A 68,846-nucleotide genomic window follows, 5' to 3' on the forward strand; every position below is an offset into this window, starting at 1 on the left:
TCAACTGCTTGAATGTACGGTCCACTATCTCCACGGGTTTCTCGACAAAGTGCATTGTTTCATCGATTTGAATCTCGTCGAGAGGTATGTGAAGATCAGCGTCAGCTAAGCACTTTCGCAAATTGGACACGTGAAAAGTCGGATGAATATTTCTAAGCTCTGGAGGTAGCTCTAGTCGATAGGCAACTTTCCCAACTCTTTCCACAATCTTAAATGGTCCTACATATCGAGGTGCAAGTTTTCCTTTCTTTCCAAATCTCACGACTCCTTTCCAAGGTGAAACCTTGAGCAGGACACGGTCTCCGACTTGAAGTTCTAAGGGCTTGCGTCCTAAATCCGCATAACTCTTTTGACGGCTTCTAGCTGTCACAAGATTATCACGAATTTTCTTGATTTTGTCCGTTGTTTCTAGAATGAGCTCAGGTCCAGTAAGCTGAGCTTCACCGGTCTCGTTCCAACAGACAGGTGAACGGCATTTTCGACCGTAGAGAGCTTCGAATGGTGCCATTTTAATGCTAGCATGATAACTATTGTTGTAAGAGAACTCGATCATTGGCAAATGAGAATCCCAATTACCACCAAAGTCTATCACGCATGCTCTAAGCATATCCTCCAAAGTTTGAATCGTCCTTTCGGATTGCCCATCTGTTTGGGGATGATAAGCAGTGCTTAGATTTAGTTGGGTTCCCATAGCAATTTGCATGGTTTTCTAGAAATGAGATGAAAATCGAGCATCACGATCGGAAATGATATCCAAAGGAACGCCATGTCGTGAAATAATCTCATCAACATAAATCTTTGCAAGTTTATCAGCAGATAGATCCTCGCGAATCGGGAGAAAATGAGCTGACTTCGTTAATCGATCGATAACAACCCAAATAGCATCATGACCTTTAGACGTACGCGGTAACTTAGTGATGAGATCCATCGCAATGCTCTCCCACTTCCAAACCGGTATCTCTGGTTGTACAAGCAAACCAGAAGGTCGTTGATGTTCAGCCTTGACTTTAAGACAAGTTAGGCATTTCGAAACATACAAGGCGACATCTTTCTTCATACCAGGCCACCAGAACTTAGTACGAAGATCCTTGTACATTTTATCAGCACCAGGATGGATAGAATATCGAGACTTGTGAGATTCGTCCATCACTAGGGTGCGGAGCTCGTCTTGTTTCGGGATCCACAAACGATCCTTGAAATAAAGCAAACCATCACCTTTTGCTTCGAGTTTAAGCTCAAGCTGATGTGGTAATTCCATACCCATCAAATTCTGTGAAACACAAAATTGCTGAGCTTGAAGAACACGAGATTGAAGATCTGATAACGTTTGAACGGAATGAAGTTTGACTCGTTCTTTTCGACTAAGCGCATCGGCCACGACATTCGCCTTACCAGGATGGTAGCGAATTTCGCAATCGTAGTCGTTCAAGAGTTCAACCCAACGTCGTTGCCTCATGTTCAGCTCTTTCTGATTAAGAATATACTGGAGACTTTTGTGGTCTGTGAAAACCACACACTTCGTGCCGTAAAGATAATGTCTCCAGATTTTGAGCGCGAAAACCACAGCTCCTAACTCGAGATCGTGAGTTGTATAGTTCTTCTCGTGGATTTTCAACTGTCTAGATGCATAGGCAATAACTTTACCATGTTGCATGAGGACGCAACCAAGGCCTAAGTTAGATGCATCGCAGTAGACAACGAAATCATCGTTTCCATCGGGCAGAGATAGAACAGGAGCATTACATAACTTCCGCTTCAGCGTTTGAAACGCTTCTTCTTGCTTGGGTCCCCACTCAAAAGGCTTATTCTTCTGAGTCAAAGCAGTGAGTGGAACCACAATCTTTGAGAAATTGGAAATGAATCGACGATAATATCCAGCAAGACCAAGAAAAGATCGAATCTCTGTAGGTGTCGTTGGCGTACACCAATCCTTAATAGCAACAATCTTGGATGGATCCACATGAATACCTCGCTCATTGACTATATGACCCAGAAATTGCACTTCTTTAAGCCAAAATTCACACTTGGAGAATTTAGCGAAAAGTTGTTCCTTCTTCAGGAGTTCCAATGTTAAGCGAAGGTGTTGCTCGTGATCGGCTCGAGTCTTCGAATAAATGAGAATATCGTCGATGAACACAATAATGAACTTGTCTAAATAAGGTTTACAAACCCTATTCATTAAGTCCATAAAGATAGCTGGAGCATTCGTCAAGCCAAAAGGCATGACTGTGAACTCGTAATGCCCATATCTTGTGCGGAAAGCAGTCTTGGGAATATCTTCTTCGAGAACACGAAGTTGATGATACCCAGAACGCAGATCGATCTTAGAAAAACATGAAGCACCTTGCAGCTGATCGAAGAGATCGTCAATTCGAGGTAGGGGATATCGATTCTTGATGGTAAGCTTGTTAAGCTCACGATAATCGATACACATTCGAAAAGACCCATCTTTCTTTTTCACGAAGAGGACAGGAGCTCCCCAAGGTGAATAACTCGGACGGATGAATCCTTTATTAGATAACTCTTGAAGCTGTTTCGATAATTCTTGCATCTCTGAAGGTGCAAGACGATAAGGCGCTTTCGCAATCGGGTTGGCATTAGGTACGAGGTCGATATGAAACTCAACTTGACGAACTGGAGGCAAACCAGGCAGTTCATCAGGAAACACCTCTGGATAATCCCGAACAATCGGAATATCCTGAATACTCTTACTCTTGCTTTTCTCCTCAGTGACATGTGCTAGAAAAGCAACATATCCTTTTCTCAAATATCTCTGGGCCTTTGTACACGACATAAGCTTCAATCCCCCTGAAGGTTTCTCACCACGAACCTCCAAAACATCGCCAGATGGAAGGGGAATACGAACAATCTTATCAAAACAAACCACCTCAGCGTGGTGTTTGGTTAACCAATCCATTCCAACGATAATGTCGAAGCTTCCAAGTTGCATTGGCGTGAGGTCGATAGGGAAGAGGTGGTTATCAAGGTTCAACTGACAATCACGAATAACAGAATCGAGAACAAGAGGTTTACCAGTAGCGACTTCGACAGACAAAGGTTTCCTCAATTTAGTTCTAGGTATCGCAAGCAAAGGCTCAAAAGATAATGAAACAAAACTTCGATCGGCACCAGAATCAAAAAGAACAGATGCAGGTTGATTGTTAACAAGAAACGTACCATTGACAACCTCGTTGTCAGCCCTCGCTTCGTTTGCATTCAAGTTGTAAGCTCGCCCTCGAGCAGGATTCACATTGGCGTTCACATTCGGGTTTGCATTAGCATTTGCCAGCCTCGGACAGTTGTTGCGGAAGTGGCCAAACTCTCCACAATTAAAACATGAACCTGGTGGAATCTAGCAGCATTCCCTTGTGCCGGAGCTTGAACCTGGGCGACCTGATCTTGTCCTGAACGACAAACATTGGCTAAATGCCCAAGCCTACCACACGTAGCACACTGTTTACAGGCCTGTTGGGCAACATGGTGACCATTACATCGAGTGCAGTGAGGTGCGGTGCCAGCATATGCTTTCTTCGCAGGAGGTTGAGCTGGTGGGTTCTGAGCAGTTTGATTGGTGACAGCAAAGTTTTGGGCATCCTTTCGCTTCCTTGATTTCTTCGACGACTCACCTTCTTTACCCTTACCCTTCTTTTTGTCTTTCGCAGAATCAGACGATTTCTTCTTGTCACCCTTGCGAGTGAGTTTACCCTTTCTGACTTGGGATTCAGTTAGGGTAGCAGACAATTCGATTGCTTGGCGAAGGGTAGTAGGATTAACAGCAGTCACAATATCCAGCATAGAATCGGGTAGACCATCGATATATCTTTCGATTGCTTTGTCTGGTGGAGTAACCATGGTGGGACACAATAGACTGAGTTCCTCAAAGCGATCCGTGTACGCACGGTGCTCAGCCCCATCTTGTTTCAAATCGTCAAACTCTCGCTCCAAAGCTCGAATCTCGTGACGGGGACAGAACTCTCTCATCATGAGAGCCCGAAGCTCATCCCATGTTTGTGCCAACGCCACTTCGGCACCCCTATCGCGCATAATACCATTCCACCAGGTAAGCGCTCGCTTCTCAAACACGCTGGTAGCAAATTCAACCTTACGTGCATTCGGACACTGCACATGCCTGAATGTGTTCTCAATACTCTCGAACCACTGTAGGAGCGCAGTTGCTCCTTGCGACCCAGAAAACTTAAGAGGCTTAGCAGAATTGAAGTTCTTGAAATTACACTGCGCATTGTTGTGGTTATTATTGTTATTGTTGTATATCTCATGAACTTGAGTTACAACACCGGGAAGCACAGCAGCCACTTGCTGAGAGACTAGGGCTGCGATTTCTTCAATGGTGAAGGATTGTGCTTCACGTCGTGGAGGCATTGTCTAACAAGGACATATGAGAAACGAGTAAGGTTGATAATTAGGAAGAGCAAAAGATGTATCGACAAAACACAAGGAAGGCGATCATTTGTTCGTTACCTCGAACAAACAAACGACACGCAGTGACTAATCAAAGTAAATGAATCGAAATAATGCATCGCAAAGACATGCTTGCCTATAAGTGAACACTCACCCCAAGAGTTCCCAGGTAAGAGTGACTGGTCCGATTATGTGGATTTGTACGAACACTCTAGCCTTAGACAGAAAACTCAGGGTACAGGCATTCACTCTTCCAGTTTGCACGTGTTCACATTATTTTAACCCAAACTTTGACGAGATTTTGAAAATTCAAAAGGCACTAAGCCAAATATGAATCAAACTGGAAGGGTTCAAAACCTAGTAATCAATCATCCTAGAACGGATGATTAATTTTCGAAGCAGAATCGGATTTGTGTTCTCGTTGTGGTTATCACCTAAGGATAGGTGACGGTATTGTTTTAAAATCTAAACACAAGTAAACTTGTGTTAGGGTCCTAAAGTTATAGTCTAGGTCAAAGCATTACTAATAACCTAATTCCCTATAACCTGGCTCTGATACCAACTTCTTCTGTCACACCCCGACCACGTAGGACAACAAACCGTGGCGGAAACGTCGGGGAGTGTTGCAACAGAATAATTGTTTCACAACCATGGATTCAAAAATAGTTTCGTTTTATTGATAATATCAAACATTACATTGTCTTAATCATAAAACAAACAAGTTTCTTATCAACTATCATAGTTTTAAAGTCACTAAGGCCTCGTCCAGGCCCTACGTGACGCATGCATCCTAGAAAATCACATCATTCAACCACACCTGAAACATATGTAAAAACAAAGTCAGCAAAGAAATTGCTGGCGAGTACATAGGTTTTATAAGGGTATTGGAATCATGGCTTGTTTGTATGGTGCAATACTTTATTAGACTACAAGAGTCGAAATACAAACCTTGTTTTGAAAAGTGTATTGCAACATAGTTAACCAACTCAAATCAAGTTGGTTAAGTTTATAAAATCCCGTAGCCATAATTCTTAACCCCAAAACATTTTGTTTTTAGAAAAACATCTTGTAAAACATCATTTTGTGACATCGTTTTAAATATCGTTTACCCAAGTGAACTAAATTAACGCCACGGCAAGTAATATGATGAAAACACTTATATATAAGAAGTACCAGCGGCGTATCTACCATGTTTTCACCACATTACCCCCGTCTCGTTATCTAAACACTTAACCAAGACCAGTCGTTTATCGAAATCGTTTAACATCGTTTCCAAATCGTTTACTCGTTTCCAAATCGTTTACTCATTTCCAAATCGTATTCGTTTTTAACAGTGAAACTACTTTTGGTCGTCTCGTTAACAACATTCAAACCTTCGTGACTCGTCTAACTCGTTTCTCGTTTCGTATTAACAAACCACCAAAGGGTAAGTTAACAATCATCAGATTCAGTCGTTACCCACAACCCCCACACATAACAGTGGGTGCAGTGCAATAACGGGATTTGTCAGACCCTATGGTACCATAACCTAATACTGGTCGGCTTGATCAATGCTAATGAATGTCATTCGTTATGTATTTACAACCAACAAGTCGTGTACACCTTATCGAAATCGTTATTAGTTGAGTAAAATCGTCATAATCGTTTTTGAAACCATCGTTTAAGCTTTGAAAACATTTGGTACATATGAATCACCCTAAAACATTTAAAACAGTAAAATAGGGGAACTATGTACTCACATGTAGTGCAAAGTATCCTTGATCAAATAGAACATCAACAAACTCGAGCAAACCAGAGAAATCAAATAGCCCCTAGTAATCGAACCACTAGTCAAACAATAGACGCCTAAATCGGGAGATCGGATAGAATGAGGTCTTGTAAACCAAATGAGTATTGGAACTCGTGTGATATGGTTTAACAAAGCCTACATCCTAAATCGGAACCTAACCTAAGTGCTTTCGACCCATCGCGACCCATTAAGGTGGCTTACGCTACTTAAACGCGTCGTGCGCGCAAAAGCGCGTTCGAGACGTCTGACTAGTCCTATGACGAGTATTATATGCCCATACATGTTTAATTATGTTACATAACCAGTTACGTGTCAAAAATTTAAGTTACATATGCTTAATTACCAATTATGTATAAAGAGGGTATTTTGGTAATTTACCAAGGGCACATAAACTACTTATCATGCGACTAATCAAATCTAAGTGACCATAAGGTATATCCCCGGAAGGTTATTCCCTACGCTACTATGGTCACAACACATGTTTGGTCGAATCCTAATGATCGACCAAACGGGTCGTGTTCGAAAGTCTAAGCGGGTGTTTAGTCCGCTTGACTTACGACTCTACATAAGCACAAAACTAACAAGTGACGAGCTAAACATGTCGAAACATGTTTAGTTAAGTTAGAAAACAGGTTTGGTATCAAAACAAACGGTTTTGATACCTACAAGTAGCTTGGTTACAAAATACGCGAGAAAACGCATTCTGGCCGAAGCTATGACTCGTCACTGAGCCTAGATAACGTGGTAATCAGTAGGTATAGTCACTAGGGACTATAACCATCGTGATTACGCTCACGTTATGAAGTTCAAATGAACTTCGCGTTGACCATAAACTGGTCAAAGCAGAAAGTCAAACACAGTTTGACTTTAACGCTAAAACGAATGAAAAACGCGAAAGAATACTTACAGAAGGTCCCCGCAAGATTGAACTTCCGAGTATTCTCAGGTATGAAGTGCTAAAACACCCCAACTTAGAGAACAAACTCAGAATTCAAGTGGGGAGAAATGAAGTTGGGTTGGGTATTTATAGGAAATTCACAACCGTTAGGATCGTTTCTTGTTCCCCAAGCGTTTAATCTCGGCCCTACACTTGTACCCACTGATTTGGAATACTATGGGCATCCAAAACCAGCCCATAGATTGCTCAAACCATGTGCAAAACAATGGGGAACAGCTGGGTTTTAAAAATAAAGTTTGCTGATCTGGGGAGGCTTTACGGACCGTAAGCACATGCCCATACGGTCCGTAAGGGACCTGCAGACCAGCACTTTCATAAAATGACAGTTTAGCCCCTGAACTTGCAAAACTTGCATTTCGGCTCATTTTTGACACGTTTAAGCCCCGTTAACCTCATTTCAAGGCTCTAAAATGAAGTTAAAGTATAGGGAACTCAAAACATGCTCAAAAATATCTCGGATGTCGGTTCGTTTGGTCGTACGGTTGCGTTGTTCGGTTAATTACGACGGGAGTCGTAACGAATGCAAAAACGGTCCAAATTGCGCGACGAATGGATTTTTATTATGCCAAACATTAAAACATAATATTTTAATGCTTACATAAATTTTTGGATGTCCGGATGTATTCAGAACGTAAGATATGCACGAAAATGCAAACTTGTGCACTTTTTGACGCTTTAAGTCCCTATTGATCAATAAGGTTTATTTTAGCATACCGAACCCCTCAAAGCCTATTTCTAAGCTATGTAAAGGTTATTTAGGGTATGTTTAACTTATGATCAAGTTCCGGAGTGTTCGTTACTATACGAATCGGTATAATTTCGCAATTTGACACAAATAGTCCCTGCGATTGAACAAACTTGTTTTCGACACACCAAACCATCCAAAACTTGTTTCTAAGTTATGTGGAGGTTATTTAAGGTATGTTAAGACTATTTCACTATTCCGGAGCGTTTGTTGCATTAAACTGGTTATATTTACGCATTAGTGCGCGTATAACCTTCCAGAAAGCGATTTAGAGCTTGAAATTGGAATCGAATCGAATTGTAAAATTACCAAACACAAATACACACAAAACACATATAATAACACCAAAGCACATTGTTTTATTAATAATCAACATTGTTTTTCATCGTACGGAGATTACAGAGCACAGTTGTCACATAATGTACAGGAAAAACTAGAGTTTTCAAAAGGTGCAGCTTATAGTGTCACACCCCGAACACGTAAAACATCAAATTGTGGCGGAAACGTCGAGGAGTGTTGTAACAGAATTATTGTTCCACAACCATGGTAATTAAAATTACATTTTATTCATAAACCAAAGGTGGAATACATTGTCTTAAAACAAGAACCAAAGAGTACATCACATAATTTAAACTAGTTCTATCTTCATTTTAAGTCTCTAAGGCATAGGTCCGTCCTAGTGTCACGATCATCCTAAGCAACAGCTCCTGAAAACACATGTGAAAATAGGTGCGTCAGCATAAAAATGTCTGTGAGATACATAGGTTTTGTGAAAATGAGATTCATGACTTAAGTTTAAGAAAATGTTTAATAAAATTCAGTTATGAACCTTGTAAATTGTTTTGTTTTGTAAATCATTTGAAAAGCGATAAAATCAAATGATATGTATAAATAAAAGAATAATGTATGGTTAAATGAATAACCAAGTAAAATAAGTTGTATAAAATAAATTGTTTTGTAAAACAAAGTCTTGTGAAAAATATGTTATTTGTGTAAAATGTACAGGTCCAAATTGAATGATTTAAATAACGCTACGACATGTAATATAATACAAGCACTTATATATAGGAAGTACCAGCGGCGTATCCACCATGCTTGTATCATACTACACACGTCTCGTTACTTAAGTCACTTAAACAAACCACCAATGTATAAAGTCCATGTTTAAACCAATTGTCAAAAGTTCATATATAAACCATGTCTAATGTTAAAACTTAAAAGTTAAAATGTAGTCATGCAATGTGTAACAAATGTTATGTATGGTAAGTAAAGTGTAATCACTTAAACCAAATGTAAGAATGTACAAAACAAAGTAGTTTGAAAATAGCAAAAAGTTGTGTTTTGCAAAGTAAATGCATGTTTTACTGATACAAACACTTATGTGGTAAGTTAAACGCATACATTCAAGCTTGAGTGCCACACCCTGACCACGTAGAACATCAAATCGTGGCGGAAACGTCGGGGAGTGTTGTAACAGAATTATTTGTTTTACAACCATGGCATAAAAAGTTATATTTTATTTATCAACAAGAGTGTTACATTGTCTCAAAAACAGGAAATAAAGAGTTCAGAACATAATTAAACTAGTTCTATCTTCATTTTAAGTCTCTAAGGCACAGGTCCGCCCTAGTGTCGCGATCATCATCCTAAGCGATAGCTCCTGAAAACACATGTGAAAGTAGGTACGTCAGCATAAAAATGCCTGTGAGATACATAGGTTTTTGAATATAAGATTCATGACTTGGATTTTTGAAGAAAGGTTTAATAAAAATTAGTCACGAATCTTGTTAAATGTTTTCTTTTATAAATCGTATGAAAACTCGATAAGAAATCGGATTATATAAAAGAAAGGTGTATGGTTAATGAAATAACCAAGTAAAATGAGTTGTATAAACTAGATTGTTCTGTAAAACAATGTCTTGTAAAGAATATGTTATTCGTGTTAAATGTAATATATCTATACTGAAATGATTTAAATAACGCTACGATATGTAATATTATACAAACACTTATATATAGGAAGTACCAGCGGCGTATCCACCATGTTTGTATCATATTACACATGCCTCGTTACTCAAATCATTTACCCAAACCAACCACCAACGTAAATTTGTTCATGTATAAATCAATTGTCAAGTGTTATTGTGTAAACCATATTAAAATGTCCATGTCTAATGTAAACCACCAAATGTGTATATCCATGTCAAAAAGTTTATGTTTAGTGTAAACCATATGATGTGTATCCAAAATATCATGTATGGCATGTGAAATATATCAACTAAGCCATAGGTAAAATGCACAAAAACAGGGTATTGAATTAAACATAGTTTAAGTCAAAGTTATGTTTTGTGGAACAAATGCATGCTATACTGATACAAACATCTATGCGGTGTTGTGAAAATGCATACATTCAAGCCTTGTGACTGTGGTGATAGACCTTTAAACAAATTAAAGGTTTATCTGTGTTATGTTTATCGAATTCGTTCATTCCTTCCACCCAAACAAACCTAGGGTTCAGGAATGGGAGTTGTCAAGTCCTATGGTACCACTACCTACTAACGAACGGCGTAGCCAATGTTAATGAATGTAAATTGTCCCATTTGAACAAACCAAATGTCATACCAAAAAATGTAAGCATGTGAAAACAATGCACTAAGTATGTAATCAAATGAACATACATAGCGTGAAATGTAATGTAAAACAATGTACTAAGTATACACACAATGGACATACATAGCATGAAATGTAATGTAATGTAAAACGAGGTACTAAGTATGCACACGATGGACATACATAGCATAGAATGTAATGAAATCATGTACTATAATGTACTAATGAACATAATAAGCATATGATATGAAAACATGGAAAGCATGAAAGTAACAAGTAGGCACATGTGTTTCACCCCAAAACAGTTTGGAAAACAGTAAAAGAGGGGTCTATGTACTCACTTGAGATTGCTTAGAAGTCCTTGTGTAACAACCAAACAATGCTAGAGATCACGGATATCAAACGGCACCTAATATAGGTAACTATGTTAATATACCAGACCTAAATCGGAGGATTGGATAGAATGAGGGTTTGTAAACCATACGAGTATGGAGACTCGTATGGTATATGGTTTAACAAAGCCTACATACTAAAATGAAACCTAACCTAAGTGCTTACGACCCATCACGACCCGTTTAGGTAGCTTATGCTACTTTAACGCGTCATTCGCGTAAAACGCGTTCGGAACGCCTAACTAGCCCTATGATAAGTAAAATATGCCTTAACATATCTAATATTGTTGCCAAATCAGTTTAGATATCAAAAGTTATGTTACATATGCTTAATATGAATTTTGGCGTAAAAAGGGCATTTTGGTAATTTACCTAAGGCATATAAACTACCTATCATACAACTAACTAAACGCCGTGACCATAAGGTATAACCTCGGAAGGTTATTCCCTATATACTATGGTCACCTACTGTGTTTGGTCAGATCCTAATGATCGACCAAATGGGTCGGGTTCGAAAGTATAAGCGATTGTTTAGATCGCTTACCTTACGACCCTATATAAGCACTAAACTAAAAGTGACAAACTAAGCATGTTAAAACATGCTTAACTAAGTTTAGAAAACAGGTTTGGTATCAAAACAAACGGTTTTGATACCTATGAGTAGTTTGGTTACAAAATACGCAAGAATGCGCATTTTGGCCGAAACTACGACTCGTCACTGAGCCTAGATAACGTGGTAATCAGTAGGTATAGTCACTATGGACTATAACCATCGTGATCACGCTCACGTTATGAAGTCCAACCGAACTTCACATTGACCATAAACTGGTCAATGCAGAAAGTCAAACAAAGTTTGACTTTAACGCTAAAACGAATGAAAAGAACGAAAGAACACTTACGAAGGGTCCCCGAAAGCTAATCTTGATCTAGGAGCTCAGGTATGAAGCAAGGGCCTCAACTTAGAGCTTTTAGATCAGATTTGTGGGTTTTTGCAAGAACCGGGGGGGGGGTTATTTATAGGATATGCAAGACCGTTAGGATCGTTTATCGATTTACGTGCTCGAATCTCATCCGTACAAGTGTCGCAATGTTGTGGTATCATAATGTGACCCCAACCCCAGAGATTTGCAAGAGGCATTGCCCTTTGGATGGTTGAAAGGCTGTTTACAGCAGTTAAAACGACCTTTGCTGGTCTGAAGGGCTGTCGCGGGACGCGTAAAGGATCACCCTGGGCTTACGCGGGCCGCCTGGATGTCCTGATCAGAAAACAACTTTCAAAAATGACAGTTTAGGTCCCTGTTGTGGTTTAAGGCCATTTCTGACATGTTTAAGGCCCGTTAAGCCATCTTTAAGGCCCTAAAATTATGATTAAACATTGTGGACATGAAACATGCTCAAAAATATGCAGGATGTCGGTTCGTTTGGTCGTACGATCCCGATGTTCGGTTAATTATGACGGAATGCGCATAAACGCGAAAAACGATCCAAATGACGCGACGAACCGATTTTTCTCATGCCAAACACTAAGGCATAATATTATGATGCTTACATAAATTTTTGGATGTCCGGATGTATTCAGAACGTAAGTTATGCGCGAAAGTGCAAACTTGTGCACTTTTTGACACGTTTAGCCCCTGAATGATCCAAAAGTTTGTTTTAGCATACCAAATCCCTCAAAGCCTATTTCTAAGCTATGTAAAGGATATTTATGGTATGTTTAACTTATGGACATGTTCCGGAATGTTCGTTACAGTTCAAATTGGCATACTTTCGCAGTTTGTCAAGTTTAGTCCCTGTAAGCGAATTAACTTGTTTTTGCCATACCAAAGCCTTCAAAACTTATTTCTAAGTTATGTAAAGGTTATTTAAGGTATGTTGAGTATATGTTGATGTTTCGGAGTATTTGTCGCATTAAACTGAGTACGTTTACGCACCAGTTTGCATATAATTCTCCAGAAAGCGATGTAGAGTTTGAAATTGAACAAAAGTCAAAACATGGAAAATGTAAAACATAAACAAACAAACATTGGGATCAAATAACTTTGTTTTATTGATAACTGAACTGTTCACAAAGATTTCAAGCACAAATGTTACATTGAGACAGACGGATAACCCTAAGTAAAGGTTATCAAAAGAAATGTTTTCGGATTCAGTCATTCCTTTCATCCAAACAAACCTAGGATGTCAGGAACGGGATTTGTCAAGTCCTATGGTACCATTACTTACTACCGAGCGGCGTAGCTAATGTTAATGAATGTATTTAAGTCCCGTTTGTGCAAACCAAATGTTATACCAAATGTAAACATGTTATATGAAAACAATGTACTAAGTATGCTAAGTTAACATACAAAGAAGAAAAGTCATGTAAATCAATGTGCTAGCATGCTCAGTCAACATACATAGTGGAATATGTAATGTAAAACAATGTGCTAATATGCCAAGTAAACATATATAGCAAAATAATGTAATGTAAATCAATGTGCTAGCATGCTAAGTTAACATACATAGCAAAACATATATGAAATCCTGTACTATATGCGTACTAGTGAACATAGCAAGTATATGATGTGAAAAACAGGAAAGCACGAAAGTAACAAGTAGGCACATGTGTTTCACCCCAAAATGTTTGAAAAACAGTAAAAGAGGGGTCTATGTACTCACCTGATATTGCTCAATTGACTTTAGATATCCACCAAGCAAGCTAGAAGATCACGGATTCAAACGGCACCTAATATAGGTATCTACATTAATAAACGGACCTATCGGAGGATCGGGTAGTACGAGGGTTTGTAAACCAAATAAGTGTGGGAACTTATGTAATATGGTTTAACAAAGCCTACATACTAAAACGAAACCTATCCTAAGTGCTTTTGACCCGTTACGACCCGTTTAGGTAGCTTATGCTACTTTAAAGCGTTGTTCCCGTAAAATGCGTTCAGAACGCCTAACTAGTCCTTTGACAAGTAAAATATGCCTTAACATGTTTAATATTGTTGCCAAATCAATTTATATGTTAAAGGTTACGTTACATAGGCTTAAAATGGATTTTGGCGCAAAAAGGGCATTTTGGTAATTTTCCTAAGGCATATAAATCACTTATCATACAACTACTTAAACGATGTGACCATAAGGTATAACCATGGAAGGTTATTCCCGATACAACTATGGTCACCTAAAGCGTTTGGTCGGTCCTAATGATCGACCAAATGGGTCGGGTTCGAAGTATAAACGATTGTTTAGATCGCTTACCTTTACGACCCTAGATAAGCACAATTCTAAAAGTGACGAGATAAACATGTTAAAACATGTTTAACGAGGTTTGAAAACAGGTTTGGTATCAAGATAAAGGGTCTTGATACCCAAAAGTAGTTTGGTTACATTACACGCAAGAATACGCATTTTGGCCGAAACTACGACTCGTCATTGAGCCTAGATAACGTGGTAATCAGTAGGTATAGTCACTAGGGACTATAACCATCGTGATTACGCTCACGTTATGAAGTTCAAACGAACTTCACATTGACCATAAACTGGTCAATGCAGAAAGTCAAACGCAGTTTGACTTTAACCATTGGAGCCCTTAGATTAAGCCCATTGTTTGCTAGAAACCATTTGCAAGTGGGTTACATGAGTATAACAGCTGTAAATAGCTATTTAAACAGATTCTGCATATCTGGGAGGGCCACTCGGCCCGCGTAAGAGACAGAGACAGTCTACGCGGCCCGCCTGGGCTCTGCAGACCAGCAACAACTTTGCATAATGACAGTTTCAGTCCGTGTTAGTGTTTAAAGCCATTTCCGACATGTTTAAGGACCGTCAAGCCAACTTTAAGGCCCTAAAATGATTCTTAAACATTGTGGACATGAAACATGCTCAAAAATATGCTGGATGTCGGTTCGTTTGGTCGTACGATCGCGATATTTACTTAATTACGACGAAATGCGCACAAGCGCGAAAGACGATCCAAATTGCGCGACGAATGGATTTTTCTTATGCCAAACACTAAAATAAAATATTTTAATGCTTACATAAGTTTTTGGATGTCCGGATGTATTCAGAACGTAAGTTATGCGCGAAAATGCAAACTTATGCACTTTTTGACGCTTTTAGTCCCTGAATGAGCATAAAGTTTATTTTAGCACACCGAACCCCTTAAAGCCTATTTATAAGCTATGTAAAGGATATTTAGGGTGTGTTTAACTTATGGTTATGTTCTGGAATGTTCGTTACAGTTCAATTTGGCATACTTTCGCAGTTTGTCAAATTTAGTCCCTGTAAGCGAATTAACTTGATTTTGCCATACCAAAGCCTTCAAAACTTATTTCTAAGTTATGTAAAGGTTATTTAAGGTATGTTAAACATATGATGATGTTCCGGAGTGTTTATCGCGTTAAACTAATTACGTTTACGCACCAGTTTGCGTATAACTCTCAAGAAAGCAATATAGAGTTTGAATTTGAATAAAAGTCAAAACATGAAAAACATCAAACACAAACAAACAAACATTGGGATCAAATAACTTTATTTCATTGATAACTGAACTGTTTACAATGATTACAAGCACAGATGTCACAGTCTCCCCTACTTGTGGAAATTTCGTCCCGAAATTTGTTTAGAGGAAACTCGTGAGAATAGATGCGGATACTTCACCTTCATTTGATCTTCACCTTCCCAAGTAAACTCAGGTCCGCGTTTAGATTCCCAGCGAACTTTAACCAAAGGAATGCGCTTGCGTTTAAGCCACTTAACTTCACGATCCATAATTTCCACAGGTTTCCCAACAAAATGCAGTGTTTTATCAACACGAATTTCGTCAAGTGGTATGTGGAGGTTCTCATCAGCTAGACACTTTTTGAGATTGGACACGTGGAAGGTTGGATGAACATTTCCAAGTTCAAGAGGTAATTCCAGTCTGTAGGCTACCTTACCGATTCTTTCGACGATCTTGAATGGTCCAACGTATCTAGGTGCAAGTTTTCCTGTCTTTCCAAATCTGATCACACCTTTCCAAGGTGAGACCTTAAGTAATACACGATCACCGACTTGAAATTCCAAGGGCTTGCGTCGTCGGTCCGCGTAACTCTTTTGACGGCTTCGAGCTGCCTGAAGGTTATTACGAACTTTCTTAACCTTATCAGTTGTCTCTAGAATGAGGTTAGGTCCAGTAAGCTGAGCCTCACCTATCTCATTCCAGCAGACTGGTGAATGACATTTTTGACCATAGAAAGCCTTGAAAGGAGCCATGTTGATGCTGGGGTGATAACCGTTGTTGTAGGAAAATTCAATTAATGGAAGATGTGAATCCCAACTACCACCAAAATCGATCACACAAGCTCTAAGCATATCCTCCAAAGTCTAGATTGTTCTTGTAGTTTGGCCATCTGTTTGTGGATGATATGTTGTGCTCAGATTAAGTTGGGTCCCCATGGCAGATTGCATGGTTCTCCAAAAATGAGAAGAGAAGCGAGCATCTCTATCAGAAATAATGTTCAAAGGAACACCATGTCGAGATATGATTTCATCCACATAAATTTTGGCCAGCCTTTCAGCAGAAAAACCCTCACGGATTGGCAAGAAATGCGTCGATTTAGTAAGACGATCTATAACCACCCAGATGGCATCATGACCTTTCTTTGTGCGTGGAAGTTTAGTAATGAGATCCATAGCAATGTTTTCCCATTTCCAAACTGGAATTTCTGGTTGCTCCAAAAGACCAGAAGGATGTTGGTGTTCAGCCTTTACCTTAAGACAAGTAAGGCATTTTGAAACGTACAAGGCAATGTCTTTCTTCATACCAGGCCACCAATACTGAGTACGAAGATCCTTATACATCTTGTCTGAGCCAGGATGAATAGAATAACGAGACTTATGGGCTTCATCCATAAGCAAGGTGCGAAGATCATCTTGGCTTGGGACCCACAAACGGTCCATGAAATAATACAATCCATTATCTTTAAGCACAAGGTCAGGCTTAATGTGACAGGGTAATTCCTTACCCATCAAGTCTTGTGAAACACAAGCATGCTGAGCATGAGAAATGCGTGCTTGGATATCGGATCGAGCTTGAATATCAGATTGAACACGAACACAATGAAGCTTAGTACGTTCCTTACGACTTAATGTATCAGCCACAACATTCGCTTTACCAGGATGGTAGTGAATTTCGCAATCATAGTTGTTTAGAAGTTCGACCCAACATCTTTGCCTCATGTTGAGTTCTTTCTGATTGAAGATATGCTGAAGAATTTTGTGGTCCGTGAAAACCACGCATTTTGTGCCATACAGATAGTGTCTCCAGCTTTTAAGAGCGAAGACAACTGCACCCAACTCAAGATCATGAGTGGTGTAGTTTTTCTCATGCACCTTTAATTGCCTTGATGCGTAGGCTATGACTTTGTTCCTTTGCATCAGAACACAGCCAATACCCAATTTCGATGCATCACAATAAACGACAAAATCATCATTGCCCTCAGGAAATGATAGAATAGGCGCGGCACAAAGCTTCTGTTTCAAGGTCTGAAATGCTTCCTCTTGCTTAGAACCCCATTCAAAGGGTTTGTTCTTCTGAGTTAGAGCAGTTAGAGGAACTGCAATCTTCGAGAAGTTCTCGATGAAGCGGCGGTAATAACCCGCAAGACCAAGAAAAGAACAAACCTCAGTAGGAGTAGTAGGCATATCCCAATCCTTAATCACACTGATCTTGGAGGGATCTACATGAATACCTTGTTCGTTAACAATATGTCCTAAGAATTGAACTTCCTTAAGCCAAAATTCACATTTGGAGAATTTGGCAAAAAGTTGCTTTTTCTTTAGGAGTTCCAGAGTAAGACGAACATGTTGCTCATGATCAGCTCGCGTCTTAGAATAAATCAAGATATCATCAATGAAAACGAAAACGGTGATGAACTTATCTAAATAAGGCTTGCAGACCCTATTCATTAAGTCCATGAAAACAACAGGAGCATTGGTCAAACCGAATGGCATGGCTGTGAACTCATAATGCCCATAACGAGTGCGGAATGCTGTCTTGGGAATATCTTCTTCATGCACACGAAGCTGATGATACCCAGAACGAAGGTCGATCTTCGAAAAGCAAGTAGCACCCTGTAACTGGTCAAAGAGATCATCAATGCGAGGTAGGGGATATCGATTGTTGATGGTAAGCTTATTCAGCTCACGATAATCGATGCACATTCTGAAAGATCCATCCTTCTTCTTGACAAAAAGAACGGGAGCACCCCAAGGTGAAAAGCTAGGACGGATAAAACCTTTATCAGAAAGCTCCTGAAGCTGCTTAGACAGCTCTTGCATCTAAGACGGTGCAAGACGATATGGAGCTCTGGCAATAGGATTTGCACCAAGTACGAGATCAATACGGAACTCGACTTGGCGTGCTGGGGGTAGACCAGATAACTCTTCAGGAAACAGCTCCGGATAATCCCAAACAACCGGGATATCTTGGATAGACTTACCTTTGCCTTTATCTGCTATAACATATGCCAAGAAGGCCACATAGTTCTTTCGCAGATACTTCCGAGCTTGAAAAAAAGTCATGAGCTTGAGGCCACTAACAGGTTTCTCACCACGAACCTGTAGAATCTCACCTGACGAAAGCGGCACACGAACGATCTTCTCAAAACAAACTACCTTTGCGCGATGCTTGGCTAACCAATCCATTACCCACAATAATGTCGAAGCTTCCAAGTTGCATAGGTGTGAGGTCAATAGGAAAAAGATGGTCGTTAAGGTTCAACAGGCAGTTGCAAAGAATAGAATCAAGAACAACGGGATCACCGCTAGCAACTTCTACTGTCAAAGGTTTACCTAGTTTCGTTCTAGACACGCGAAGCAATGGCTCAAAAGATAACGACACAAAACTCTTATCGGCCCCTGAATAAAAAAGAACAGACGCAGGTTGATTATTAACAAAGAACGTACCGTTCACCACTTCATTATCTGCTTGCGCCTCTTGAGCATTCATATTAAAAGCTCGACCTCGAGCCTGAGCCTGAACTGGATTTGCATTCACCAATCTTGGACACTGATTACGATAGTGGGTCAGATCCCCACAGTTATAACAAGATCCTGGTGGGAAGTGAGGTCGTGCAGCTTGACCTTGTTGCTGAGCAAGAGGCTGAGCAACTTGTTGAGCCGGGTTCTGAACTGCCTGATTCTAGTTGGCAGGAATGCGGCACGTAGTGGCAAGATGACCAGATCTTCCACAGTTAGTGCAATGACGGCACTGGAGGTGCGGCAGATGGTGACCATTACACTTGTTGCACAAAGGTGCATTTCCAAGATAAGGCCTCTTGGCGAGTGGTTACGCAGGCTGATTTGGTGCAGCTTGAGCCTGTGCAGTAACAGCGTAGTTTTGGGAAGCCTTTCGCTTCCTAGAACCCTTTGAAGACCCAGAATCCTTTCCCTTCTTGTTTTTACCTTTCTTGCTATCCCCTTTGTCAGACGCCTGCTTCTTACCTTTTTGGTCACCTTTTTTGTGCAACTTACCCTTTCGAATCTGCGACTCAGTCAACGTCGCAGATAGCTCGATTGCCTGACGGACTGTGGTAGGATTACTACCAGTAACGATGTCTTGCACGGAGTCAGGTAGGCCATCGATATACCTCTTGATAGCCTTCTCGAGTGGGGTAACCATAGTTGGGCATAACAAACTCAGCTCCTCATACCTATCAGTATATGCCCGGTGCTCGCCACTATCCTGCTTTAGATCATCAAACTCTCTTTCTAGAGCTCGCAGCTCATGACGAGGACAAAACTCCCTCATCATAAGAGTCCTAAGTTCAGCCCATGTTTGTGCTAAAGCAACTTCAGCACCACGGTCTCTCATAACCCCGTTACACCATGTAAGCGCCCTCTTTTGAAACACGCTTGAAGCAAACTCGACCTTCCGATTCTCAGGATACAAAATGTGACGGAATGTACTCTCAATGCTCTCGAACCATTGAAGGAGCCCAGTTGCCCCTTCAGAACCATTGAACTTGAGTGGTTTAGCCGAATTAAAACTCTTGAAGCTACAAGGAGCATTCTGATTGTTATTGGCTTGGTTCACCTGAGCGATAATGTTTGGGAGTGCGGCAGCCATGTGCTGTGCCAGAATATCTGCCATTTCGGCATTAGATAACGGGTTTTCACGTCGAGGACGCATGCTAAAAAGAGGAAACATGAGAGGAAATGAGTGAGATGATTAGATGAAAACAATGAGATGAAACAAAATCAATGAAAGCAAAGATGGTGGTCATTTGTCTGTATCACAAAGCAAACAAACGACACACGGTGACTAATCAAAGTGAATGGGTCAAAAATAATGTATTGCGAAGACATGCTCGCCTATAAGTGAACACTCACCCTAAGAGTTCCCAGGTAAGAGTGACTGGTCCGATTATGTGGGTTTGTACGAAGACTTTAGCCTTAGACAGAAAACCCAGGGTACAGGCATTCACCCTTCCAGTTTGCACGTATTCACACTATTTAGAACCCAAAACTTTGACGAGATTTTGAAAACTTGGAAGGCACAAGGCCAAAAGAATCATTCAAAAACAAATGATAAATTTCCAAAATCAATTTGAAAAATCAAAAGGGTTCAAAACCATATAATAAATCATTTGAAAACAGAAGATTGTTTTTCAAAAATCGTTTTAGAAAATTGGGTTCTCGTTTTGGTGATCACCTAAGGATAGGTGAAGTGCATGTTTTAAGATCTAAACACAAGATAACTTGTGTTGGGGTCCTAGAAAGGTTATAGTCTAGGTCAAAGCATTACTAATAACCTAATTCCCTATAACCATTGGCTCTGATACCAACTCTTCTGTCACACCCCGACCACGTAAAACATCAAATCATGGCGGAAACGTCGGGGAGTGTTGTAACAGAATTATTGTTCCACAACCATGGTAATTAAAATTACATTTTATTCATAAACCAAAGGTGGAATACATTGTCTTAAAAAAAGAACCAAAGAGTACATCACATAATTTAAACTAGTTCTATCTTCATTTTAAGTCTCTAAGGCATAGTGTCACACCCCGGCCGCGTATAACATGCAACCACGGCGGAAACGCCGGGGAGTGTTGGGACATAATTAATTGTTTCATAACCATGGAAATTAAAGTTTCATTTTATTTATTAAACACGAGTGTTACATCGTTTCAAAACAGGAAATACAGAGTTCATAACATAATTAAACTAGTCTATCTTCATTTTTAGTCTCTAAGGCACAGGTCCGCCCTAGTGTCACAATCGTCATCCTAAGCGATAGCTCTTGAAAACACATGTGAAAGTAGGTACGTCAGCATAAAAATGCCTGTGAGATACATAGGTTTCGTGAAAATGGGATTCATGACTTGAGTTTAACGAAAACGTTTAATAACAGTCAGTCATGAACCTTGTAAATTGTTTTGTTTTGTAAATCATGTGAAAACGATAAGATCAGATGATATGTAAAAATAAAATGTAAGGTTAAATGAATAACCTAGTAAAATGAGTTTGTATAAGATAAGTTGTTTGTAAAAATAATGTCTTGTGAAGAATATGTTATTTGTATAAAACGTAATATGTCCAAACTGAAATGATCTAGATAACGCTAAGATATGTAATATTATACAAGCATTTATATATAGGAAGTACCAGCGGCGTATCCACCATGTTTGTACCATATTACATACGCCACGTTACTCAAACCATTTACCCAAACCAACCACCATGTAAATGGTTCATGTATAAACCAATTTGTCAAGTGTTATTGTGTAAACCATATCGAAATGTCTATGTTCAATGAAAACCACCAAGTATGCATATCAATGTCAAAATGTTTATGTTTAATGTAGTTCATGTAATGTGTACCCAAAATATATCTTGTATGGTAAGTGAGATGTATCAACTAAACCATATGTAAAATGCACAAAACAAGGTATTGAAGTAAAACATGGTTTAAATCAACGTTATGTTTTGTGGAACAATGCATGCTATCCTGATACTAACATTTATGCGGTATTGTGAAAATGCATACATCCAAGCCTTGAGACTGTGGCGATAAACCCTTAAACAAATTAATGGTTTATCTAAGTTATGTATATCGAATTCGGTCATTCCTTTCATCCAAACCAACCTAGGATGTCCGTAACGGGAGTTGTCAATTCCTATGGTACCACTACCTACTAACGAATGGCGTGATCAATGTTAATGAATGTATTGTTCCATGTTAAACAAACCAAATGTCATACCAAAATGAAAGCATGTGATGTAAACAATTGTACTAAGTATGCACACAATGGGCATAAATAGCATGAAATGTAATGTGAAACAATGTACTAAGTACGCACACAATGGGCATACATAGCATGAAATGTAATGTAAAGCAATGTACTAAGTATGCACACAATGGGCATATATAGCATGAAATGTAATGTAAAACAATGTACTAAGTACGCACACAATGGGCATACATAGCATGAAATGTAATGAAATCATGTACTATAATGTACTAACGAACATAGCAGGTATATGATGTGAAAACATGGAAAGCATGAAAGTAACAAGTAGGCACATGTGTTTCACCCCAAAACAGTTTGGAAAACAGTAAATGCGGGGTTTGATGTACTCACCTGAGATTGCTTTGAAGTTCTTGTATAATAACCAAATAATGCTAGAGATCACGTAATATCAATCGGTACCTAATAGGTAGCTATGTTGATATACCGGACCTAAATCACGGAATATGCGGGCTTGTAAACCAAACGAGTATGGAGACTCGTGTAATATGGTTTAACAAGGCCTACCTACTAAAATGAAACCTAGCCTAAGTGCTTACGACCCATTACGACCCGTTTAGGTAGCTTATGCTACCTTAACGCGTCGTTCGCGTAGAACGCGATTGGAACGCCTAACATCGTGACCACAAGGTATAACCTCGGAAGGTTACAGCTACGGTCACCTAATGTGTTTGGTCAGACCCTAATGATCGACCAAATGGGTCGGGTTCGAAAGTATAAGCGATGGTTTAGATCGCTTACCTTACGACCCTATATAAGCACTATACTAAAAGTGACGAGCTAAGCATGTTAGAACATGCTTAACTAAGTTTAGAAAACAGGTTTGGCATCAAAACAAACGGCTTTGATGCTCACGAGTAGTTTGGTTACAAAATACGCAAGAATGCGCATTTTGGCTGAAACAACAACTCGTCACTGAGCCTTGATAACGTGGTAATCAGTAGGTATAGTCACTACGGACTATAACCATCGTGATCACGCTCACGTTATGAAGTTCCAAGAACTTCGTGTTGACCATAGGCTGGTCAATGCAGAAAGTCAAAGAAAACTTTGACTTTCGGACTTGAAAAGCGAATAAAAGAACGAAAGAACACTTACGAAGGGTCCCCGAAAGCTAAACTTGATCCAGGAGCTCAGGTATGAAGCAATAGCAACAACTTAGAGCTCTTTGATCAGATTTTGTGGGTTTTTGATCAAAAGGGGGGGGGGTATTTATAGAAAAAGCAAGACCTTTAGGATCGTTTCTTGAATATCGTGCCATGATCTCATCCATACACTTGTCAAGATGTTGTGGTGGCTTAATGTGACCTTAACCCCAAAGATGGTGAAAGGGCATTGCCCTTTGGGGTGTTTGAAAGGCCAAAAACAGCAAAAAAAACGAATTTCTGCATCTGCAGGGCTGACGCAGCCCGCGTAAGACTTGGACATAGTCTTACGCGACCCGCCTGGGACTTCTGATCTGAAACCAACTTTCAGAAATGACAGTTTTAGTCCCTGTTGCATATTTAAGCCATTTCCGACACTTCTAAGGCCCGTAAAGCCAACTTTAAGGCCCTAAAATGATGCCTAAACATTGTGGACATGAAACATGCTTAAAAATATGCCGGATGTCGGTTCGTTTGGCCGTACGATCGCGATGTTCGCTTAATTACGACGAAATGCGCATAAGCGCGAAAGACGATCTAAATGACGCGACGAATGGATTTTTCTCATGCCAAACACTAAGGCATAATATAAGGATGCTTAAATAAATTTTTGGATGTCCGGATGTATTCAGAACGTAAGTTATGCGCGAAAGTGCAAACTTGTGCACTTTTTGACACTTTTAGCCCCTGAATGATCCAAAAGTTTGTTTTAGCATACCAAACCCCTCAAAGCCTATTTCTAAGCTATGTAAAGGATATTTATGGTATGTTTAACTTATGGACATGTTCCGGAATGTTTGTTGCAGTTCAAATTGACATACTTTCGCAGTTTGTCAAGTTTAGTCCCTGTAAGCGAATTAACTTGTTTTTGCCATACCAAAGCCTTCAAAACTTATTTCTAAGTTATGTAAAGGTTATTTAAGGTATGTTGAGTATATGTTGATGTTCCGGAGTAATTTTCGCATTAAACTGAGTACGTTTACGCACCAGTTAGCGTATAACTCTCCAGAAAGCGATGTAGAGTTTGAAATTGAACAAAAGTCAAAACATGAAAAATGTAAAACACAACCAAACAAACATTGGGATCAAATAACATTGTTTTATTGATAACTGAACTGTTCACAATGATTACAAGCACAAATGTTACAGTCTCCCCTACTTGTGGAAATTTCGTCCCGAAATTTATTTAGAGGAAACTCGTGGAAAGAGATGCGGATATTTTGCCTTCATTTGATCTTCGCGTTCCCAAGTAAACTCGGGTCCACGTTTAGATTCCCGGCGAACCTTGACCAAAGGAATGCGCTTGCGTTTAAGCCACTTAACTTCACGTTCCATGATTTCCACCGGTTTCTCAACAAATTTCAGTGTTTTATCAACACGAATTTCGTCAAGCGGTATGTGGAGGTTCTCATCAGCTAAACACCTCTTGAGATTGGACACGTGAAAGGTTGGATGAACATTTCCAAGTTCAGGAGGTAACTCAAGTCTGTAGGCTACCTTACCGATTCTTTCGACGATCTTGAATGGTCCAACGTATCTAGGTGAAAGTTTTCCTTTCTTTCCGAATCTGTTCACACCTTTTCAAGGCGAGACCTTAAGTAATACACGATCACCGACTTGAAAATCCAAGGGCTTGCGTTTTAGGTCGGCGTAACTCTTTTGACGGCTTCTAGCTGTCTGAAGGTTATCACGAACTTTCTTTACCTTATCTGTTGTCTCTAAAATGAGGGCAGGTCTAGTAAGCTGAGCCTCGCCGATCTCATTCCAGCAGACTGGTGAACGACATTTTCGACCATAGAGAGCCTCGAAAGGAGCCATGTTGATGCTGGAGTGATAACTGTTGTTGTAGGAGAATTCAATCAACGGAAGATGTGAATCCCAACTACCACCAAAATCTATCACACAAGCTCTAAGCATATCCTCCAGTGTTTGCATTGTTCTTTCAGATTGACCATCCGTTTGCGGATGATAAGCTGTGCTCAGATTAAGTTGGGACCCCATAGCAGATTGCATGGTTCTCCAAAAATGAGAAGTGAGACGAGCATCTCTGTCAGAAATGATGTTCAAAGGAACACCATGTCGAGCTACAATTTCATCTACGTAGATTTGAGCAAGTTTGTCAGCCGAAAAATCCTCACGGATTGGCAAGAAATGTGCTGATTTAGTAAGACGATCAACAACTACCCAGATGGCATCGTGACCTTTCTTTGTGCGCGGGAGTTTAGTAATGAGATCCATAGTAATGTTTTCCCATTTCGAAACTGGGATCTCTGGTTGCTCTAATAAACCGGAAGGACGCTGATGTTCAGCCTTAACCTTAAGACAAGTAAGGCATTTTTATACATATAAGGCAATGTCTTTCTTCATACCGGGCCACCAATACTGAATACGAAGATCCTTATACATCTTATCTGAGCTAGGATGAATAGAATAACGAGACTTATAGGCTTCATCCATAAGCAAGGTACGAAGATTATCTTGGCTTGGGACCCACAAACGGTCCATGAAGTAATACGATCCATTGTCCTTTAGTTCCAGAGCAGGAGTTATGTGATAAGGAAATTCCTTATCCATCAAACCTTGTGAAACACAAGCTTGTTGAGCCTGAGAAATGCGTGCTTGGATATCGGTTTGAGCTTGGATAACAGATTGGACACGAACACAATGAAGCTTAGTACGTTCCTTGCGACTCAAAGCATCGGCTACGACATTCGCCTTTCCAGGATGGTAGCGAATTTCGCAGTCATAGTCGTTTAGAAGTTCAACCCAACGTCGCTGCCTCATGTTGAGTTCTTTCTGTCTGAAGATATGCTAGAGACTTTTGTGGTCAGTGAAAACCACACATTTTGTACCGTACAAATAGTGTCTCCATATCTTAAGAGCGAAGACAACTGCACCCAACTCAAGATCATGAGTGGTGTAGTTCTTCTCGTGTATCTTTAACTGCCTCGATGCGTATGCTATGACTTTGTTCCTTTGCATCAGGACGCAGCCAAGGCCCAATTTAGATGCATCGCAATAAACGACGAAATCATCATTGCCCTCAGGCAAAGTTAGGACAGGCGCGTCGCAAAGTCTTTGTTTCAAAGTCAGAAACGCTTCCTCTTGCTTGAATCCCCAATCAAAGGGTTTGTTCTTCTGAGTTAGAGCAGTTAGAGGAACTGCAATCTTTGAGAAGTTTTCAATGAAGCGGCGATAATAACCCGCCAGACCAAGAAAAGAACGAACTTCAGTAGGAGTAGTAGGCGTAGCCCAATCCTTAATCGCACTGATCTTGGAGGGATCTACATGAATACCTTGTTCGTTGATAATATGTCCTAAGAATTGAACCTCTTTAAGCCAGAATTCACACTTGGAGAATTTGGCGAAAAGTTGTTCTTTCTTTAGGAGTTCCAAAGTAAGACGAAGATGTTGCTCATGATCAGCTCGCGTCTTAGAATATATCAAAATGTCATCAATGAAAACGATGATGAACTTATCCAAATAAGGCTTGCAGACCCTATTCATCAAGTCCATCAAAACAACAGGAGCATTAGTCAAACCGAAAGGCATGACTGTGAACTCATAATGCCCATAGCGAGTACGGAACGCTGTCTTTGGAATATCTTCTTCATGCACACGGAGTTGATGATATCCAGATCGTAGATCAATCTTTGAAAAATAAGAAGCGCCTTGTAATTGATCAAAAAGATCATCAATGCGAGGTAGGGGATATCGATTCTTGATGGTAAGCTTGTTAAGCTCACGATAATCGATACACATCCTAAAAGATCCATCCTTCTTCTTGACAAAAAGAACGGGAACACCCCAAGGTGAAAAGCTAGGATGGATAAAACCTTTGTCGGAGAGTTCCTGTAGCTGCTTAGACAACTCTTGCATCTCAGACGGTGCAAGACGATATGGAGCTCTGGCAATGGGATTTGCACCAGGTACGAGATCAATACGGAACTCGACTTGGCGTGCTGGAGGTAGACCAGGTAAATCTTCAGGGAAAACTTCAGAATAATCCCGAACGACAGGAATATCTTGAATAGACTTACCTTTGCCTGTATCTGCTACCACATGTGCCAAAAAGGCCACATAGTTCTTCCGCAGATACTTCCGAGCTTTAAAACAAGACATGAGTTTGAGACCACCGGCAGGTTTCTCACCACGAACCTGTAGGATCTCACCTGACGAAAGCGGCATGCGAATGATCTTCTCGAACAAACTATCTCTGCGCGATGCTTAGATAACCAATCCATACCCACAATAACGTCGAAGCTTCCAAGTTGCATTGGCGTGAGGTCAATAGGAAAAAGATGGTTGTTAAGGTTCAACTAGCAGTTGCAGAGAACAGAATCAAGAACAATGGGTTCACCGCTCGCCACTTCTACTGTCAGAGGTTTACCTAGTTTCGTTCTAGACACTCGAAGCAATGGTTCAAAAGATAACGACACAAAACTCTTATTGTCACACCCCCAAAATCCACACGCGGAGTATCACCGCTTGGGAGCGTGACTGACCAGGACCAAGCCACCAATCATATAGAACATTGTATAAAGTAAAAGTAATTGCAGTATAATTCAGAACAAATCCATATGAAAGGTGTTTCCAAAACATAAGCCAGTTATCAATGTTTAGCGGAAGCGTATATATAAAAATATCCAATGTAAAAGTGTATCAAGTATCATATGGGTTCCATATGATGTTCACGATCCAAGTCCACAACGACCGCGCCTCCAGTGCAAGCTCCCAGTACCTAACGATCTGCGAGGCATGTAAAGGAAAGGATCAACAAAATAGTTGAGCGAGTTCACAGTACGTAAATGCGTAATAGTAAGTAACGGGTGGCTCTACCGGGCCAATAGTAAGTTATACAGGTGGGGGCTTCCCATGTTAAGTGACCACTAGACTATTCGTATTATGACCACGTAGGTGTTATCCCAACCTACGGAAGAAGTAAGTAATGCGTACACGTATGTCTTACGTGCGTATCCTTTGTATCGAGGATAGTAATTTGCATATGACCACGTAGGTGTTATCCCAACCTACGGAAGAAGTAAGTAATGCGTACACGTATGTCTTACGTGCGTATCCTTTGTATCGAGGATAGTAATTGGCATCTGACCACGTAGGTGTTATCCCAACCTACGGAACCACGTAGGTGTTTTCCAACCTACGGAACCGTCCTGACATCCGAGGACTATGATAGGTGATAGTCTAGGAAAAGCGTAGTGTATGTACGTTATTAGTTTATCATCAAGCCTTTAACCCATTCCCACAACCCGGGAATCCCATGCCTTAGTAAGAGTGTGAACTCACCTTGGTTTGCTCGGTATGCTAGGTTATGTACTCACAAGTAATTAATCACGTCCTATTGTATGCATGTATAACAAATCAGTTCATGTTCGCAATGATACGTATGCAAATCGAGTGTCACACAATTGCAAATGCAAACATTCATCATCAAGCATGGCATGTCAAGTAAATCAAACATACATTCCACTATCTTTCGAAAGATGTTTATAACCTACCATCCTTCGAATCCAACCTTATCTTTCGACACATTAGTGATCCTTCGACACATACTAAATATCACAGTTATCTTTCGGACTGGTTGTTATGTTTCGAACCACCAGTCATCTTTCGACCAAATGGCATCTTTCGGTCAACCTAATTATGTTTCGGTCAAATCTATCCTTCGGTCAACAGATATCTTTCGGTTACAACTATGTTTCGACAACTATGTTTCGACTACAAGTATCTTTCGACACATATCAGTTACGTCAACAACAGTTACAATTTCAGAAACCCTAAACATGCTAACAGCCGTCAACAACATTATCGATCAAACAACAATCATGCAGCAATCATAGGATCATCATCAAATCATCATGCAATCATCATAATACTAATACCCATCGTGATCCCTAATTTATGCGTACACCAAGCCGATTAACATAGTATGTCACATTATCGAACCTTATTAACATAACATATGAACACATACCGAAATCTTGAATGAACATACTAACAATCAAACATCATATAACGAATCCGAACATATATCAATTCGTATCGGCCGATTAACAACTATTCGATTATCATATAAGCAATACCCGGTTAACAACATCCGATCGGTTAATGATTACAAGTCCGGCCAGTTAGCACACTAATTAACATCAATCATTCCAGCAATCAATTAAAAGTAATACGATATCAGATACTAACCGAGATTAAGGATGATCAACAAAAGGGATTTGGCTTCGGATGTGAGGGTCTGCCGTCACACACACAAGGAGCTAGGGTTGAAGAATGACAGCCGGTTACGTGCTTTTACGTATAAATACGTATTACAGAAATGGGCCAAGCCCATCTGAAAGACTGGGCCGAAGGATAAAGTCCCTGGGTCGAAGGATATGTTTCGGGATCCTTCGAACCGACAGTTGATCCTTCGAATCGAAGGATATCCTTCGTGATCCTTCGATCTGCATGTCAAGTTTCGAGTTCTATACTAAGTGTTTTTAATAATAATAATTCTAATATTATATTCTACCAAGTAATCACATATAGGCAACACAACAATACGTTTCATTAAAACACCACGCGTACAATTCAAGTTCACAATCCAAACAACTAAGCAGTCTAAGTCAACGCGCATTTAATGCGAAAACGAAAGTCAGAAACTCGAGTTGTCACATTATCCCCAACTAATTGGAAATTTCGTCCCGAAATTTGGTATGCACTCACTGAGGAAGCTAGGTAAGCTGTATCGTTTACTGGTTTTCCTGGGGTGTCACATCATCCCCCCGTTGATTTGGAATTTCGTCCCGAAATTTGGTAGTAGTAGCTTCAGCCTCAGTAGTGGTTGTATTGGTTTCGAATAACTGGGGTACTTTTCTGTCATCTAATCCTCGCGTTCCCAGGTGTACTCTGGGCCACGTCGGGAGTTCCAACGAACTCGAACAAGAGGGATTCTCTTGTGTTTGAGGACCTTCACATCCCGGTCCGTGATTTCAAGTGGTTCCTCGACGAACTGCAACCGCTCGTCGATAGTGAGTTCCTTAAAAGGAACTATGAGGGTCTCATCTGACAGACACTTCTTCAGATTCGACACGTGGAATACGTTGTGAACTGCTCCGAGTTCAGCTGGTAGGTTCAACTTGTAGGCTACCTTGCCAATCTTTTCTAAGATTTCGAATGGTCCGACGTACCGCGGATTCAGTTTGCCTCTTTTACCAAAACGAACCACACCCTTCCAGGGTGAAACTTTCAATAAAAACCCGGTCCCCGACCTCAAATTCCAATGGCCTTCTACGCTTGTCCGCGTAGGCTTTCTGACGGTCGCGTGCTGCCGCCATGCGTTGCCGTATCTGTGCTATCTTTTCCGTGGCGTCCACAACAATATCTGGACCCGTAATTTGACTATCCCCCACCTCTGCCCAACAGAGAGGTGACCGGCACTTACGTCCGTACAATGCCTCAAATGGAGCGGCTTGAATGCTGGTATGGTAACTGTTATTGTACGAGAACTCCACCAAAGGGAGATGTTTTTCCCAGCCGTTGCCGAAATCAATGACACATGCCCGAAGCATGTCTTCAAGTGTTTGGATCGTGCGCTCAGACTGCCCATCCGTCTGAGGGTGATAGGTTGTGCTCATGTCTAGCCGTGAGCCAAAAGATTTATGCATTGCTTGCCATAGTTCCGACGTGAATCGTGCATCGCGATCCGAAATGATAGGATTTGACACTCCGTGCCTTGAAACAACTTCTTTCATGTAGATGTCTGCTAGGGTAGAAAACTTATCCGTTTCTTTGATTGCCAAGAAGTGAGCAGACTTTGTGAGTCGATCAACTATGACCCATATTGTATCGTTTCCATGCTGAGATCTGGGTAAACCCGTGACGAAATCCATGGAAATTTCTTCCCATTTCCATTGAGGTATCTTAGGCTGCTGAAGTAAGCCAGCTGGTTTCTGATATTCAACCTTGACTCTCGCACCGGTCAAGCATTTTCCACGTACGTAGCGATGTGGGCCTTCATGCTAGGCCAGCAATAAGTAGTTCTGATGTAGTGATACATCTTGTCCGACCCTAGATGTACCGAGTAGCGAGACTTGTGAGCTTCATCCGTTACAAGTTCGCGTAGACCGTCGTAAAGTGGGACCCAAATACGCCCCGTTAGATGGTAGGCGCCGTCTGCCTTCTGTTCCATCTGTTGTCGTGAGTCGCGTAAGGCTTCAGCCTTGACGTTTTCAGGCTTCAGTGCTTCTATCTGAGCAGCTCGTATCTGTGCTGGAGGACTAGACTGAATCGTAAGCTGTAGCGCTCGCACGCGCTTAGGTAGAGTGTCCTTCCGACTGAGGGCGTCTGCCACAACATTGACTTTGTCTGGATGGTACATGATGGCGTATTCGTAGTCGCTAAGTAGTTCAACCCATCTTCGTTGACGCATGTTCAAATCCTTCTGCTTAAGGATATGCTCGAGACTCCTGTGATCGGTGTAAATCGTGCACTTGGTACCGTACAGGTAGTGTCGCCATATCTTAAACGCGAAAACAACAGCTCCCAGCTCTAAATCGTGCGTCGTATAGTTCCGTTCATGAACCTTGAGTTGCCGAGAAGCGTAGGCTATCACTTTATCACGTTGCATCAACACACATCCAAGACCCTGGATGGATGCATCACAGTATACCACGAAGTCATCTGTGCCCTCTGGCAATGAGAGAATAGGTGCGCTGCAGAGCCTATCCTTTAAGTACTGAAAAGCGGTTTCCTGAGAATCTCCCCAACGGTAGGTGACACCTTCCTGTGTCAGCATTGTAAGCGGCTGCGCGATCTTGAAGAAGTCTTTGATAAATCACCTGTAGTAACCCGCCAAACCCAAGAATTGGCGTATCTCTGTTGGTGTACGCGGTGCTGGTCTGTTCCTGATCGAATCTATCTTGGATGGATCGACATGGATCGCATCCCTGTTCACTACATGGCCTAAGGAGTGGACTTCACGTATCCAGAAGTCGCATTTAGAAAACTTGGCGTACGTTTGCTCCTTCCGAAAAGTTCCAAGATAAGACGTAAGTGTTGCTCATGTTCTTCCTGACTCTTGGAGTAGATCAGAATGTCGTTGATGGAGACAAGGACAATTTGTCCAGGTAGGGTTTGCACACCCTGTTCATAAGGTCCATAAATACGGCAGGTGCGCTCAATAATATCAAACCATTCATCATATCAAACATGAAGTATAGCAGTTAAAATAATTCATAAAACCCAACATGATTAATGTTCAAACCAAACTTTGTTTGAGTAGCGTAAACATAATAATAAAAATCCAAGACAAGTTATGAGTTCAATTAGCGTTCATTGCGTCTCCTCCTCCTAACATGAAAACTCGACCTCTTGCCTCGTTGCCATTGTTATTGTTGTTTCCCCCGTTGTTGTTGTTATTGTTCCCGTTGCCCTGATTGTTGTTGTTGTTGTTCTGGTTCCTGTTTAGCTGCGGGCAGTGTCTCTTGATGTGACCTTCAGCACCACAATTATAGCACCCCTTGTTGCCCTGTTGCTGATTCTGCTGAGCGTGTGGCTGCTGCTGACCCTGGTTCTGGTTCGCAGGACGAGGGCTCCTGCAGTCTTTGGCCTCATGACCCATCTTGAGGCATCTTTGACAACGACCTCTGTTACACTGGCCGCTGTGGTGCCTGTTGCAGTTGTTACATTTCGGAAGATTTCCCCGATATCCTCCCTGTTTGTGACTACCCGAAGAGTGCTGACTGGGGCTTTGATAACCTTCAGTCTTTCGTTGCTGAGCCTGGGACTGGACTGACGCTGATGCTTTACTTGAATCCCCCTCCCATTTTCGCTTATTGTCACTGGGAGTAGCAGTAGTAGCAGACGTAGTAGCAGTAGCAGTAGCGCTGATGCGCTTAGGCAGGCGATTCTGATCCACGGCCTGATCTGTGATGCGATGAGCGAGACGCTGGATCTCCTGGATGTTGTCGAGGTTAGCTGAGGTAACATGGCTCTGAATTTCTGGAGCCAAACCTTTGAGATACAACTCGATACGCTTGTATGGAGGGTCCACCATAGTTGGACACAGCACGGCCAGCTCATTTGACCGTTTAGTATACGCTTCAATCTCTGATCCAACCATTTTCAGATTATACAGCTCGTCTTCCAACTTGTGAATATCTTCACGTGTACAATACTCTCTCTTGATAAGTTCTTTGAATTCGTTCCAGGGTGTGGCGTTAGCAGCTGCCAACCCGAATATCTGCACTTGCGCGTTCCACCAAGTTAACGCGATTCCCTCTAGGGTACCGGTAGCGTATTTCACCCTGCGTTCCTCAGGGCATTCACACATTTCGAATACTGATTCTAGCTTCTCGAACCAGTGAAGGAGTCCAACTGCTCCTTCTGTGCCGCTAAACGTGCTGGGACGGCATTCCATAAAGTTCTTGAATGTGCAGGCAGGTTGTTGCTGAGCGGGTTGACCTATTGTGTACGAATAGGGCAAAGTTAAATACGAGAATTAATGTAGGATCTAAAGATCCTAGTGCCTATACTGCAGGGTATACTACCTGCTTGGGCGGCTGCAACTGCCGCAGCAACGAGAGCCTCTAGCTGGGCTTGAGTCATGGTAATTCGTGCGGCCATTGATCTTCAAATCAAAGGCAACGTAAGTAAGAAAAAGGGTTCGCGAGTAGTGCGATGACAGAAGAGTGTAGGCACGTAAGTGTTCTCAAGCAATAACAAGTTGTGAGCAAGGTAATGTAAGCATACTACGAGCAAAGTTCTATGCAAATTCTAGCATGTAGGCAATAAACATAAACCTTATTACCTAGGAAGTTGAGTCTTGCACGTGGAGCGAAGCGTCGTTGTGGATCGTTGAGAGCACTGTTCTGGTTATAGTCTGGTTTTAATAAAAACGTTTTTCCATATTAAAACCAAGTTCTCTATAACCAATGGCTCTGATACCAATCTGTCACACCCCCAAAATCCACACGCGGAGTATCACCGCTTGGGAGCGTGACTGACCAGGACCAAGCCACCAATCATATAGAACATTGTATAAAGTAAAAGTAATTGCAGTATAATTCAGAACAAATCCATATGAAAGGTGTTTCCAAAACATAAGCCAGTTATCAATGTTTAGCGGAAGCGTATATATAAAAATATCCAATGTAAAAGTGTATCAAGTATCATATGGGTTCCATATGATGTTCACGATCCAAGTCCACAACGACCGCGCCTCCAGTGCAAGCTCCCAGTACCTAACGATCTGCGAGGCATGTAAAGGAAAGGATCAACAAAATAGTTGAGCGAGTTCACAGTACGTAAATGCGTAATAGTAAGTAACGGGTGGCTCTACCGGGCCAATAGTAAGTTATACAGGTGGGGGCTTCCCATGTTAAGTGACCACTAGACTATTCGTATTATGACCACGTAGGTGTTATCCCAACCTACGGAAGAAGTAAGTAATGCGTACACGTATGTCTTACGTGCGTATCCTTTGTATCGAGGATAGTAATTTGCATATGACCACGTAGGTGTTATCCCAACCTACGGAAGAAGTAAGTAATGCGTACACGTATGTCTTACGTGCGTATCCTTTGTATCGAGGATAGTAATTGGCATCTGACCACGTAGGTGTTATCCCAACCTACGGAACCACGTAGGTGTTTTCCAACCTACGGAACCGTCCTGACATCCGAGGACTATGATAGGTGATAGTCTAGGAAAAGCGTAGTGTATGTACGTTATTAGTTTATCATCAAGCCTTTAACCCATTCCCACAACCCGGGAATCCCATGCCTTAGTAAGAGTGTGAACTCACCTTGGTTTGCTCGGTATGCTAGGTTATGTACTCACAAGTAATTAATCACGTCCTATTGTATGCATGTATAACAAATCAGTTCATGTTCGCAATGATACGTATGCAAATCGAGTGTCACACAATTGCAAATGCAAACATTCATCATCAAGCATGGCATGTCAAGTAAATCAAACATACATTCCACTATCTTTCGAAAGATGTTTATAACCTACCATCCTTCGAATCCAACCTTATCTTTCGACACATTAGTGATCCTTCGACACATACTAAATATCACAGTTATCTTTCGGACTGGTTGTTATGTTTCGAACCACCAGTCATCTTTCGACCAAATGGCATCTTTCGGTCAACCTAATTATGTTTCGGTCAAATCTATCCTTCGGTCAACAGATATCTTTCGGTTACAACTATGTTTCGACAACTATGTTTCGACTACAAGTATCTTTCGACACATATCAGTTACGTCAACAACAGTTACAATTTCAGAAACCCTAAACATGCTAACAGCCGTCAACAACATTATCGATCAAACAACAATCATGCAGCAATCATAGGATCATCATCAAATCATCATGCAATCATCATAATACTAATACCCATCGTGATCCCTAATTTATGCGTACACCAAGCCGATTAACATAGTATGTCACATTATCGAACCTTATTAACATAACATATGAACACATACCGAAATCTTGAATGAACATACTAACAATCAAACATCATATAACGAATCCGAACATATATCAATTCGTATCGGCCGATTAACAACTATTCGATTATCATATAAGCAATACCCGGTTAACAACATCCGATCGGTTAATGATTACAAGTCCGGCCAGTTAGCACACTAATTAACATCAATCATTCCAGCAATCAATTAAAAGTAATACGATATCAGATACTAACCGAGATTAAGGATGATCAACAAAAGGGATTTGGCTTCGGATGTGAGGGTCTGCCGTCACACACACAAGGAGCTAGGGTTGAAGAATGACAGCCGGTTACGTGCTTTTACGTATAAATACGTATTACAGAAATGGGCCAAGCCCATCTGAAAGACTGGGCCGAAGGATAAAGTCCCTGGGTCGAAGGATATGTTTCGGGATCCTTCGAACCGACAGTTGATCCTTCGAATCGAAGGATATCCTTCGTGATCCTTCGATCTGCATGTCAAGTTTCGAGTTCTATACTAAGTGTTTTTAATAATAATAATTCTAATATTATATTCTACCAAGTAATCACATATAGGCAACACAACAATACGTTTCATTAAAACACCACGCGTACAATTCAAGTTCACAATCCAAACAACTAAGCAGTCTAAGTCAACGCGCATTTAATGCGAAAACGAAAGTCAGAAACTCGAGTTGTCACACTTATCGGCACCCGAATCAAAAAGAACAGATGTTGGCTGATTATTAATAAAGAACGTACCGTTCACCACTTCATTGTCTGCTTGTGCCTCTTGAGCATTCATGTTGAAGACTCGCCCTCGAGCCTGAGCCTGATTCTGGTTTGCATTCTGGTTCTGGTTGGCTAGTCTTGGGCACCGGTTTCTGTAATGGGTCAGATCCCCACAGTTATAACAAGCACCTGGTGGGTATTGTGGTCGTGCAGCTTGACCCTGTTGCTGAGCAGGAGGCTGAGCAACTTGTTGAGCAGGGTTCTGAACTGCGCGATTTTGAGCAAACCGACAAACATCGGCAAGATGACCTGACTTCCCACAGTTAGTACAGAAACGGCACTAATGTTGCGGCTGATGGTGATTGTTGCATCGATTGCACAAAGGTGCACTTCCTGAATAGGGCTTCTTTGCTGGAGGCTGTGCGGGTTGGTTGGGAGCTGCCTGGTTAGCTTGGGCAGTGACAACATAGTTTTGGGAAGCCTTACGCTTTCTTGCCCTTTTCGATGAACCAGAATCCTTTCCATTCTTGTTTTGACCTTTCTTGCTATCTTCCTTGCCAGACGACTGTTTCTTGCCCTTGTCACCCTTCCTGTGTAATTTATTCTTCCGAATTTGTGACTCAGTCAATGTCGCTGATAACTCGATCGCCTGACGGAGTGTGGTAGGGTTACTACCAGTAAGGATGTCTTGCACTGAGTCAGGTAGGCCGTCGATGTACCTTTCGATGGCCTTGTCGAGTGGGGCAACCATAGTCGGGCAAAGCAGACTCAACTCCTCAAACCTATCTGTATATGCCCTGTGCTCGCCGCTATCTTGTTTCAAGTCATCAAACTCCTTCTCCAACGCCCGTTGTTCATGACGAGGACAGAATTCCCTCATCATTAGTGCCCTAAGTTCAGCCCATGTCTGAGCTAGAGCAACTTCTGCACCACGGTCTCTCATTACCCCATTCCACCATGTAAGAGCCCTCTTCTGAAACACTCTCGAAGAAAACTCGACCTTGCGATTATCCGGACACTGAACGTGGCGAAAAGTATTCTCAATGCTCTTGAACCATTGAAGAAGCCCAGTTGCTCCCTCAGAACCACTAAACTTGAGTGGTTTAGCCGAGTTAAAATTCTTGAAATTGCATGTACCATTGTTGTTGTTGTTGGCCTGGTTCCATTGAGCAAAGAGATTTGGGAATTGAGCAGCCATCTGCTGCGCAATAATTTCTGCCAGCTCGGCAGTTGCTATCTGGTGTTCGCGTCGAGGAGGCATTCTAAAAGAGGAAAAACATGAAAGGAAATGAGTGAGATGATTGGATAAAGAGAATGAGATGAAACAAAATCAACAAAAGCAAAGATGGTGGTTATGCATCGCTAAGCAAACAAGCGACACATAATGTCTAATCAAAGTAAATGGGTCGATAATAATGCATTGCGAAGACATGCTCGCCTATAAGTGAACACTCACCCCAAGAGTTCCCAGGTAAGAGTGACTGGTCCGATTATGTGGATTTGTACGAACACTCTAGCCTTAGACAGAAAACCCAGGGTACAGGCATTCACTCTTCCAGTTCGCACGTGTTCACACTATTAAAACCTAAAACTTTGATGAGACTTTTGAATATTTCAAAGGGTTCAAAACCATATAACAGAGGGTTCAAAACCTAGTAATCAATCATCCTAGAACAGATGATTAGTTATCAAAGCGGATTCGGAATCAAGATTTTCGTTGTGGTTATCACCTAAGGATAGGTGATGTGCATGTTTTAAAATCTAAACACAAGATAACTTGTGTTAGGGTCCTAGAAAGTTATAGTCTAGATCAAAGCATTACTAATAACCTAATTCCCTATAACCATTGGCTCTGATACCAACTCTTCTGTCACACCCCGGCCGCGTATAACATGCAACCACGGCGGAAACGCCGGGGAGTGTTGGGACAGAATTAATTGTTTCATAACCATGGAAATTAAAGTTTCATTTTATTTATTAAACACGAGTGTTACATCGTTTCAAAACAGAAAATACAGAGTTCATAACATAATTAAACTAGTCTATCTTCATTTTTAGTCTCTAAGGCACAGGTCCGCCCTAGTGTCACAATCGTCATCCTAAGCGATAGCTCTTGAAAACACATGTGAAAGTAGGTACGTCAGCATAAAAATGCCTGTGAGATACATAGGTTTCGTGAAAATGGGATTCATGACTTGAGTTTAACGAAAACGTTTAATAACAGTCAGTCATGAACCTTGTAAATTGTTTTGTTTTGTAAATCATGTGAAAACGATAAGATCAGATGATATGTAAAAATAAAATGTAAGGTTAAATGAATAACCTAGTAAAATGAGTTTGTATAAGATAAGTTGTTTGTAAAAATAATGTCTTGTGAAGAATATGTTATTTGTGTAAAACGTAATATGTCCAAACTGAAATGATCTAGATAACGCTAAGATATGTAATATTATACAAGCATTTATATATAGGAAGTACCAGCGGCGTATCCACCATGTTTGTACCATATTACATACGCCACGTTACTCAAACCATTTACCCAAACCAACCACCATGTAAATGGTTCATGTATAAACCAATTTGTCAAGTGTTATTGTGTAAACCATATCGAAATGTCTATGTTCAACGTAAACCACCAAGTATGTATATCAATGTCAAAATGTTTATGTTTAATGTAGTTCATGTAATGTGTACCCAAAATATATCTTGTATGGTAAGTGAGATGTATCAACTAAACCATATGTAAAATGCACAAAACAAGGTATTGAAGTAAAACATGGTTTAAATCAACGTTATGTTTTGTGGAACAATGCATGCTATACTGATACTAACATTTATGCGGTATTGTGAAAATGCATACATCCAAGCCTTGAGACTGTGGCGATAAACCCTTAAACAAATTAATGGTTTATCTAAGTTATGTATATCGAATTCGGTCATTCCTTTCATCCAAACCAACCTAGGATGTCCGTAACGGGAGTTGTCAATTCCTATGGTACCACTACCTACTAACGAATGGCGTGATCAATGTTAATGAATGTATTGTTCCATGTTAAACAAACCAAATGTCATACCAAAATGAAAGCATGTGATGTAAACAATTGTACTAAGTATGCACACAATGGGCATAAATAGCATGAAATGTAATGTGAAACAATGTACTAAGTACGCACACAATGGGCATACATAGCATGAAATGTAATGTAAAGCAATGTACTAAGTATGCACACAATGGGCATATATAGCATGAAATGTAATGTAAAACAATGTACTAAGTACGCACACAATGGGCATACATAGCATGAAATGTAATGAAATCATGTACTATAATGTACTAACGAACATAGCAGGTATATGATGTGAAAACATGGAAAGCATGAAAGTAACAAGTAGGCACATGTGTTTCACCCCAAAACAGTTTGGAAAACAGTAAATGCGGGGTTCGATGTACTCACCTGAGATTGCTTTGAAGTTCTTGTATAATAACCAAATAATGCTAGAGATCACGGAATATCAATCGGTACCTAATAGGTAGCTATGTTAATATACCGGACCTAAATCGGAGGATCGGATAGTATGCGGGCTCGTAAACCAAACGAGTATGGAGACTCGTGTAATATGGTTTAACAAGGCCTACCTACTAAAATGAAACCTAACCTAAGTGCTTACGACCCATTACGACCCGTTTAGGTAGCTTATGCTACCTTAACGCGTCGTTCGCGTAGAACGCGTTTGGAACGCCTAACATCGTGACCACAAGGTATAACCTCGGAAGGTTACAGCTAAGGTCACCTAATGCGTTTGGTCGGACCCTAATGATCGACCAAATGGGTCGGGTTCAAAAGTATAAGCGATGGTTTAGATCGCTTACCTTACGACCCTATATAAGCACTATACTAAAAGTGACGAGCTAAGCATGTTAGAACATGCTTAACTAAGTTTAGAAAACAGGTTTGGCATCAAAACAAACGGCTTTGATGCTCACGAGTAGTTTGGTTACAAAATACGCAAGAATGCGCATTTTGGCCGAAACTACAACTCGTCACTGAGCCTTGAAAAACGTGGTAATCAGTAGGTATAGTCACTACGGACTATAACCATCGTGATCACGCTCACGTTATGAAGTTCCAAGAACTTCGTGTTGACCATAGGCTGGTCAATGTAGAAAGTCAAAGAAAACTTTGACTTTCGGACTTGAAAAGCGAATAAAAGAACGAAAGAACACTTACGAAGGGTCCCCGAAAGCTAAACTTGATCCAGGAGCTCAGGTATGAAGCAATAGCAACAACTTAGAGCTCTTTGATCAGATTTTGTGGGTTTTTAATCAAAAGGGGGGGTATTTATAGGAAAAGCAAGACCGTTAGGATCATTTGATCTCATCCATACACTTGTCAAGATGTTGTGGTGGCTTAATGTGACCTTAACCCCAAAGATGGTGAAAGGGCATTGCCCTTTGGGGTGTTTGAAAGGCCAAAAACAGCAAAAAAATGAATTTCTGCATCTGCAGGGCTGACGCGGCCTGCGTAAGACTTGGACATAGTCTTACGCGCCCCGCCTGGGACTTCTGATCTGAAACCAACTTTCAGAAATGACAGTTTTGGTCCCTGTTGCATATTTAAGCCATTTCCGACACTTCTAAGGCCCGTAAAGCCAACTTTAAGGCCCTAAAATAATGCCTAAACATTGTGGACATGAAACATGCTCAAAAATATGCCGGATGTCGGTTCGTTTGGCCGTACGATCGCGATGTTCGCTTAATTACGACGAAATGCGCATAAGCGCGAAAGACGATCCAAATGACGCGACGAATGGATTTTTCTCATGCCAAACACTAAGGCATAATATAAGGATGCTTACATAAATTTTTGGATGTCCGGATGTATTCAGAACGTAAGTTATGCGCGAAAGTGCAAACTTGTGCACTTTTTGACACTTTTAGCCCCTGAATGATCCAAAAGTTTGTTTTAGCATACCAAATCCCTCAAAGCCTATTTCTAAGCTATGTAAAGGATATTTATGGTATGTTTAACTTATGGACATGTTCCGGAATGTTCGTTACAGTTCAAATTGGCATACTTTCGCAGTTTGTCAAGTTTAGTCCCTGTAAGCGAATTAACTTGTTTTTGCCATACCAAAGCCTTCAAAACTTATTTCTAAGTTATGTAAAGGTTATTTAAGGTATTTTGAGTATATGTTGATGTTCCGGAGTAATTTTCGCATTAAACTGAGTACGTTTACGCACCAGTTAGCGTATAACTCTCCAGAAAGCGATGTAGAGTTTGAAATTGAACAAAAGTCAAAACATGAAAAATGTAAAACACAACCAAACAAACATTGGGATCAAATAACATTGTTTTATTGATAACTGAACTGTTCACAATGATTACAAGCACAAATGTTACACATAGGTCCGCCCTAGTGTCATGATCATCCTAAGCAACAGCTCCTGAAAACACATGTGAAAATAGGTACGTCAGTATAAAAATGCCTGTGAGATACATAGGTTTTGTGAAAATGGGATTCATGACTTAAGTTTAAGAAAATGTTTAATAAAGTTCAGTCATGAACCTTGTAAATTGTTTTGTTTTTTATAAATCATTTGAAAAGCGATAAAATCAGATGATATGTATAAATAAAAGAATAATGTATGGTTAAACGAATAACCAAGTAAAATAAGTTGTATAAAATAAATTGTTTTGTAAAACAAAGTCTTGTGAAAAATATGTTATTTGTGTAAAATGTATAAGTCCAAATTGAATGATTTAAATAACGCTACGACATGTAATACAAATAAGCACTTATATATAGGAAGTACTAGCGGCGTATCCACCATGCTTGTATCATACTACACACATCTCGTTACTTAAGTCACTTAAACAAACCACCAATGTATAAAGTCCATTTTTAAACCAATTGTCAAAAGTTCATGTATAAACCATGTCTAATGTTAAAAGTTAAAATGTAGTCATGTAATGTGTAACAAATGTTATGTATGGTAAGTAAAGTGTAATCACTTAAACCAAATGTAAGAATGTACAAAACAAAGTATTTTGAAAACAGCGAAAAGTTGTGTTTTGCAAAGTATATGCATGTTTTACTGATACAAACACTTATGTGGTAAGTTAAACGCATACATTCAAGCCATGAGACAGACGGATAACCCTAAATAAAGGTTATCAAAAGAAATGTTTTCGGATTCAGTCATTCCTTTCATCCAAACAAACCTAGGATGTCAGGAACGGGATTTGTCAAGTCCTATGGTACCATTACTTACTACCGAGTGGCGTAGCTAATGTTAATGGATGTATTTAAGTCCCGTTTGTGAAAACCAAATGTTATACCAAATGTAAACATGTTATATGAAAACAATGTACTAAGTATGCTAAGTTAACATACAAAGCAGAAAAGTCATGTAAATCAATGTGCTAGCATGCTCAGTCAACATACATAGCGGAATATGTAATGTAAAACAATGTGCTAATATGCCAAGTAAACATATATAGAAAAATAATGTAATGTAAATCAATGTGCTAGCATGCTAGGTTAATATACATAGCAAAACATATATGAAATCTTGTACTATATGCGTACTAGTGAACATAGCAAGTATATGATGTGAAAAACAGGAAAGCACGAAAGTAACAAGTAGGCACATGTGTTTCACCCCAAAATGTTTGAAAAACAGTAAAAGAGGGGTCTATGTACTCACCTGATATTGCTCAATAGACTTTAGATATCCACCAAGGAAGCTAGAAGATCACGGATTCAAACGGCACCTAATATAGGTATCTACATTAATAACGGACCTATCAAAGGATCGGGTAGTACGAGGGTTTGTAAACCAAATAAGTGTGGGAACTTATGTAATATGGTTTAACAAAGCCAACATACTAAAACGAAACCTATCCTAAGTGCTTTTGACCCGTTAAGACCCGTTTAGGTAGCTTATGCTACTTTAACGCGTCGTTCGCGTAAAACGCGTTCGGAACGCCTAACTAGTCCTATGACAAGTAAAATATGCCTTAACATATTTAATATTGTTGACAAATCAGTTTATATGTTAAAGGTTACGTTACATAGGCTTAAAATGGATTTTGGCGTAAAAAGGGCATTTTGGTAATTTCCTAAGGCATATAAATCACTTATCATACAACTACTTAAATGATGTGACCATAAGGTATAACCTTGGAAGGTTATTCCCTATACAACTATGGTCACCTAAAGCGTTTGGTCGGTCCTAATGATCGACCAAATGGGTCGGGTTCGAAAGTATAAGTGATTGTTTAGATCGCTTACCTTTACGACCCTAGACAAGCACAATTCTAAAAGTGATGAGCTAAACATGTTAAAACATGTTTAACAAGGTTTGAAAACAGGTTTTGTATCAAGACAAAGGGTCTTGATACCCAAAAGTAGTTTGGTTACAAAATACGCAAGAATACGCATTTTGGCCGAAACTGCGACTCGTCACTGAGCCTAGATAACGTGGTAATCAGTAGGTATAGTCACTAGGGACTATAACCATCGTGATTACGCTCACGGTATGAAGTTCAAACGAACTTCGCATTGACCATAAACTGGTCAATGCAGAAAGTCAAACGCAGTTTGACTTTAACGCTAAAACGAAAGAAAAGAACGAAAGAATACTTACAGAAGGTCCCTGCAAGATTTGATCCGATTTTCTCTTAGGTATGAAGTATAAACCTCAACTTAGAGAGCATAAATCTGATTCAAATTGTGGGTTTTGAGCAAGACATGGGGGGTATTTATAGATGTAGTAGAACCGTTAAGATCGTTCCTCATTATCCGAGATTCAACCACAGCCGTACACATCGAGCCCATAGTTTTATAAAACCATTGGAGCCCCTAGATTAAGCCCATTGTTTGCTAGAAACCATTTGCAAGTGGGTTACATGAGTATAACAGCTGTAAACGGCTGTTTAAGCAGATTCTGCATATCTGGGAGGGCCACGCGGCCCGCGTAAGAGACAGAGACAGTCTACGCGGCCCGCCTGGGCTCTGCAGACCAGCAACAACTTTGCATAATGACAGTTTCAGTCCCTATTAGTGTTTAAAGCCATTTCCGAAATGTTTAAGGCCCGTCAAGCCAACTTTAAGGCCCTAAAATGATGCTTAAACATTGTGGACATGAAACATGCTCAAAAATATGCCGGATGTCGGTTCATTTGGTCGTACGATCGCGATATTTGCTTAATTACGACGAAATGCGCACAAGCGCGAAAGACGATCCAAATTGCACGAAGAATGGATTTATATTATGCCAAACACTAAAATAAAATATTTTAATGCTTACATAAATTTTTGGATGTCCGGATGTATTCAGAACGTAAGTTATGCACGAAAATGCAAACTTATGCACTTTTTGGCGCTTTTAGTCCCTGAATGAGCATAAAGTTTATTTTAGCACACCGAACCCCTCAAAGCCTACTTCTAAGCTATGTAAAGGATATTTAGGGTGTGTTTAACTTATGGTTATGTTACAGAATGTTCGTTACAGTTCAATTTGGCATACTTTCGCAGTTTGTCAAATTTAGTCCTTGTAAGCGAATTAACTTGATTTTGCCATACCAAAGCCTTCAAAACTTATTTCTAAGTTATGTAAAGGTTATTTAAGGTATGTTAAGCATATAATGATGTTTCGGAGTGTTTATCACGTTAAATTAATTACGTTTACGCACCAGTTTGCGTATAACTCTCCAGAAAGCAATATAGAGTTTGAATTTGAATAAAAGTCAAAACAAGAAAAACATCAAACCTAAACAAACAAACATTGGGATCAAATAACTTTATTTCATTGATAACTGAACTGTTTACAATGATTACAAGCACATATGTCACATATAGGTGTGAAGTGTACCCCTCATCTTATCAAGTTTTCCAAGTAAGAGACTTTGATGATGTATCTGTTGACTTGGATTAGAGAACCTGCACATGTAGAAAGTGGGAACTTAGGGGATATCCATGTAAGCATGTGTGTGTTGTGGCTGGGTTTTTACATAAGAATGCAGAAGATTATGTGGACCAGTGTTACCACAAAGATACATACATGAAGATTTATGACTTCACAATCCCTCCATTGCCTAGTGAAAAGTATTGGCCAAAGGTTGATTATCCAATGGATCCACCTCCAATAAAAGTTGCTCCTGGTAGGCCTAAGAAGAACAGAAAGAGAGACCCTCATGAGGATCCTAAAAAGCCAGGAAAACTAACTAAGCATGGGGTTATAATGACATGTGGTATTTGTGGAGCAAGAGGTCATAACAAGAGAAAATGTGCTGAAAAAGGGAACATGAATACAGGTGGACATTTAGTGTTTTATTTCATTTGTTGTAGATCTCTAATTATGCTAACTACTGTGATTTTATTGCTCACAGCTAAACCTGGATCAAAGAGACAGAAGGGGAACATAAGGAAGAGAAAGTCAACTCAATGGTCAACACAGCAGTCAACACAACAGTCAACTCAACAGCAGTCAACTCAACAGACAAGTCAACTCAACAGCCAACCCACCAGTCAAAGAGGGGGAAAATTGCCAGCTAAAAGAGGAAGACCAAGAGGGAAGGGCAACAGAGAAGGATGTACTTAGTTGGTGAATGTTTGACTTATGTTTGGACAATTTAATGTTTTGTAATGCATGTTTTGGATAAGAATCATGTAGGCTTAATGTTAAGTAATGAATCTATGTAATGTAATGACTTAATGTGGTATGTAATGTTTTGGTTAGTTAATATTAATGATGCAGGGGTAATTTGGTCATTTTACAGGTGTGGTATATATATGTCAGTGGGTTGTATAAGTTTTAAAGCATGCAGGGGTAATTTGGTCATTTTACATGTGTGGTGAGTATATTGCAGTGGATTATATGAGCTTTAAAGGTTGCAGGAGTAAATTGGTCATTTGACAGTTGTGGTATATATATGTCAGTGGGTTATATAAGATTTAAAGCATGCAGGGGTAATTTGGTCATTTTACATGTGTGGTATGTATATTACAGTGGGTTATATGAGCTTTAAAGCTTGTAGGGGTAAATTGGTCATTTGACGGTTGTGGTATATAAATGTCAGGTCTGTGTATATGACAGCTGTTCAAGAAATGGGTCAAAACAGCTGTGGTCATTTGATTACTTTGGAGTTGTGGTCATTTGATCAGTTTGGAGCTGTTTGTTCATTACCATATCACTAATATGGGTCAAAACGGATATTGGTCATTCACTTATGTTTGTTCATGTATGTTTGGTCAAAACAGACAACTGTTTGCTGCACATATATGTTTGGTGATTACCAAATGACTAATATGGGTCAAAACAGATATTGGTCATTCACTTATGTTTGTTCATGTATGTTTGGTCAAAACAGACAACTATTTGCTGCACATATATGTTTGGTGATTACCAAATGACTAATATGGGTCAAAACAGATATTGGTCACTTATGTTTGGCTGCACTTTGGTTTGGTTATCACAAAACATGACAAATGGGTCAAAACAGACAACTGTTTGCTGCACTTATGTTTTGTGATTACCTAATCACTAATATGGGTCAAAACAGATGTTTGGTCACTTATATTTGGTTGCACTTTGGGTAAAAACAGACAACTGTTTGCTGCACTTATGATTGATGATTACCAAATCACTAATATGGGTCAAAACTGACCACTGTTGGTCATTCACTTATGTTTGGCTGCACTTTGGTTTGGTGATTACCAAATCATGACAAATGGGTCAAAACAGACCATTAATAACTTCAGTCAACTTTGGTTTGGCCAATAAACATACTAAACAACTATCATGACAAATGGGTCAAAACACTTTGGTTTGGCCAATAACCATACTAAACAACTGTCAACTTCTTTTCATTAATAACTTCAATATTGTACAACCTAACTAAATCACTTGTTCAAAATGTACATCCATATGGCAATGACAAAACACATAGTAAATAGAAATGGTTGCTTCCACATGGACTTTTGCCAAGAATTTGTCTTTTCAGCATCGTGTTCTCTTCGAGTAGCAACTTGTTCTGCAATTCCAAGGTCTCATTTTCAATTCTTGATAACTTACTGGACTTGAACTACAGTTTGAATGTGCTTCGCAAAATTTGTCGAAATCTTGTTTCCACATAAAGAACTTGCAATCGGATAACTACAAAACAATATACCAACTTCAGTTTCAACAAGAATTTTAGTTCAATCCATAAGTAAACAACTTACAGGCCATTGAGGGAAACCATAAAATTGATCACCATGTCGAACACTTTTAGGACCAGCGATGCGAAGAACAGCAACAATTTCATGATGACAATACAAGTTTCCATCCAAATCAACCTTGAACAATTTAGGGGTTCGGTTCACACTCCATGATGAATTGAAAGATGAACTCATCTCGATTAGGGTTTCTGTGGGATGAATCACTGAAATTGTGGGATGAATCGATGAATTGTGGGATGAATCAGAGCTTTTGCAGTGATTTTGTGGGATGAATGGAGATTAGGGTTTACTTTGGATGTCTGTGTTATAAACGAGAAGGAGACATAACACCTCAGATTACACATCAGCATTGACACATCATCAAAATGTTGCCACGTCGGACAAATGACTAACCAAGTTAGAGAATATTTAACTGAGTGGTGCCAGTGCAAACAAAAAGTCAAGTTGGGGGTGTCGGGTGTCAAAGTGTTAGTTGCGGGTGGCAACGGCCAAAGGCCGATAATTGCGGGTGATAAAATCCAATAACCCTTTATTTAATAATGTAAGGAAAGAAAAAAGATTGAAACCTTGTCAGTTTGATGCTTTAATTGGTATGTGAGAAAGAGCTTGACTTTGTCTGTAATGAGCTGTGCAGGACCCATCCAGGTGTGTGTGCGATCAGTGGCATGAATAGAGTGATGACCACTTAGTGGCTCATGGGAGCCCAGGGTGTATCTACCTGCTGATGGGGGTAGGGGTGTGCAATAACCAAACCGTTAATCAAAACTGAACCGAAAACCGACAAAACCGAACCGAAATTAACCGAAACCGAATTAACCGAAAGTCGGTTAACGGATATTTTTTTTACTATCGGTGAACCGAAATTAACCGAACCGAACCGAATCATTTATTTTTTTATATATTTCTCGCTTTTATACCTCTATTTCATGTTTTATACTTTCATTTCATGGAATAATACCTCTATTTCATTTATTTATGCCTTCATTTCATTTATTTATACCTCCATTTAATGTATTTAATTAAACATCTATTCATGCATTTATACATCTATTTCATTTATTTATACATCCATTTCATGTATTTATACATCTATTTCATGTATTTATACCTCCATTACATGTATTTCTAAGCAAAAATTTTAGCCCTTGTTCGAATTGGTTATTGCCCGAAAATTAACCGAACCGAACTGAAAACCGACAAAGTAACCGAATTAACCGAACCGATTAAACGATGACTTCGATAACGGTTACGGATAATGCTAATAACCGAACCGAACCATGCACACCCCTAGATGGGGGTGGGTGTGGAATGGTGGCGGCAGGATGAGGTGGTGGTGGCAAGATTTGGTGGGTAGGGTTTTAGGGTTAAGAAATTGGGGAAGATGAAGTGTATATGTAATTTTTTTGTTTTATTTATTAAACATTTCAATAAAAACATGAATTGACCAAAATACCCTTAAGTGAATAAAGTTAATTGAAAATAGGACGTAGAGTGTAACGGGTTTTGCAAATAAAGGATTGTGACTGTAATTATTGAAGTTAAAGACTATCTATTGCAATCTGGTACAAACATAAAGGACGAAAAGTATAATTTACCCTAAAACCAATATCATAGTTTAGAGTTAAATGCCCGGATAGTCCCTGTGGTTTGTTTTTTTTCACTTTTAGTCCCTAACTTTCTAAAATTACCTCTATAGTCCCCAACTTTTCAATTTTCGTTCCCGCATAGTCCCTGACATGGATGAGAGTTAGTTCTTGGTGTTGAGTGAATGTGAAATTACCTAAATACCCTTTATATTAAAAACTGATAAATAAAACATTTAAAAATAAATTTAAACTTAAGTGGGCCCCACCTAAATCACCACCCACCTCTTCTTCATCCCAACACCACCCACCTTCACCATCATCTTCAAGATCAAGATTCTTCGCAATATTCAAGATTCTTAGTTCATGACAATTTGAAAGTGAGATTGGTAAAGAACCTTTAAACTTATTACTACCAAGATCAAGAGTGCATAAATTAGGAAACTTAGAGAAATTCGTAATCAAAACACCCGATAACGAATTGTTACGAAGATCAAGAACTCGTAAATTTGAACATGCTTCAATGGTGGGAGCAATGGCCCTGAGAATGAGTTTGTATGTGCAGTTAACTCTTCCAAATGTGTTAAGTTCTTGAACACATTAGGAAGTGGGCCTGCAAATCGGTTACCGAATAAAACTAACGATTGGAGGTTCGAAAGGTTACCGAGATTCGTACTGAGCTCGCCGGAAAAGTTGTTTGACGAAAGAGAGAGCCGTTTCAGGGACGAAAATGAGTATATAAACTCCGATATATCGCCTGAAAAAGAGTTGGAATCCACATAGAGTTCTTAAAGAGATTTGCCACAAGTGTGAAAATTTTCAAGATTGCCAGTGAAATTATTCATTGACAGATCGATGTTTGGCTTAGGGTTTTGACACCCAAACATGAACAAAAGAACAAGGCAAACAACACCCAAGTGATGAAATTCATTAATCAGAAAAATCCCAATTTGACAAGTTTAGCACATCCCTAAAATACCAACTTGCTAATAGATCAAAAGATTCAAATCCCTATACAATAAGATGAATCAATTGCAAGATTTGGAACCCAAATCCCAAAACCTCATAGAAACAAAAAGCAAAACAGAAACTAGTCACACAAGTTGTTCGATGTGTGTGTGTAGTTGTTAAATCTTGACATTAGTCACACAAGTTGTTTTGACTTTGGATTTGTGGCAAGATTTTCAAAGCTCTAATCTGACTAATCTCACCATTTGTCTGCTCCCAGAAGGGTGATGGTGGTAGTGTTGGATGAGGTTGAAGATGATGGTGAAGGTGGGTGGTTGCAGGTGGTGTTGGGATGAACAAGAGGTGGGTGGTGATTTAGGTGGGGCCCACTTAAGTTTAAATTTATCTTTAAATGTTTTATTTATCAGTTTTTAATATAAAGGGTATTTAGGTAATTTCACACTCACTTAACACCAAAAACTAACTCTCATCCGCGTCAGGGACTATCCGGGAACGAAAGTTGAAAAGTTAGGGACTATAGAGGTCATTTTAGAAAGTTAGGGACTAAAGGTGAAAAAAGACTAAACCACAGGGACTATCCAGGCATTTAACTCTCATAGTTTATATGTAATTCAAATTCCAATGATGTTTTTATTTACTATTGTATCGGATTTTTATTGTATGATGATGCTTACCCAACCTGAACCGACCCGAAATTTTTTATATCCCGTTCTATGAAAATGAAGCATCTAAAAACAGTTTGATAAAAAAGACTGAGTTATTTAACTGCAAGTACCGTTGTTTAACAAAAAAAAAAAAAAAAAAAAAAAAAATATAGTTAGATAAAAAAACCACAATTGAAGTACTATGTATAAATACGTACTGACCAATCAAAATATTTAACAACCATTCAATTCATACGTGTATCAATCGATGAATAATGTATTTGTAGAACCCCGATAGCCAATCCACCAAACACATCCTAAATATTTAGCGTTGTATATATAGATTGGGAGTCGGGGCGTTGCAGGAAGCAGGGGCATTCATTCTTTCAAGGTTAGCCTTGCATTCTGCACCTTAACAGAAAGCTTCAACTTCTGGTCCTCCATTTCTCTCAAAACAGCCAACAGATTTGCACGATACACTTCACATCGCTCATTTGTACTTTCCAGCTCACTAGTCAGTTCACGGATTTTCTTTTCCTTGTCACTCTGCAAGAGTAAACAAACTCCCACATCAGCTCAAGTCATAAAATAAAACAAAACAAAAAGAAATAAATTTCTACCTCTGGCGTTTGTTGATTTAATATGAGACTCTGCTGGTTAACTCGTTTCTTTGAAGCCGCAACTTTGTTTGCAGCCACCTGCAGAGCATCCTGTGCTACATTGTATATGTGTATAGATTTTGCTCCTTCTTCTACAAACTTTATGGCCTCCTTCCTTAAACTGTTATAGCGTACGCTCAAAGAGTCTTGTTGAGTAGAAGATGGAACATTGGCATCCCTACTCCATCTCTTCAAAACATATTCAGATGGCAGTGTAAGGACATTCTTAGCTCTGAAAACTGATAAAGCATGTCGACATATTATGCCTGAAGACTCAAACATATGGCAGCTACAAACAGCTTTCATCTCCAACGGATTGAACCGGACTAGATGTGCTTTCTCCCCATCCCCAAATTTGGCCACCCGGTACGTTGTATCTTCAACTTTAGTTGCGGGATTAGCAAGGGTCTCCACTAGCTCCTCTTGAAATTTCAAAAACGCCCTTCTGGTATAGAGACTGGCTGCTTGTTTTTCCATGGGAGACGGCGTTTTTAGGAGTGGCGTGGTGTTGGCAGTCTCAAAATCCGCCTTTAATTCCATCTCATGCCAACCTGTTACCGCACTCTCGTATTGTTTAACCAGTGACTGCATCGACGTTGTTGCATTCACATACCCTTCAAAGAATGTGTTTCGACTACTGGTTTCTTCAGTAGGATACAGTTCTCCAAAAAACGTCTCTTGCATGTAAACAGGAACCCATTGATGGCGTGCGCTGTAGATAGACTGAAGCCATTCGTTATCCGCGAGGGTGAATCTCGCAACAAGAGCTTGCCAACAAGATTCAAACTCGTCGACTGTCTCTGTCTCGTGGATACACTTCCTAAAGTCCTCGTGAAATGTAGGATGACAGGTTTGGGCCAGTTTCTCATGGGTCTCTCTAAAAATGCTCCATCTGCAGAAACGGTGATGGGTTTGAGGCAAAACCTGTGCAACAGCCATCTGTATACGATGATCAGGTTCGGTTGTAATGGAGACTGGGTAGTTTCCAGACATTGCATGCAACCAATTTTGGAGTAGCCAAACATAAGCTGAATCGGACTCATAATTAAGCAATGCGCAACCAAATAAAACGGGTTGAGCGTGGTGATTTAGACCAGTGATGGAGACCAATGGTAGCATATAGTGATGGGCTTTGTATGAGGTGTCTAGTCTAACAGTATCACCGAAATAATTGTAGTTGATCCTGAAAGTTGAATCAGCCCAAAACATATTTCCATTAGATTGCAAATAAAAGAAACTGGGATTCTCGGCTTGCTTTCGCCTCAAATAATCAACAAGATGCCCGTCTCCTCCGCTCCCCAGTCTGCTCATCTCTCTACTTTTATTATTAATTAATTAATCTGGAATAGGGAAAAAAGGTACACGATTACATGAGTTTCATATCTGTGCTTGACAGAATCATTCACGCGTTACTGGCAATGAAACCCACTATTCTAAACCCAAATCCACGACTCCTTAATCCACACCCACTATTCACCCCTACCATAGACCATGAGGGAACATCTACTTGTTCTATCCCAAATCTTAAGACACTTTTCGTTCCCAAGATTAATCCAACAAAGTCAAGTTTGAAATTCCAATTCACAAGGCAGAATATGTCAATCAAGTATTTTAGGAATGAAGAAGAAAGTTAAAATGAAACCTGGCGATTGGTACGGCTGTGGGTCTGTTTTGTTTTCGAGTGAAAGGCGTAGGGCGTCGTGGCTGGGGCTGGGGCTTGTCGACGGCCGATTTACCAAGCCTTCATTTGTTGGGCTACAGATTATATAATTCAAATCCAACCCCATCACTTTTTAATTCAACAAAACTATCAGGGTGTTTGGGACTCCTTTGAGGTTTTATTTTTTTTTTATTTTTTTTTTTCAAAAGCAGTGTATTTACAAAAATATTTGGGTATTTTAAAAAGTATTTATCTAAATGGATATTTTTGTTTATCTTTTTTTTTTAATTCGTTTTTCTTCTTCCTAATCTAATTGGTCAAATCCTAAATTAATGATACCTAAATAAAACATAGTATTTTTATTTAATAAACTGACTTTTTATAAATGATTATATTTTTTTATCTTATGTTTTTTAATTATAATTAATATATGTCTATTTTTAATTTGTAATAAAAATACTTTAAGTTTAAAAGTAAAAATTATGTATTTGGCTTGGCTTTTTATTCTAAGAAGAAAAACTTATTTAGTCATTACTTATTAATAGAGTCGAACAACAATTATTAACAAATCCACGATTTGTTAACTCTCGCTATCTCCATATGCGAGTGTCCTTCAACTAAAACATTTACAACAGTTAGTAATTTCGACATTAATGGATGCCCGTATTATAATACAAGGTTTTTCTACTATACGCATCAACGCGTGTAATCTCGTTGACTAAATCTATTCTATATCGTTTTTATTGGTGTAACGTGTATTGCACGATAACCATGTGTGTTGTTCTCAACACTTTAATGATACTAAACCATTGTACTTACCGGATTTGCGATCAAGCCTCGAACCGAACACTTTATTCTTTTAACCTTGAGCTCTGATACCAACTTGTAAGACCCTAGTTACTATTTAACGGTTTTACATGTAAATGCCAACAATTAGATGTGTAGTTAAGACTACACATACTATAAAAATACGGGTTTATTAAAACTTTTACAAATAATAAGTATTTCAACATAACGTGATCGAATCCGCCGTTTAAAATTTACGACGAGGCAAAGTGCGGAAGCATGTATCTTTATCGTGTTCGGTTCTTCGTTGAGCTTGATCATCTTCCGGCATCCAAAATGTACCTACATTTCATAAACATGAAATGTTTTAGTCATACGGGGTTTAAAACTTGTTCAAATGGGTTCGCAAAACAAAACTCAACAAAATAACTAGGTGCTACCGTAAGTTACGGTAGCCACCGTAAGTTACGGTAGCCACCGTAAGTTACGGTAGCCACTGGGCATTCAGGGGCTGCCGTAAGCCAGTTGAGATCTACCGTAACCGTTTCAGTCGCTACCGTAAGTTACGGTAGCTACCGTAACTTACGGTAGCTTCTGCATTATTCTTGCTGCCTTGCCGTTTTGACCCGTTCACGTACAAATCAAACAAATGGGTTTATATGCTCCCTAAACTCATGAAATTCATAATTTTATTATCTCCTATCATATTAGGTTTAAGTTACGAGTTTCTTACGTTCTTAAAACCCGTTTACGCTCAAGTGCTTATTTTGAACCGTTAAGGGTATTTAAGCACTTTCAAACCTAAAATCGCATTCGATTGCTTCTAGCATTTCATTACCACATTTCTCATCATATAATCTTCCACCACAACTGTATTTATGGTGGGTTTAATGTGGTGATCTATATAAACCAAATTTTACCTCTCGAATCATTATTTTACGGCAAAGACTCAAATAGTAACGTTTGACTAACGTATTACCTCTTTCAGCTTCTACACTTATTCTAAGTATTTATCAAATCATAAAACTTGTTTCCAAACAACCTTTAAGGGTTGTTTGCTCAGTTTAACATATAAGGGCGTTTTAGTCCATCTTGGCCCTTCATTAACGATGAGGGATTACTATAACATGTTTGACCCGTAAGCCCTCTTTTTAACTATGATTTTATTTGAAAGGTCAATAGGCCTTTCAAACGTATTGACCATCATTTGTAACATTCGGTTTACCTATTTAAGTGACCAAAATCTATTTTAGACTCCAATTAACTCTCATTAAACCTTAAGTTTAAATGGGAGTTATCCTATTATGCGTACCTGGCTCGGATCATTATGTTGACCCATTTAAATACCTTGTCTCAATAGCCGCTAAGTAATAGCGATGTAAATAACCACTCGATAATTATTTCTGTAATCATGCAACTCAACAAACCATTAGTCGATACTGTGAAAAAGTGATATTTTCACCTTTTGACCCGTTTGGTCTAAATGACCGATTATATTAGCGAGATGAAGCTTATTGCCATCTCGTCTACACGACTCGCTCCGGTTTACACCGCGCGGTCATTTTAATTGTAAGTCACCTCTTAACGCTTTTTGGCCTATTAAGGCTTACGAAATAAGTATCTTTCAAGACCAACAATTATTGTCAACGAGTGACCAAATTACAATTTTACCCTTATTGGTTATCATGATTTACCTTATATTATAACCTTTAAAAGTACATGTTTCATTCGTCATAATATGATTGAATTACCGATTTAACTCATTTTTAACCATCAATATGGTTTCTTATCCTATTTGGTTATCTTGTTCCGTACAACTACACGCCGGAACATCGTATCTCAATTAGGCACTTTTTTTTATTCGTAATCAATACGACAAAAGAACATTCTAAATTTATGACTAGTGTAAGCTATACTTACCTTGCATCCGAATTATGCTTTTCCTCCATCCTTGATTTGTTTGACCCGCTTTCTTTCCAAGCTTCCACCTAGCTTGTTAAGCGCCAAAACTATCATGTAATTTCCACAAGGTGGTTAGATTAGTCATTCAAGATCATAACCTTTACGCCTTATGACACTTTATACTACTTTTCTTACCGAACTCTATTATAGGTCGGTTTGACTTCCTAAGAGTCAAGCCGCCTTTTAGCATGTGAAATTGAGCAACTAAGTTTAACAAACTTATGTTGGCGTTCCACCCTTTACTCGATGGCTCTATTCTTAGGCCACCAATTGAACTAATATTTATTCCGAGTTCATGCTATTTTAATGCTAAGTTATCTTAGCTCTCAATTATTAACGTTACATTATTCTTTCATTACGCAAAATCTACGGGTTTTCATCTATAGATGAAACCCGTTTCACCATGCCATTAGGCGTTTATCCAAATACTTATTCTAATCAAGTTCTATCTACGAACTAGTAGGTACCCAATTTAACTTAAGCATTTTATCGAACACCTTATGGGCGAAATTTGTATACTTCTTTTATCAAGTTCATGGTTATTGTTTTAACCAAGTTTTAACATCGAATTCAGCCCTCTATGTCTAGTGTATATAGACATCATTCAGAACTATTATTACAACAATAATTTCACATAATTATCATCACTTTTCAAGTGTTCATCATAGTACCATAAAACCCACTTATCACCTACAAGGTCATTAGTTAAATCTCTAGTTTTATGGCACTATTTTACTAAATTCACATCTAGGGTTCGTTCCTAGATTCATAGAAATCACAATTTCACTATAACATTCATATATCATACAAGAATTCACTCATGCATGACTATCAAATTTGACAAGTATCATCAAACATCGAAATTCAACATACCTTATGATCCCCTAAGCTTGGTGATCACGATTTTATCAAAAGCCCCAATTTCCCGCCTCGATTTCTCTTTGATTTTGGCAATTTTCGTGAGTTAGGGTTCTTGAAGAGAAGCCCTCTTTCTTCTCCTGTATATATCGACCAAACACACACATATGTGTGTGTTTTGGTGTTTTTAAGTTTTAATTATAAAACTTGTTTCCAATTGCCCACTTTTAGTCCCTCAAAGTTTTATTTCGATCAATTCAAGCTACAATCCACTATTTATAACTTAATCACATATTATTAACTAGGTTAATTATTCCTAGTTAATTTAATGGGTTCGGGAAGTCATAACCCGTCTTATTTTATGTCCCGTTAACTCGGGCCTTTTTTTATATACTTTGTTTTCTCAAGGTATTTATCCTCCTTAAAATCTTTTATTCACTTTTTATTTAATATTAGGATTATTTATTTTAATCCTAATATTTATCGGGTTACTTTTACCGCTAACGGTATTTTACCCATCTTTTAGTATTAATGGGGTTCGATTACCAAACTCTTTTTTGGGGTGTTACAAGTCTATCCCCCTTAAAGAGGTTTCGTCCCCGAAACCTTTCTTACCTAACACTTTAACCATTTGTTAGTATTACCATAAAAGCATGGTAATACCTTCTTGAATATAAAGTATGCGTGCCTTCATATAAAACGCCGCAACTTAAAATAAGTTAATTTCGTTATTTCAACCGGTTCAATTAACTTAGCGAAATCCATTGCTTTTATACTTTCAGACTCTTCATGAATCCATTATTTTAATCTGTTCGGGGTCTATAGTGAAATCTTTCACGTTGAAAATAACAACTCCTTTGTTCATGAACTTATAGCTTTATGATCCCTCAAAATAAGTGATCAGTATTTTCTGTTAGTGAGGTCTACTGGGCCGTCACTTTATCTCTTGTATCTATATACCTTTGTTGTTTACTTGACCGAGTCGCCAAACGTTGGCCACTTAGTCACATAAGTTTATAAATTATGTTTATTCTACGTTATTCTTCGTAGTGAATAACGTATTACGCAATTTCTTAATTTGAATTTTGACCTTAACCGGTCTCACTAACTAGACTTATCAGTCCAGTTACTTTATACCCATCACTCGGGTTATAATATGATTACTTCACATTACTTTTCTTGATCATGATCGCGTCACGTCATGTTTGGGTTTATTCCAACCTTTCTTTCTCGAAAACCTTTCTTTTCGAATGTATCGTCTTGCACTTATCTGTGTCAAGACTTATATCTTTAATATTTAATATCTAAATTCAAATCAGAATTTAGGTTTATAAAACATTATTTCTTAAAATATATGTTTGGTGTCAAGGCATCTTGTTTATATTTACAAAATCATTTGGTTTCAAGTTTCAGATCTGTTAACCTTGACTGTAGTTCGTGACTGCAATCGTTTTATTTCGGATCATTATCCCGACTCTATGACTTTTCATGTCATTCATGCGTCGGTTCATCTTATGCTCACCATTTTCTGGGTTGCATATACTCATATTGGATCCTTTACCATTACTGGCTCATTATTCTTTTGCGTTTAACTCTACCGTTATCCGGCTTGCGCTTACTTATGCCATCCGGCATTATATCGTATTCGACCCGTTCAACAAAAAAAATAGTTGAACATAATTTATCAAAATTTCTATTTACATCATCTTGTCGTCTTTTAGTTATGACTCAAAACCCGAGTCTCTTAACTTTCCATCCGAGTTCCCGTTTCTCGGTCTACGCATGTGTTTAATTCTTACCCATCAACCGGGTGTTTTACCGAAGTCGTTATTATTGAAACCCTCCCGGTATGCATTAGGGCCTCCTTTCATTTTTTTATATTCCGACATTGTCCTCAAGTTTGACGTTTTACAAAAATGACCCGTTAAAAGACATATTTGCATTTTCCGGGTTCGAGTGTAAGTACACTCCCTCCAAATGCATATCTTAATCATTTTACATGTTTGCATTCTCCGGGTTCGAGTGTAAGTACACCCCCTCCCAATACATGTCTAAATCATTTTACATGTTTGCATTTTCCGGGTTCGAGTGTAAGTACACCCCTTCTCAATACATGTCTAAACCATTTTACATGTTTGCATTTTCCGGGTTAGAGTGTAAGTACACCCCCTCCCAATACATGTTTAAATCATTTTTCATCAATCTTTGTCCCTTCACTCGGGCTCATTATCCTAATGTAATACGCTTCCGTCACCCGGCTGTGCGTTTACATTATTATCAAATATTTTGCTCATTTGATTCTTTTGGGTACTTTTTAACTTGTCCCATTCACCCCGTCCTTACTACATCGGATATAAACATGTCCATCATAAAAAGTTCATGGTACCACGTGCTCACCACTTACTTGGCCAGAGTAAGCGATCAATACCTGGTATACATGACCCTTTTATAATTTTCACATTACAGCCCATGTAAGTAATGCCTTTATTTGTTTCTCTTGGAAACAATATCCCGGATAGATTTTCTATTCGGTTTTTTTCCAAGTTTTTAATCTACATATGCAACTTTCAATCTCTACGTATTTGTTGCATATTACTATTTGTGCAATTAAATTTAAAGTGTGCACCTGGTAATGCTTGCCCTAATGGGCTTCTCTTGCCATTAACCTTGTTTGCTATCACCACGCGATTTAGGTCCTTGGTGAGCATGTTCTTTGGACCATTCTTTTGTCAAATCCGCGATTTGTTAACTCTCGCTATCTCCATATGCGAGTTTCCTTCAACTAAAACATTTACAACAGTTAGTAATTTCGACATTAATGGATGCCCGTATTATAATACAAGGTTTTTCTACTATACGCATCAACGCGTGTAATCTCGTTGACTAAATCTATTCTATATCATTTTTATTGGTGTAACGTGTATTGCACGATAACCATGTGTGTTGTTCTCAACACTTTGATGATACTAAACCATTGTACTTACCGGATTTGCGATCAAGCCTCGAACCGAACACTTTATTCTTTTAACCTTGAGCTCTGATACCAACTTGTAAGACCCTAGTTACTATTTAACGGTTTTACATGTAAATGCCAACAATTAGATGTGTAGTTAAGACTACACATACTATAAAAATACGGGTTTATTAAAACTTTTACAAATAATAAGTATTTCAACATAACGTGATCGAATCCGCCGTTTAAAATTTACGACGAGGCAAAGTGCGGAAGCATGTATCTTTATCGTGTTCGGTTCTTCGTTGAGATTGATCATCTTCCGGCATCCAAAAATGTACCTACATTTCATAAACATGAAATGCTTTAGTCATACGGGGTTTAAAACTTGTTCAAATGGGTTCGCAAAACAAAACTCAACAAAATAACTAGGCGCTACCGTAAGTTACGGTAGCCGCCGTAAGTTACGGTAGCCACTAGGCATTCAGGGGCTGCCGTAAGCCAGTTGAGATCTACCGTAACCATTTCAGTCGCTACCGTAAGTTACGCTTGTCACACCCTGGCTTTGCGGAAGCGTGGTTAATTTGGTGTGACTTCTTAATACCATAGCTTAATCATAACAAGCTATATGAATTAAAAATATGCAAGATCATCCATTGATATTAAAAATAGTAAAACATTGTCTTAACGGGTTAACACCCAACAACCATAACTTGTCTAAACATTACAAATGCAACTTAAAGTAAACATGGTTCAGGGACTGTGACTTGTCCAGGAAAGAGTCACAAGCCTCGAACCCTGGATGACCTCGGGCCTAATGCAGCGGAAAACAAGCCATACCGCGCCAGATCGTTAATTTCCTGAAATACATGTAAGTTGAAAAATCAACAATAATGTTGAGCGAGTTCATGCGAAAGTGCGTAAACAAACCTTTATCTTTATCAAAAACCTGGTATGTAGCAAATAAGGAAAAAGAGATCACCAATGGTTTGCAAGGCCATTGATATGTGTGAAGTGCAAGTAGGGATGACTCAAACCTAGCGGATTTATGCGTCGGGCACTAAGTCACCCCGAGGTCCGTTCAGCTGGACCTGGGGCTGGGCTCGCTACACCCAGATAGATCTACCGCTCCTGTCCCTCGGTCCTACTACGAGGATTAATGGCCTCAAGTTGTGCCTACCCACTCACATGATCTGAGTAACAAACCTCCTTATGCTAACCATACCATGTATCAAGTATTCATAATCATAGTAACATGTATTTCACCCCCGCAGTTTATAAAACTGAAAACAGTTAAGAGAAAAGGGGGACATGAACTCACAGTGAGTGCGTCACAATACCAAGTAATCCAAATATCCAACTGCTGCGCAACGACCTACATGTGCTAATTCTATTAGACGGATGGCCGTGCCTTAGCTTTATAGTTTAATTTTCGGGAAACGGTTAGACAACCGTTCCGTGTATATACTTGGTAGAAAATCTCCTTCCCAAGGATGGGGGATTTAATACATGTGCGTTTATAACATTAAGTCTCACTTAATATATTTTATTTCTCATTCCCAAAATATAATTATTTTTCTCAAAAATAATATATTTTCTCTTCACATAATACTTTCCAAAATAATATGTTGACAACATACGCGTTTATGAATATTTCCGTATAAAGCGTAAGTTACGTTTTGGCGGTTATGTGGTAATAGTAATTACCGTTGTAACTTATATGTTCGTCGTGTAGGCGTTGGTATTATTTTGGGTTCGACAAAGTTAGTAAATATTATTTTTACTCTAAAAATAATATTTATACATTTTCACAAAATAATCATAAACAATGTTGTGAAAAATATATTTACCGAATATATATTTATCACGTTTAGTTTCTGTGAAAATCCCACCTCCGATTATTTAGTAAATAAAGTCATGGCGAAATACATTTTGTAAACATTTCAAAAATAACTCTAACACTTGTAAATAATTCTAAGTGTTAGTTTTTAGAAAAATTTCGCCAGCGTTTCCCCTGTAACTGGAGGTGGCCACGCTTTCAAGCGTATCATTTTCTTTTACAAAATCATTTCAACAATTCTTCAAATCAACCAATCAATTTCCAACACATTAAACAAGTTTCAACAAATCAACTTGTAGACTAGTATGTAAAATCGCATTATTACATGAACTTGTAATTTTTCTAGAACTATTGTGTAGATCTCGTTATATTTAGTGGATCTATGTATAAAATAGTTTAGTCTTGCAAAAACCCCGTTTTTGGAACAAATCACTCTTTACAACTTCCCGACAATTTTTATAAAAATTGTTATTTTGTCGGATCTTTCGTTTCACAAGTGTTTATACACTTGTAGTTTATAAAAATCATCTTTGTTAGCATGTTATCCAACTTATATAAAACATGATTTTCTCGACACTTGGTTCTACGAATGTACCACTTATACATACGTAGATCGGCCCGTTTTAAATACCATTTTACATGTCAAAACACTTTTACACAAGTTCATGCTTCCCGTGTGGTGGAGTTTCACCTTTTAACCCTTGTACAAAAGAAACAAGTGTATGTCAAGATTCGGGATCTTAACAAAGTCGGGTTAAACGATGATAAGAGCCACCACATCGTAGATCGGGTCTCTACAACCAACATATTCAAATACTACGACTTTTACACGCGTTATATGCTTTTAACCAACAATATTCGAGTTTTAGTAGACTTTAAAGATTCAAAAGATGGGTTACCGACTTTTAACCGTTAAAAATCCTTTTAACCACTTTAGATACGATCAAGAACAAGTTTTAAATGTTATACCTCTAGCTCGGGGCTAGGGAAGATCTTTGGCGAAAACGGCGTGGATAAAAGCAAATGAACGTGGTCCTTCAACTTCCGCTTGCTTCAAGCTTCCTCGTACGTGATCCCCGACACTTGTATGAGCTTGGAACTTGCAAGATGAAAACCGAAACGGATGGATGGCTTGTGGATGCTCTCGGCCGAGAAGAGAGGGAGCAAGAGAGAGAGTGAAATGTTGGTGTTTGTGTGTGTGTAAACTTGTGTGGAGTGTGTGTGTTTATATAGAGAAATTATGCTCTTTCGTCCATCGGTTTCATGCTCTAGATATCCACGAACCCAAATAAAATAATAAAAAGTGTACTCCCCTTGTCCTTTCTAGTTGGCCGATCCCATTAGGGGGGGGGGTATCCGGTTGGGTCTTGATCGTTCGGTTAGAGTTTAGTTTGGTTAAGTCGGTTAACTTTAGGGATTAATCCCGTTAGTTGTTTAATGCGTTATAAGGCGGGTGTTAGGGTAATCAGGGACCCTAACTGGCTCAGAAAAATACCAATAATATTTCTGGTAATATTTTTATGTTCCGGGTATAGTCCGGTTGTTCGGTTGGATAGTAATCCGTTAAAGTGCTTAAGTAATCCTTTAAGCGTCGTAAATAATATTTTTAGCGACACAATTTATTCTGCAAAGTGTCAGGAATAATTCCTCATGTTTTGGCACTTTATTAATTAGCTAGAAGCTAGTATGTAAATAAAAGTGCTGTGTTTCGTGCTTAGAGTACGTTTTAGGCACATCCAAATCTCTATATCTTATTCCTAGAGATGCAATTACACAACCCTTGTATCTCTACACACACTATGGGTGTAGTAAAATATTTCTGGCTCATACAGGCCTTTAGAGGCAGTGTTTGCCTGATGCTGGCTATATCAGCATGTTCAATAGGTTATCCGTTCAAGTGCTACTGTGCTTTTGTGCATCATGTTTGTCACTAGAGTTCAGTAAGTAAATAATGTAGTGACAGGAAAATCAAAGTATGATGCAGATAGGTACAAGTATCAAAAATCAAGTAGCAGTTTATCAGTAATCTCAGTTAAGCACAGTAATTAGGCAACAATTAATAGTTAATTAAGTCGTACGGATACCTGGTTTTGTGAGGGTTGTCACATTCTCCCCCCGTTAAATAAATTTCGTCCCGAAATTTTAAATTCCGCTTGTAGAAGCAGGGTTCTCAGGAAATAAGTGGGGGTATTTCTCTTTCATCCGATCTTCACGCTCCCAGGTGAACTCAGGACCATGTCTAGCATTCCAGCGAACCTTGACGAGCTTGACACTGCTCCGGCGGGTCTTGTTTACTTTCCAATCCGTGACCTCAACAGGTTCTTCAACGAAGTGGAGCGTGTCGTCAATACGAATTTCGTCGGTAGGAATGGTAACGTTAACTTGAGTTGGACTTCTCTTCAGATTGGATACATGAAATGTATCGTGAACATTATTCAGTTCGGCAGGTAGATCCAACTTGTATGCTACGGTTCCAATTCTCTCCAAAACTTTGAAAGGACCAATGTAGCGTGGATTCAACTTCCCACGTTTCCCAAATCGTGCTACACCCTTCCAGGGTGATACCTTTAACAAGACCATATCCCCAACCTCAAACTCTTGAGGTTTCCTTTTCAGATCTGCGTAGGTCTTCTGACGGTCACGAGCCGCACTAATGCGATCTCGGATTTGCGCGATCTTATCTGTAGTTTCCTGAACTACATCGGGACCTACCAATTGTCTATCACCTGCGTCAGACCAACAGAGCGGCGACCTGCACTTGCGCCCATATAACGCTTCGAATGGCGCGGCACCAATACTGGTGTGGTAGCTGTTGTTGCATGAAAATTCAACCAGGGGTAAATGCTTATCCCAGCTACCGCCTAAATCCATCACACATGCTCTCAGCATGTCCTCCAACGTCTGAATCGTCCGCTCGCTTTGACCGTCGGTCTGCGGGTGAAAAGCTGTGCTCATATTCAGCTTTGAGCCAAAAGCTTCCTGGAAGGATTGCCATATCCTCGATACGAACCTCCCATCTCTATCAGAAATAATCGAGAGAGGTACTCCATGGCGTGTAACAATCTCTCTCATGTAGATTTCAGCCAATTTGCTTGTGTTATCCTTCTCGCGGATAGGTAAGAAGTGTGCTGACTTCGTTAAGCGATCCACTATCACCCAGATAGTGTCATGGCCTTTTGGCGTTCTTGGCAACTTCGTAATAAAATCCATGGAGATTTCTTCCCACTTCCACTGGGGAATTTTTGGTTGCTGCAGAAGTCCCGAAGGCTTCTGGTATTCCGCCTTAACTTTGGCGCAAGTTAAACATTTGCTCATGTAAATAGCAACATCGCCTTTCATCCTAGGCCACCAGTAATAATCTTTAAGATCCTGGTACATCTTATCCGCTCCAGGGTGGATAGAGTACCGTGACTTGTGAGCTTCATCAAAAATAACCTCTCTTAAACCACCAAACAGAGGAACCCAAATCCTTTTCTCAAAACACAACGTTCCTTCCCTGTTTGGCACCAAAATCTTCTCCATCCCACGGAGATATTCTTCCTCAAGGTTTCCCTCCTTGAGAGCTTCCTTCTGTGCTGCACGAACGCGTGAGGAAAGGTCGGTCTGAATTATCATTTCCATAGCCCTAACCCTTATGGGCTTGATTCTCTCTTTACGACTTAGGGCATCGGCGACCACATTCACCTTCCCTGGATGATACTTGATCTCGCAGTCGTAATCGTTCAACAACTCGACCCATCTCCTTTGCCTCATATTCAACTCCTTCTGGTTGAATATATGCTGGAGGCTCTTGTGATCTGTGAAAATTGTACACTTTGTACCGTAAAGGTAGTGTCTCCAGATCTTCAAAGCAAAAACCACTGCGCCTAGCTCCAAATCATGTGTGGTATAGTTCTTTTCGTGCACTTTCAGTTGGCGTGATGCGTAGGCGATAACCTTTTGACGTTGCATCAACACACAACCCAAACCTTGACACGATGCGTCGCAGTATACCACAAAATCATCAGTACCTTCTGGTAGAGCTAAGATTGGCGCGTTGCAAAGCTTATCCTTCAATGTCTGAAACGCTTCATCCTGTTTGATTCCCCAATCAAACTTCTTATCTTTCTGCGTGAGGAGTGTCAACGGTTGAGCGATCTTTGAAAAGTTCTCGATGAACCTTCGATAATAGCCAGCCAAACCCAAGAATTGCCGAATCTCGGTTGGCGTCTTTGGCGTTTCCCAATCTTTGATCGCCTCGATTTTAGTGGGATCCACGTGGATTCCATCTCCATTCACCACGTGCCCAAGGAATTGCACCTCACGTAGCCAAAACTCACACTTAGAGAACTTGGCGTACAACTGTTCCTTCTTTAGTAGCTCCAGAATGGCTCTAAGATGCTGCTCGTGCTCAACCTTTGTCTTCGAATAAATCAAAATGTCATCGATGAATACAATCACGAACTTATCCAAGTACGGCTTACAAACTCGGTTCATCAAATCCATGAACACTGCAGGTGCGTTTGTCAGACCAAACGGCATAACGAGAAACTCGTAGTGTCCATATCGAGTTCTGAAGGCTGTCTTCGGGATACTCTCCTCCTGTATCCGTAGCTGATGGTATCCAGATCGAAGATCGATCTTTGAGTAAAAGCTTGAACCTTGAAGCTGGTCGAACAGATCATCGATTCTTGGCAGGGGATACCTATTCTTAATTGTCAGCTTGTTCAACTCTCTGTAGTCAATGCACATACGGAAACTACCGTCCTTCTTCTTTACAAACAACACTGGAGCTCCCCAAGGCGAGAAGCTTGGTCGGATAAAACCCTTGTCTAACAACTCTTGAAGTTGTGTCGACAGTTCTTGCATCTCAGACGGAGCGAGTCTGTAAGGTGCCTTAGCCACAGGCGCAGCGCCCGGAACTAAGTCGATGCGAAACTCCACTTGCCTTTGAGGTGGCAAGCCAGGCAAGTCTTCTGGAAAGACTTCTGGGTATTCCCTCACGACAGGGATGTCTTCGATCTTTGGCTCAGCAGCCTTCTTATCCACAATGTGTGCTAGAAAAGCAACACATCCTTTCTTCAAACACTTCCTTGCCTTCAGGCAGCTAATCATCCTTAACGGCATCTCACGCTTTTCCCCATGAACAACAATGGTCTCACCATCGTCGGTCGGGATACGAATAATCTTCTCGTGGCAAGCTATCTCTGCCTTGTTACTCGATAACCAATCCATCCCTACTACCACGTCGAAGCTTCCCAACTGGACTGGTAGTAGATCGAGAGCAAACTCACACTCTCCCAACTCGATTACGCAACCTCGAATCACCTCGTTAGCTTCCACTAACTTCCCATTCGCTAATTCGATCGAGTAAGGAATATCTAACTTACTAGCGGCTAAACCATGCATGTTCTTAAATTCTAGCGATACGAAGCTATAATCGGCACCAGAATCAAACAAAACGGATGCATAGCGTTGGTTTACAGGGAACGTACCAGTGACAACGTTGGGATCCTGGCGCGCTTCCCTGGCTTCCATGTTAAATACTCTTCCGCGTGCCTGGTTTAATTCTGGGCAATTCCTCTTGAAATGCCCTTGATCTCCACAATTGAAACATCCGGGCCTCTGCCCGTTTCCACCATTATTTCCAGCTTGATGGTTTCCCTGGTTCCGATTCATGGTGCCTGCTTGGTTAGCATTATTGGCACGGTTTCCATCACCTCCCTGGTTTCCTTGTGGGCGGTTCCCATTACCACCACGGTTATTCCTATTCCCAGATCCTCCTTGGCCTCCCCGGCCAGCATTAGCCCAATAGAAATCCTTCGTATGACCCGTCTTCCCACATGATTCACAAACTCTCAGGCTGCAACGACCAGAGTGATGTTTTTGGCATGAGTTGCACTTGGGGTGTGCACCCATGTATCCCTTCCCTTTCTTTCTACCACCAGCTGAATCTTGAGCTGGCGCATTCGATTCTCCCTCCTTAACCACCATCCCGGTGCTCTGCTTGAAACTCGAAAACTTTCGCTTACTACCACCAGATGACTCCACATGAGTCTCTTTCTTCTTGGGCTCAACCCCGTCAAACTTGTTCAACCGAATCGCCTCTTCGGTGAGAGCCACACTCAGATCAATGGCTTCTGTGATGGTTGTAGGTTTGGAAGAAGTCACCATGCTGATTATCTGAGGAGCCAATCCCCAGATGAAGCGTTCAATCCTTTTGAACTCCGGTGTAACCATGTAGGGTACCACGTGCGACAAATCGTGGAACCTCTGGACATACTCAGCTATCTTGGAACCTTCCATCTTTAGGTGCCAGAATTTGGTCTCTAACCTCTGAATTTCAGCACGAGAACAGTACTTCTTGCGCATGAGCTCCTTCAACTCTGTCCAGGTCAGTGCGTAAGCTGCGGCTTCGCCAAGGGTCTGGACCTGTAGATTCCACCAGGATAGGGCTCCATCCACAAATAGCCCTAAGATGTAAGTGACTTGCTGATCCACAGCGCACTTGCTCATGCGAAGTACGGACTCGGTCTTCTCTGCCCAGCGGACGAAAGCAACAGCACCACCTGTGCCGTCGAAGTTTATGGGCTTACAGTCCAAGAATTGTTTGTAGGTGCACCCATGAGGAGGATTTTGGTTGCCGTTAATGTTCGAGCTACTTCCGCTTGGTCCTCCTTGCGAGGCAGCATATTGAGCAATGGCGGCAGCAATGACTTGCTGTAATTCGTCCTGAGTAGTAGGCATCGGCTGAGGTTGTCGTCTAGGGGCCATCTTCTAAAGATGCGTACGTTGGTCAGGCCATAATAAAGCTATATAGTAATAGTAATAGCATATAACATCTCATGTTATCTATATATCACACACAACATCCCATGTCCCAACATCCCATGTCACAAATATCATACACACAACATCCCATGTCCCAACATCCCATGTTGCAAATATCATACATACAACATCCCATGTCCCAACATCCCATGTTGCAAATATCATACATACAACATCCCATGTCCCAACATCCCATGTTGCAAATATCATACATACAACATCCCATGTCACAAAACATAAATAAGCAATCAAGTGAATCAGATATGGTGAGAATACGGCGATTGTTATATATATCGAGACCATAATGTGGTAAGGGTATCAGTACGTCACTGTA

The 68,846-nt window shown here is 39.8% G+C and overlaps 1 protein-coding gene across 4 annotated transcripts; it reads right to left on the bottom strand.

Annotated features, from left to right (window-relative positions):
• Positions 1-51,142: 51,142 nt before the first annotated feature.
• On the bottom strand, positions 51,143-53,443 carry LOC110921235 (protein FAR1-RELATED SEQUENCE 9). Of its 4 annotated transcripts, none has more exons than XM_022165521.2 (3): positions 51,605-53,437; positions 51,330-51,530; positions 51,143-51,261 (listed from the first exon to the last, which is right to left on the bottom strand). In XM_022165521.2, exons 1-2 carry the CDS (start codon positions 52,952-52,954, stop codon positions 51,363-51,365), a joined length of 1,518 nt encoding a protein of 505 aa, XP_022021213.1. In that variant the 5' UTR covers positions 52,955-53,437; the 3' UTR covers positions 51,143-51,261; positions 51,330-51,362. The 4 variants fall into 4 exon arrangements, with proteins under 4 accessions (XP_022021213.1, XP_022021214.1, XP_035843033.1 ...); XM_022165522.2 differs by having other exon boundaries at positions 51,143-51,530; positions 51,605-52,983; positions 53,286-53,428; XM_035987140.1 differs by having other exon boundaries at positions 51,143-51,530; positions 51,605-52,826; positions 53,286-53,412.
• Positions 53,444-68,846: the final 15,403 nt, after the last annotated feature.

The sequence above is a fragment of the Helianthus annuus genome, chromosome 17, assembly GCF_002127325.2.
Source record: "Helianthus annuus cultivar XRQ/B chromosome 17, HanXRQr2.0-SUNRISE, whole genome shotgun sequence".
In the NCBI taxonomy this organism is placed as follows: domain Eukaryota; kingdom Viridiplantae; phylum Streptophyta; class Magnoliopsida; order Asterales; family Asteraceae; genus Helianthus; species Helianthus annuus.

Excerpts from the sequence above, each read along its gene's own strand:
- LOC110921235 (XM_022165520.2), bottom strand. The coding sequence starts at position 52,954 with ATGAGCAGACTGGGGAGCGGAGGAGACGGGCATCTTGTTGATTATTTG. Across the intron at positions 51,531-51,604 it reads TAAATCAACAAACGCCAGAG|AGTGACAAGGAAAAGAAAAT; the intron begins GTAGAAATTTAT and ends TTACTCTTGCAG.